At 41.7% G+C, this 71,754-nt stretch overlaps 4 protein-coding genes across 4 annotated transcripts; all 4 read right to left on the bottom strand.

Moving 5' to 3' along the window:
• Positions 1–16,487: 16,487 nt before the first annotated feature.
• antxr1c (ANTXR cell adhesion molecule 1c) lies at positions 16,488–53,647 on the bottom strand. Its single transcript, XM_085760824.1, has 18 exons — positions 52,982–53,647; positions 42,524–42,595; positions 41,051–41,122; positions 40,292–40,373; positions 40,142–40,172; positions 39,981–40,054; positions 39,792–39,860; positions 38,986–39,066; positions 38,186–38,246; positions 36,314–36,412; positions 35,606–35,675; positions 31,233–31,311; positions 28,432–28,527; positions 28,212–28,250; positions 27,846–27,944; positions 27,579–27,746; positions 25,770–25,850; positions 16,488–18,372 (listed from the first exon to the last, which is right to left on the bottom strand). The coding sequence occupies exons 1-18, from the start codon at positions 53,137–53,139 to the stop codon at positions 18,094–18,096; spliced, it is 1,710 nt and encodes a 569-aa protein (XP_085616950.1). The 5' UTR covers positions 53,140–53,647; the 3' UTR covers positions 16,488–18,093.
• A 2,520-nt stretch (positions 53,648–56,167) lies between these two features.
• On the bottom strand, positions 56,168–59,526 carry rbp3 (retinol binding protein 3). Its single transcript, XM_085761323.1, has 4 exons — positions 58,216–59,526; positions 57,750–57,940; positions 57,278–57,420; positions 56,168–57,085 (listed from the first exon to the last, which is right to left on the bottom strand). Exons 1-4 carry the CDS (start codon positions 59,407–59,409, stop codon positions 56,760–56,762), a joined length of 1,854 nt encoding a protein of 617 aa, XP_085617449.1. The 5' UTR covers positions 59,410–59,526; the 3' UTR covers positions 56,168–56,759.
• Positions 59,527–59,956: 430 nt separating this feature from the next.
• Positions 59,957–63,942, bottom strand: irbpl (interphotoreceptor retinoid-binding protein like). Its single transcript, XM_085761534.1, has one exon. It carries the CDS (start codon positions 63,814–63,816, stop codon positions 61,027–61,029), a length of 2,790 nt encoding a protein of 929 aa, XP_085617660.1. The 5' UTR covers positions 63,817–63,942; the 3' UTR covers positions 59,957–61,026.
• Positions 63,943–68,566: 4,624 nt separating this feature from the next.
• Positions 68,567–71,284, bottom strand: gdf2 (growth differentiation factor 2). The gene is made up of 2 exons (XM_085761744.1): positions 70,765–71,284; positions 68,567–69,815 (listed from the first exon to the last, which is right to left on the bottom strand). Exons 1-2 carry the CDS (start codon positions 71,114–71,116, stop codon positions 68,896–68,898), a joined length of 1,272 nt encoding a protein of 423 aa, XP_085617870.1. The 5' UTR covers positions 71,117–71,284; the 3' UTR covers positions 68,567–68,895.
• Positions 71,285–71,754: the final 470 nt, after the last annotated feature.

Here is a 71,754-nt window from a genome sequence, read left to right as displayed (position 1 = left end):
CAGTAAGACAAATAATTGGAGGACTGCTAAAAGTAAAGGCATGGTACTCAAATGATGCATAAATGTTAAAAAACACTCCATTTGAGTTAAGTGAATCGTCTATGATTGATGCCGTGCCTCCTCCTCTTCTACCCTCTCTAGTAGAGAATAAAAAATTATAATTTGGTGGGGAAGCCTCAGTGAGAACAGCAGGTGCGTCAGTGCCAAGCCATGTCTCTGTTAAAAGAAGACAGTCTAACTTGTTATCTAAAATCACATCATTCATTAAAAAGGTTCTGTTTAAAAGAGAGCGAACATTAAAAAGTGCCATGTTGATGGTGACAGGTGGCTTGTTGATGGGAGAGGCGGATTGTTGTGTGAGTGATCTGAGATTGTGAAAGTTCACAGAGTGGGTGTGGTAGTGTCTGATGTGGTGATGGTGTGTAATGATAACGGGAATGGGTGAAGTGTTGATGTGCAGAGGTCCAAGTCCGGTATTGAGTGTATGGTGGAAGGTGGAACTGAATGCGTAGGAGCATGGACCAGGGGGACATCAATCGGAGGGGGACAGAGCTAGTGATGTTCGATACCACAAATTTCCTTTCCGATCCGATACTGAGTAAAATTCAGACTGGTATCGGCGATACCGATCCGATACCGATACTTTGTGCAAATGCACCTAATGTGCCTGGTAAATCTAATAAAATAAAAAAAGTACTGTATTTCAAGTCATAGCTTCCTAAGGATGCAAGACTTCAGAGTAACGTATTTATTTTAAACTCTGAACTATATTGAGGTAGTGGCCTCGTTTAGAATATAGCCGAAAATAGTGTTTCAAACATTAAAAAAAGAACATAAGTAAAATAATAAAACCATGAATTAAATACGAAAATAATAAACAAACTTTTTTTTTTTAATTCATGCATTTATAATATTATTCATAATTTCCCCACAGATATTCCAGACTTCATCTTCACTGTTTGTGGCACTGAAATAGCTCCACACACCTGACCACCCCGCTCCGCCATTGATCCCTTTGTGAGAACAGCTGCATGCCAGCTGCGCTTACGAGCCGTTACGCACTTAGGTGGAAGAAAAAGTTAGTTCCTAGCCATTCAACATTCATTTGACATTCAAAATATAGACAAGATCTGAATAGTTGGGTGAAGTTACTGTTCCATGTTAATGATATGCATAACCACAAATGACTGAAGGTATTTTTCAAAAGTATCTTTTTGTCAATATTTTCAATTAAAATAAATATCGATTCTAGAGCATTTGACCTCAAGACCTGGTATCGGAAGTATCGATATTTCAGTATCGATCTGCACATCACTAGACAGAGCAGCTGGTGCGGGTTTGGGCTGATTGGCATGCTGTACGCCGTATGCCAGGTTAGCAGCTAGCATGCGGGCACCTGCCCTGTTCAGGTGGAGCCCGTCATCTGCCACAAGGCTTATTTTTCAAATATATTTCTTCGGCCTCTCCCAAAAACGTCAAAGTTGTTAACCCTAAGCCTACACCTGTATGGTGTGAGCCTTGTGGCAGACAGAGGAGAGCCAGGTGTTGATAGCAGCCTGCTGAAGCTGCCGATCCCTCTGCCGCAGGTGGGGGTGGGGCCGGAGATAAAAACAGTCACCTGGGACTGTGAGACAGAGTTAAAAAGGTGGATAAAATAAAATAAAAAATGTAAATTTAAAAGTTCGGACTGTTGCCTGGCGATGTCGTTTGCCCCTGCGTGGATGATAATCCTTCTTGCCTGCGGATGGGAGCTCAGGATGTCCGGAATTTTCCCGGTGATGTCCGCAACGGTGGCTCCGGGAAACGCCATGGTGAACGCCCCCCTCATGCGGACGTGCCTCACAATCGAGTCCCCGATGACCAGGGTTGTGGGCGCGACTGCTCGGTCCACAGGGGGGCAAGCCAGCTCAGCCACCCCGCCACCCACACCAGGACCCCGGGTGTGATCCCTCGCCTGATGGGAAGAACGGGAACGGGATGAGTGCCAGCGCACCGCGTCCTTGACGAGCCGCCTGCGCTGGGATGAGGAGCTGGGCGGCGGAGGCGGGCAGCCCCGGGTTTGATGCCCACCTGCTGGAGGGCAGCTCGCCGTGAGTGGCGGGAAGGCTGTGGTGTCTGTCAGCGGGGGGACAACACAGGCAGCAGCAGAGCGGCTGTGGGGACCTCCAGAAGACAGCGTGGGGGAGGCTGAACCGACCTGGTGGTGGAGGGTAGCTGCCTTGCTTCTCCCCGACGGCGAGGGACCCGCGGGCCTGGGTGGTGGTGCGCCCCCGGGGAGGGAGGCTGTGGACGCCGCGCCGGTCGGAGGAGCCGAGCCCGGACCCCGACCATCACACGGGGCGCCAGCAAGCTGCGACAGAGCCTCATAGTGATTGGAGAGTGGGATTGGAGGCGAGACAGCTCCAGGTGGGGTCCTCTGTCGGCCATGGGTAACCCGAGTCCATGATCGCTGGAGGCGGGGGGTGGAGCAGAAGGACGGCCGCGGGCCGGTGGGATCCCAGGGCACCGTGTCCTGGAGGGCCGCTGACAGCGATGAGATCCGGAGACACTGCTCGTGAGCTACGTCCAGGGACTGCTGGAGCAGGTCCTCTTTCCTTCTCAGCTCCTGGGAAAGTCGGCGAACATCCTCTTTCAGGTCAGCAATCTTTTTGTGGGCTTTCCTCAGTTGTTTGTGATCCCCCGGGGACATGGAGGTAGCCATTTAGCTTAGCCTAGCTTAGCCTAGCTTGGCTGTATCTTGTAGGTCGCCGGCTGTCGGTGTATCCAGTAAAAGCAGATAAAATAGCCACTGATCGTCTTAAAAACACACAGTATGGTAACTGTGAGTATAAAAAGACTAAAAGCAACCAAAATCTGCTAAGATACTGGAATAAAAGCCCCTTAAAAACAACTAAAAGTGAGCTAGACGCAGGAGTCCTACTGACACACACGTCTGACAGTCTCCGTCTGTCTTTTTTTTTTTTGAGGACTAAGTGGAGATGAAGAGGGAAAAACAGGAGAAATATCTGGATCCAGGTCCTGCGTTACACCCGGAACATCATCCTGGAGCACAGCCGGAATAACTTCCTGCACAACTGCCAGAACATCCTGCTGTATGGCCGGACACACAACCTCTTGTACAGCCGGAACATCCTGGTGTATGGCCGAAGACACAACCTCTTGTACAGCTGGAACAGGGTCGACCACTTCGGAGTATATCGAGACATCCTCTTGCATGAACTCCACCTGATCCCTTGCAAACTGGGCTGCTCTCTCGCTTTGGGAAAGGAGGGCTCTGAGGTGGCTAATACAGGCCCCATCTGACCTCCTGACCCTCACGTCTCGGACCAGCGTTGACATTACCAGCATCCCAAACCTCATAAGCATTTTGTAGTGATCTTGACGCGTCACTTCAGGATCAAGTGTTGTATAAATGGCCACCTGGAGCTCTGACCGGATCTGAAGAACGTCAAAATCATCTATCTCTGGGAGCTCACTGGGAGACGTCATTCTTGTTGCTGCACACTTGCAATTCCCCTGAATTGGGACACAGCTGCGCCTACCCCTCAAACAGTTTCTAGTGGTTTTTATGTTCTGTTACATCTTGTGGTTTTACAGTTTATCACCAATTACTTTAGTCTTAAGAAACTTATACTAGTGCAAACATTTTGTAAAATATGAGTTTGATGCCAGAACAACGGATTTAATATGAAGATATTCTCCACAGAAAACTGCAGTGACACACATCAGGTGTCCCACATGAGAGAAGGACAGATGGAGGAAGTTCTGGATGTACACCTCTCACACACGTTAGCTGGCGTGTCCGTAACACTCAGACAGAAACCCAATTAATCACACTCCCTGTCCAGGAATCCAGGATCAACACAGCCTCCCTCAGCTCCATGTCCGACACTTGTTGGCCCTTAACCCCCCACAAAGCTGGCCAAGTGAGCCAGCCAAGCGCACACATACACACCCTCCCTCCTCCAGTGCAGGCGCCTAGTACAAGACACACCGATTCAATCCCCCAGAGTCAAGGTAACCATCTCCTCATTTCCCTGCGGCCAATCAGGAGGCTCCCTGGCAGGCCTGTTCTAATCGGCAGACTACCCTGGGGCTTTTATTGTACCAGACTGTAGCTTAGGAGAATCTCTCACTGGCCTACAGGGTATTAGACGCTGATATGAGCTCTATCAAAGGAAGATTTTCCCATGGTGGAGGGGAAAAGTGAGGCAGCGGTCGCATATAGGTCAGGGACATGGAGCTCCGACTGGATCCACATATGTTTGAAGCAGACATGCACATGAAACCTTGGTAACCCTGGAAACCCCCAAATACAGACATACATACCCCTAAATCAAGAGTGATTCCGCCATGTCACAAATATTATAAGACCCATAGTAAAATTTGCATGTATTAAAACCTGCCTATGAAATTAAATTTTATATGGTACATTGTGACCATATATACACGACTCACAAAAAGTTAGGGATATTGGGCTTTTGGATAAAAATGCACTATAACTTTTACAGGTAAACTTGAACTTCTCTAAACCTTTGAAAGCACATGTCCAACTGTTCAATGTTTCAGTACTTATAACATAACATGTTTTTATTGAACAAGGTGATTAACTGCATAAAACGCAAAAAAAAAAGTGTCTGATCCATGAATCGACAACTAAATGTTCTGGTTTAATGATGATTTGTATTCAAACAGTCTTCTTCATCATGCTGTTCACATTTTGACGTCATGAGACCAAGACTGTCCATCAACACCATGTCGAGGCTTCAGACGGGATGTTGTCAGAGGGAAGTGAGTGTCACAGAGAGTCATCAGCAGGTTTAACAGAGACACAGAGAGACTGTAAAAGTCACAGAAAGGGAAGTGGACGTCCTTTGGCCATACAACTTAATGACACATCAATACATTGTTTGAGGTGTAGAAATTCCAAACTTCTGCCCTACTTTCATGATATAGGCTAATATCACTGTAGCACAAACGTTTTATATTTTCCATAAATTTCACCCAGAGGCCGAATATCCCTAATTTTTTTGTGAGTAGTGTATATTTAATTTGTATGTGCAAGATTCCTAAAGCAACATGACTATAAAAAATACCCTATACTTAGTCCTTGTACGCTATTTTGCATGAATGATTATCAACAGCAAATGTTATGTCTTTAACAGGCTTTGGAATTATATTTATAATGTCTACATAATACATACATAATGCCATATCTACTGTACATTATGTTTACATATACAAATTGGTGTAATGTGGTGTGATGTGTAAGATAAAGACAAGTGGTGAGTTGAGCGTTTTCTTTTTTCATTCTGTTTTTCACATCTTTCTGTATCGATAGACAAAGTTCACAAAGATCTAAGTGAAATAAATGAAGCCAATGAATAAAATCACCTAAGGCAGAGTCAAAATTCTCCAGTACAGATACATAAACAGCCTATCAGCAAGTCAACAATAAATGTTTAATTTATTAGAGCACTGTGTACTTTTTCCTTTGTATTTGTGTGTTTTATGTTGCGCTGTGCTCTCTTATTATCATTTTGACGCAATAAGTAATTGAACTTCGTAAGAATTTCGTGTAAATAAAGTTGTGTAATGCCATACACACAGTGTTACTCCCTGTCAGTGAACCAGATGACTGCGGTTATTTTCTCCTCAGCACCTCGTGTAAATCCATTGGTTGTGACAGAAGAGAGGCAGCATTTACATTCTTGATTGTCACACACCCACTTGCACACACACACACACACACACACACACTCTTAATATAGCATAAATACAGTCGACCTACATAATGCTGCATCCAAACCGCATGACATGGCAGTATAGTGGAAAAATGGCAATTTATGCCACTCAAATTTGTCCTATCAGATTGCACTGTGTGTTTGTTTCTTGCTGTGGTTGTCTCTGTGATTCAGTTTTGTGACTGTTGCAATCGAGGTCTTACTCATAACTTATGTAAAACTTTATTTTGGTTTGACTAAAGCTTGGGTCATTCCCTGAGTTTTTGTTGCAGTTGGCCTGCTCGCTTGAAATTTAAGAAATACAGTAAGGATACACACCGAGCCCAGACAGTCTGCTGTGTTTGCTCGAGGAATCTTTTTTTTTTTTTTTTCCTCAGGAAACTTGTTTTTGAGGAATTGTTTTTCTACACAGATTCAGCTCTGGTTTCCATTCTGACATGATGCAGACACAGTGAACTGATTTACAAACAAGAGGAACACGGCTCAACACCCGTTGTAAACAGACTGTTTTCTGTGTCACCTTTAAAGGAAAAGTCTGACATTTTAGGAAGTAGGCTAGTCTTGCTTGCTTTCCTATTCGGCTAGCTTAGCTTAGTTTAGGCCAAATGGTGTTTTACAAACATATGTCTAGCCTTGACACAACAGGACCTGACACTTTCATGTGCTGACAGTGAAGCTGCAGCATGTTTACAGTTCAGTCTGAAACCTGATGTGTCTCTTATGAATAGCAGATTCATACTCTATGAATGATAAGCTATTGTTCTTGTGATTTTAGATTAGGCCTACGCGACATGGGTTTTAGTGTATTTTCTGTGCAGTCACACCACACCTACACTTTTTTTCCCTTCAGTCTCTGGTTGTTTTCCTCAAACTCTTATGTCACTCAAACCCAATACTCCCTCTCTCTCTCTGTGTCTCTAGTATCACTGAAAGCAGTCGAGGCGCTGCATGTTTTCCACTAAGCATTACTTTGGACATGTCGGTAACAAGCTGTTTGACTTAAAACTTTCCTGGAGGCTGATGTCAGTGTCAGAATGTGAACAGCTCTGGTTTGTGCAGCCTCTAAATTATAACATTTATTCTTCTCTACACAATAGATGGTTACAACCAAAAACACAGTTGTTTAAACAAGGTCGAAACAGTCATTTAACATCAAGCTCCTTCATTACATCCCCACTGGAGAGCAGCAGTCGGATGAAATTTCATGACTCAGATGTTTCTCCCCCATTTACTTTCTATGAGATGTTTAAAAGCATGATGAGATATGGGGGCTGATGGAAACTAGGCCTGTGTTATACAGAACCTAGACAATTTGGAGAGGTGAGTTTGCACATGTGTGGGACGGGAGCCAATCCCATTCAAAAGAGCAGACTGTGGGTGTCCTGGCCGCTCGGTTGGTTAATGTGCCCACCGTGTAACTGAGAGACTCGTATCCGGTCCTTGACTCTGGTCACGTCATGCCCTCTCTGTCTCCTCTGTCTTTATAATTTGAGGCGTCTACAGTTCCATCCAAAAGTCCAAAAAGCAGGAGACTGATGGTGTGAGAGCTGCAACTGGAGAAGTCTGACAGCTCTTTAGGGATTGTGCAAAAAGGATGGAGCAGGAGTCAGTAAAGCAGCAGAGTTCTGTATGTACAGTATGTACGTTATATATGTATGGGAGGGTGGTCAAGTTTTTTTGAACAAACTTGGGAGGATCAAGTCAAATTAACATAATAATGTTCTATATTATTATAGACAAAAAACTAAATTAAGATTAAGACTATACTTGGAAATCCATGCCCCTCAACAATGTTGGCATTGGTGTTTCCCTTCGAGTGTGAAATTGCAGATTTGTAAAAAATAATTTGCACATTTGAATATTTAAGGAGACATATTATGCCCCCTTTCCACAAATTAAAATAGTTCCCAGGTGTCTTAAAGACATGTCTGTGACGTGCTTTGGTCAAAATACCCCAAGGATCAAACATCACAGCTTTTCTGCCTGTCCCTTTAAATGCAAATATACCACTGCTTGCCCCACCCCACCCCTTCTACCGGTCCCAGGTAGGGGTGGAGTCATGCAAATTCGAATCCTAGTTACATCACTGGAAGACAACTGAGGGAACAGCTCCTAAAACCACGTGGATTTCAACCTATGGGAGCCTGCACATTGCAGATTTTTTTGGTCAATTCTCACATTTTGTGGGCCGGAAGGAAAGACAAACACCCAAATATAAGTTAAAGGGATAGTTCAACATTTTGGCAAATTGGCCCATTGCCATAATCGCTATAGTCATAGCAGTAGGTTCATTACCTTTAATTGTAGGTGTAAGCTATTTTCAGTACGGCGGAGCGCAGCAGCTGGCTGCTCAGAGCTACGCTATGGAGGCTAAGGGAATTTCTTGGTTTCCCTCATTAAACTCATCAAATTCAAAATCCCAAAACTCCACAGCGCTTTTGTAGACAAGTTGTGACCTGCACAACCACCACGCTATGAGATAATGACGGAACGATACGAAACGGAGCCGTTTTCGAGGTAAATACAGGGTAAATACGGAGACTGCTTGCTGAAAAACTGTCCCTGAACGCAACGCGCATCAGCGGTTTTGTATGAATTTACCTCGAAAACGGCTCCGTTTCGTATCGTTCCGTCATTATCTCATAGCGTGGTGGTTGTGCAGCTCACAACTTGTCTACAAAAGCGCTGTGGAGTTTTGGGATTTTGTATTTGATGAGTTTAATGAGGGAAACCAAGAAATTCCCTTAGCCTCCATAGCGTAGCTCTGAGCAGCCAGCTGCTGCGCTCCGCTGTACTAAAAATAGCTTACACCTACAATTAAAGGTAACGAACCTACTGCTATGACTATAGCAATTATGGCAATGGGCCAATTTGCCAAAATGTTGAACTATCCCTTTAAAGAGCCTTCAAAATGTGATATTTCCATAATATGTCCCCTTTAAGGTTTGGATATGATTATATTATTATGAATTCACCTTTCTATGTGTAGTTTGTAAGTTCTCCCTGTGCCTGTGTGGGTTCTTCTGTCCAGGATCTGCTGCATTCTGCAGGTTGATCGATGTCTCTTCAGTGCCTGTTGGTGTGAATATAAATGTGTGAGGGGGTTTGTCTCTATATGTTGGCTCTGTGAGAGACTGGCGACCTGCCCAAGGTGTAGCCCACCCTCGCCCATATGTCAGCTGCAGGGATTGGCTCCAGCCCCCCCCCCACCCCCCCCACCCCACCCCAATAACTCTCGTACAATCCCTTAGTTACTGCAGTTATTTGCAGGAAACCAATTAGAAGCTGATTTTCTCCACTTGTTTATAGTTAAGCTGATGTTGAAATGCAACAACCAATGAGAAAAGTGAAAATCCAAATCTAGGTTTTCCCCCATGGTGAAAATCTTTTGCCAGAACAATGTGAAGATGTTTTTCTTAGCCTTAGCTTTATATACTCATGTGTTTCCACGATAACCCATTAAATCTCTCTTTAAACCAGGCCACCCTTATTTTTCTTAATCCTCTCGAACAAGGTCCATATGTGCGTGTGAGCGTGTGAGTGTGGGGGAGTCTTGGAACAAGCTTTGTTTACCTTTCTTGTTCTTCCCACTTCCTGGTCAGGGGGTAGCGAGGTAATAAAAGTGTAAAGGTACAGTCATCTGCTCTGGAGACAGTCTGACAGTCTGGGTCCAGCTCATCTTGGAAAACCTCCAGCGTTTCTCCACTAAAGACTCTGGTTACTGATCATGTGACATATTATATCCCGAACACAGACGATACAGAGCAGCGATGATGCTTTCTCAGCGTGGTGCCATGTTAGAAAGTTTCTGTTGTGGTGTTTAAAGGTCATGACATAGGGGGGCGGAGGGGAAGGGGGGGGGGCTCACATGTCGCCGTACAGTCAGGAAGGAGCCAGATCCATATGAAGAGCCTCACTGAGAGGATGTGAGGGGAGGGGGAGATGAAGGAGCGGAGGTGGGGAGGTGCTGTGCCACACAAGTTGCCCCTGGGCCCCGAGTGGTCGTGTTGGCTTGGCAGGAAGAGGGAGGAAGCGTGGAGGAGGGGTATGTGTGTGTGTGTGTGTGTGTTTATGTGCATGTGGAGAGAGAGAGAGAGAGAGAGAGAGAGAGAAAGAGAGGGGGTGGGTGGGGGGGCGGTGGTCTGTTGAGGGCAGCTCCTGGTGCCACGTTTGCATCACAGAACTGTAATCCTTTCAGAGCTGAGCAGAGCCGAGCTGGCACCGAGGCCGCCTCGCTTTTTCTTCTTTTTATTTTAACCCTTTTTTTGGAGCAGCAGCTGCTCCGTCACTGGAAAAAAAAAACTGGATTTTAATCGATTTTATTTTCTTCATCTACAGCAGTTATGTCCTGCACACCTCTGACACATGATGCACAGACCAGTTCAGACTATTGGAAACATGTTGCATGAATTTGTTTGTGTAATAATATGTTAAGAATTACCTAATTTTCCAGTCAATAAATTGACAGTCACGCTAACCACACACTAGCAGGCACGCATGCACTAACACACATGTTCAAAACAAACCAACTGCGCTAGTGTTGTGTACATCTCCGCCTGTTAATGACAACGTATGTGCAAGCAAAGATTCACGAGATGAAGAAATTTCACCACTTCGAGTTTAATAGGACCCATGCAGACGAAACTGAACAACATGTTTGTAACTGTCACATCTCATTTGTTGCATCTAAAAAGAGTCCTTGCATGTAAAAAGAGTGTGATGCAAATGGGAATGAAATTAGGACTCGTTTTGAACAAGGAAATTAATCAAATGAAATACATATCATTCTTTTTCTTCTAGGTTTGGCTTTCTGCCTGTTTCAGCTGTGTGGCATTAGCAGGGCTTGTTCAAACAAACAATAAATCATCAGTCTGGCGATGCAACAGCCAGACGCTCCACAGATCCATTCACAAATTGTAACCAAACTCTACATTTATTAAAATAAGAACTAAACCAAAACCAAAAGTGAAATAAAATTTAAAAATGAAACACACTAAAAACTGATGGGAACTGTAAAATTGTAATAACCCTGATATAAACCAACCACTGACACACACGCACGGTGCTGACAGCGATGTGAGTCAGCAGGAGTCAGGAGCTCGGGGGTTTTCCAAAGTCCACAACATGATCAGTGTTGGAAAATCACTGAAGAGCAGCAACTGTTTTGGTTCAGAGCAGAGAGCCAGGTGGAATGAGTTCAGCCTATCTGCAGAGAGAGCTTTTTCAATATGTGATGTTGCAACCTGCGCTCCACCACCAACAGAAATATTGTGACAGGGAGATTTATATTTTCTGAATGTCAACATGGTGATATCCTTAAAAAATGATCTGTTACTGACAATAACTCAGCTTGTCCATGACCTTTCTTGATACAAAAATAAGACAACAGCTCAATATGAAACATTATGTAATGTTTTGCCTTTTGGTTTTTGTCTTGCTTCATAAAGAAAAAAACTACAAGTGAACAACAGTGATTTTCAGAAAATAGTGTGCACAGTTGCAAGTAAATTGATAAAGAGGTCACATTTTTAACTTGACCTGTTTTTCTTTGTCTGTTTGCCTGATGAATGGCCCACAATGCAACATTAACAATAATGATAAGAAATGAGGGAGAGGGAGGGCTGAGTCATTCATCACATATGCTGAAAATTTGTCTGGAGAATGAAAATGCTCTAATGCTTAAAACATATAGTGTAGTCGTTTGCCAAAGTCAATGTCGAAAGGAGGACAGAAACACCCTTTTTGCATAGTTAACTGTTCACCTGTTGTTATTGGATTGGTAACACGACCCTTCAGGATCAGATGGGTGCGCACAGACAATAAAGTATTACTTGGTTTCTCCATGTAGCTTTATATAGGGGATCAGCGACAGTGGATATGGTTTTAAAAGTCAGCTTTAACAGTGGAGAAAAAACCACCACTGTGCTTACAGGACAGCTTTCCATCTTTCCAGCCGACTGTTTGCACTCACACCAGTTGCCCTGGAGACCAGGGGCATCAAAATACAGGCACAATGACAAATACCAGCATCTGTGTGTGTGTGTGTGTGTGTGTGTGTGTGTGTGTGTGTGTTGGGTCAGTGAGGTTCAGTCTGGGCGGTAATGTGAGACCAAGATGAAACACTCAGCCATCAGCACATTCCTATGGGCCTCAGTTTTCTTCAGCTGGGGGAAGAGAATGACATGAAAGAAAGAAAAGAAAAAATACAGAAAGAAAGAAAGAAAGAAAGAAATAAAGATTGATCACAGACAGCAGCAGTAAACATGTCATCTACTATAAATGATGCCGTTACCTTGTGGGCCACAGTCATCATCATGCAGCAGTGACTCCTCCAGCTCTCACCAGAACAGTATAGCTCTGTATATTGTCGTCTTTATATAATGATACGTTTTAAGGAGGCTTTGCAGAAATGCGCCTGCAGCCTCGCCTGCTCCATCACTGTGGCTGACGGAGGAATTCACTTCCCACAAATATTGTCTGAATATCTGTGAACCCGACTCGAAACAGAGCGCTAGGATAAAATGCCTGTTGTGATGTGGCTGCAGAAACCTTCAGTGACCGTTAACAATCCAGTGTACCAAGACGTTTGTTTGTCCAAATAAATTAGCATTTAGACGACTTTAAAAATTTACAGTCTGCCATTCAAACTGCTGGTCCGTTTCAATGGAAATAACACATGTAATACTTTTTTTTTTTTAAAGGTTTTATTCTTTTTTCATCCAGGCCACAAAATTCAACTTGTAAAATGCCTCTCAGGACAGTAAAAACGTAAAAACATCCTCAGGTCTCGTCATTTAACAGTAGAATAATGACAGGCTGTGGTTGACCCAGTATTTAAGTCGCAGCTTTCAGCCAACCTTGTTAGGCTACATGATTATAGTCAGGGTGAACTGTCTGTCTCTCTGTTTTATTAGCAGATGCAGGTCACAGAGACACAGTAAGTCTTTCCCACCAGAAAACAACCTGACCTTTAGTATTAGCTTTCTTCCATTAGCTTTCATTCACATTAGCATTGTTTGCAGCTGTTAGCACAAAGTAGTGCACATGCCATTACATTAGCCTACATAGTAGCTTCAAATGGATCCAATGGTGTTTACGTTCTGCAAACAATCCCAGAATGCATTGCTGCACATTTTATTGGCAAACGTGAAAAAATGAAGTTGTGGTAGGCTACACAGCAGCTGCAAAACGCTGATTGTAAATTCACTGCTCACAAGTGTCATACATAAACAGTTTAGAGCAGGTGTGGAGCAGTGAGGGATGGTCATCATCATGCTGATGGAGCCTATTTCTGTGGATTTTACAACCGTGGGATATCATATTGTGTGTTTTTAAACATTTTTCAAATATTGCTTTGACAAAAAAATAAGACCAAGAAAATTGCAGTTCACTTATTTGGGCCCACATCTACTGGTAACCACTGGCAACCATGCAAATATACTATGCTTTCCATCTCTTCTTCAGCATCATTTCAGGTCATTATGGTGTAATGGTCAAAGCCACATCAGAGAGCTGCAGCTCCAACAAACAGGATGTGTATTTTTAACTGAATACAGTGTTTGGGATATGTTGGGCGAGTTATCATCAGTGTGTGTACATTTACACACAAACATTATGTGAAAAGATAACCAATCAAAAAGCCAACACTTATGTAGAGGTGAAGCAGGATGTCTGTGAAGAAGGTTGGTGGAGGTGATGAGGCTGAGAGAGAGTCCCAGCTGCTGGTATTTTTTTTTTTTCTTTTTAGCTTTGTTCAGCTCTCCTCTTCTTGGTTCGCTGTATCTGTTTGAAGGGCTGACTGAACGACTGCCTCATTTTCTCCATTCTTTTCTCCATTTTTCTGATTCAGCCCACCCGTTTCAACACACCACATCCTTCTCTCCTCTGCATGCGGAGGGGAAAAAACGCAGACTCCACCGTAATTATCCAGCTGGAACTGCTCACGGGGCCATTCTGGCTGTATTAAATTCATTACCAGCCAGAGAAACAGATTTGGAGCACTCCCTCAGCACCGAATGTGTTTTCACTCACATTAGGTTATAAATGACTGTTTGATTGTCAGTGATAGAGCCACATCCCAGGAGCTGGAGGAGATGCCCTGATACACTTGATTTCAGATCCAACAGTGACATTGTTTCCAATCTCCTTTCTGTTTCTTGAAGGTTTAAGAAGTAGAGGTTCAAAAGGTTAGTGACCGGAAGGTAGCCGGTGGCGCATCCAGCACATTCACGGAAAAAAGCTTTTGGGGAAATTCAATGGAAATCACTCTTTCCTCCATCAGCATAAAAGGAAACCTCCGGAGGTTTGAAGGATGAGGAAACTCCTCCACAGTGAGCCCACTTTTCTGGTTCGCTCTTCCATCACAGGCTAGCTGGGTAGACTAAATACTTAGTAAACAGACCGTATCATGGCTTACGTAACATGCTGAAGTATTCTGTTAAGCAGTTTAGCTTGTTTTGAGTCACTGTAATTAAATGTACATTAAAAACTCAAGAAACAGAAAGGTCAAGAAATCAAAACAAAGAGCTGAAAGACATCAAAGGGCTCAGTGAAGTTGAGGGAGACTGCACTGTTGTGTGGTGTGTCGGCAGCTTTTTTTTTTTTTTTTTTTTTTACAGCAATTACAAAGAACTTTAATTTTGTGTTGATTTTGGCGACCCCTGTGGACAAGAGCGGTAGGTTTTTCTTTGCAGATCCTGTCCCAGTATCAGCCATGACGAAAATATAGCGATAAAATTGAGCTTGGTTTTTACTGGCTAGCGTAGCAACAACTCAATGCTTATTCATAGATTTGTCAGATGTGCTGTTTCCTCTGGTCTGAGTGCCGTAAATTGTTTCGTCCGGTGGACCGACCCGACCACTGCCTCCCGAAGGTACAGAGTTACACTATTTAGAAATAGCTTATCTTCCCACCGATGGCTTAATTTGTTGTTGTAGGTCATACAGTAGAGACATAAGCAGAAACGAGAGACTTTTGCATATCCAGTTAAAAATTCTCTGTAGTTGCTTTAACTATATTTAGTCTGCCTATGACCTTGATAGGGTTGGAGAGGGTTGTGCGCTGTAATGAGTGTAAACGGCAACTGTGAAAGTTTTTTTCCCCCTGTTTTTGGCAATCAGAAAGCAGATTAAGCTAAATACAATCTGGATTGGACTGTTGCACAAAACCAGGTCATTCACTCCCTACAATGTTTGCCAGTGTGTGTGTGTGGAAGTGAACACAGCTAATTTTGAAGTTATTATCAACTGTCCAAACTTCAATGGGTGGAGCTGCAAAAGGGTCAAATCTGTGAAAGACATAAATCCAAGCAGTAATCACACGGTGAGACTCTCTGATAGAAGCTTGGAAGTCAACCTTTATTGATACTGTTAAAAAAAATCATGTCAACCAACAAAGAAAATCATATACAGTTGGGTCCAAAACTCTGACATCACTTTCCCATTCCTGAGTGAGTGGAAAAGTGGTGTCAGACTCTTGGATCCCACTGTACGTCTTTCATATTTGCTTCGGTACTGCTGTTTATACATGTAAAAAAAACAAAAACAAAAAAAAACACTGGTTAACATAATGCATCTCAACTCATCTCAGGATGATGGATCTGACAGTGATTAAAAACTGCAGAAGTTCCCTTTAAAGCACTGATTTTTGCATCTATACGGCATTTATACTGTAATTCTGTCTCAGGTGGTGATGCTTGTGTTATTATTGGAGCTAATTAGGAAAGATGCACTGCTGAAACCACGGTAACGTACCTGCACCTACATCCAAACTTTGAAGTTGAATTGAAATACATGCCGCCTTCTAATTGACATGGTGTCATAAACAAAGCTCAGCTGAGGTGAAATCTGCCCTGATTTAGTTTCTCAGTGAGCAGAGATCACTCAGCAACATGAGAGGAAAAAATAAAAGGAACACACTGTGTTTCTGTGTTTGGAATCTTTTTTATTTTTATTTTTAAATTGAATTAATTAATTATTTATTTTTTTTAGGGCTCAATAATCTTCCTATATTCACCCTTGGTTCTGCAACCAATCAGTAGAAATCAAATATTCCCAATTAACTTGTAAATTCCTACATGTAACACCTTGTTATTGAAACTCCTGCAGGCTAATTTAAAATTCTTAAGCGAGATTAAAAGGCTTCTTTAGTGAAAATGTTGATGTGGATTATACGTGTTTGTGAAGCAATTTACATACGGACCTTTCCTTCAGCTCAGCAGTGGGACCGCTTCTAATTTGCGGCGACTGATTACGATTGCATGTAGTAACACAACGGTACAGGACATAACTGAATGACGTACATTAAAATAAAAGTATAGAAAACAAAAAAGAAAATTAAAGAGGACATTTCCAGAAGGCACTGGATATAAAATGAATACCAACATTTTTCAACTGCTTTTCTACATCCTGAAGTCTGATGAAGGTCTTGTGACTGAAACGTCAGTTATCTAATAAACTGTGGTGCGAAGCAAGAAGCAGTGTGCGGGAATCTCCTTTTTTAAGATTGAATTGACACTCATCTACACACCTGCAATATAAGACAGATGGACGTGCAAATATTCTTTGGTAAAAATTGACTACATCCTGAAGTCAAAATCTCGTTATCTCGTTTTTTGGTTCTTCCTTTCGGTTCCCCAATTTTCCAAAATTAGCATTACTAGCAAGCGGTGTCGTTTCACCTGCTAGAAATGAGCAGTGAAGGCATCACACACATTCATACAATGTTTGGTGATTTTTCCCCCCCCAATTTACACAACATAAAATGTGACTGGATCACTTCCAGTTTCACCAGATGTCTTTCAATGTAGCTGAGGGGTTGAGAAATGCTGGTAAGACTCTGAACTGGCTAGCTGTTGTGTTTCTAAACTCTGCGCACAGTGTCCGTCTTGGTGGTTGGACACCTTGTCGATATTCAAGTACTCTCCTCTATTTCTCTCGGGGAGTAAAATAAATTAGATGCTCTTTGAACTGCCCTGCAGTTGCAATGTGACCTGCAATGTGACCGGTGATGAAAAAACTGAAGACATAAAACACACATAATGGTATCAAAGTACAGTATCAGGATTGCGTATAAAAAAAAATGTGAGGAGAGACGTTAACCTGATTTCTGGTTTACTCGATTTCAATGTCCCAATGATAACTAAAACAAATACATACTGTAGTTGCCCAGCAGTCTATGTGCGCAGATACAAAAAAACAAAAAATATATATCGCTGTTATCTAAATTCAACTACATGAAAAGATGGTTAAGGACAATATCCAAAGCCTCGAAGACATCAACCAACATAGCATTCGAAAAACGCATCTTAAAGTAAAGACATACCTTCCATAGAACATGTGTACACTTCCCTGGACTGGACCACAATGTCATGTGACTGTATCAAAGAGTTGGAGTTTGTTGGGTTCGCATGTTGTTGGATGAAAGAAACATCACAAAAAAGTTGAAGAAGAAAATTTCACCTCAGCTGTGAGAACTCCTCCAACAAGATCAATATGGAGTATCTACATATCTGGAACCAATTTTAACAAATCATTTGTTTTTTTCTTTTTCTCTTACTCAACATCATTAACAACATGACTGACTGAAATGGCTTTAAAACCCAATCCCCACCCCCCCAAATAAAAAACTCACAGCAATGGAGAAATAAGCCGATCCATTCTGCTCTGAGTTTAACCTGGTTACTCAGATTTCCACGTACAACCTACTTTTCACCTTGTTTCTCAATAACAATGGCATAACTCAGTAGTTGATAAAAACAACAAAGAAATTTCATCCATTGCAGTATTCTTCTGTGGACTTCCTGTCCCAACATGCTTTGCTGTCCAGCAACAATCCTCCCTGATCTCACAAATGCCAACACACAGTAAAAAATATTTCTAAGAATCACCCCATTCACTCAGTATGGGACAGAGCGTTAAGTCAAACTGCTTGTTTCAAATCATTGTTTCTGCTCATTAGCCAAAACTAACACACTGGAGAAAATGACATTTTCCAATCATTTGTTGTCTACTCTTCACTTTGAACACGATGGGCATCAAGGTTGGTAAAAATTTCAGTTTTCATAACAATTTTCTACCACCAGAATTTATCAAAAGAGGCGGTAGCATGCAGGTAACGATTCATTTACCAGCTTAAAGTTCAACTTGACACTCGTTCCCATACAAGAAGAGGAACCCAGAGTGACTGGGATTCAACATCTTTGGCTGATAGCAGAAGTATCTTTGGCAGCGAGGACCACGGCCTTCGGACTGAAGGAACTGGTCGACAGAGCGGTTAAGTCTGTGTTTCAAAGCGGGTGCATTTGGGTGTGGGGGTGTCGTTTGTGGAGATGGGGTTTGTCTATGTGACTCAGGGGCGGAGGCTCGGCGGGGGACGCGACGGCGGTGGACAGGGAAGCCCCGGAGGCGTGCGGGACGGCGGAGGACCCGGGAGCACCTGGCCCGTCGGCGGTGACCTGGCCGGGGGGCTGGCGGGGGGGCTGCTGCTGGTGGGGGACGAGGAGGCGGTGCGGGCGACGGGGCGGTAGTCCGGAGGCGGGGGCGAGGGCGTGTACATCGGGGTGCGAGGTTGGGCCTTGGCCGCCGCCGCTGACTCGTCCTTCACTCTTGTGAAATTGATGCAACGACCCTGAAAGAACGGAAAGAGACAAATAGAGACATTTTTAGAAATTTCCCCTAGGGGATTAAATAAAGTAATCTATCTATCATCTACATAAGATTAAACAAAACTTGATCAAAACCTTGTATGTTCTTGGATGTCTTGGACGAAGTTACACTATACGTTTTATTGTTTGGTTGTTGCTGGATTGTGGAAATACACTTAAATTAGCATCTCCTTTTCTGTTTCCTGGGGATAATTGAATTTCATTGAAAGTTTGTGCTATATTTGGAAGGAAACCTAACCAGTGAGAGACTTAAATGATTATAACAAATATGCCCTGTATATGTTTGACGTGAAAATACACCAAAATACTGAAATGAATGTGAATAGCCTATGTATAAGCATTTAGGGAGAAGTGAACAAGTACCTACAATACGCATGATCTGGACTGTGTGCGCACAACATAACAGCTGGATTATATTTATGGAATCAGGTTAGAGTATGAAACAGAACACACACACACACACAAACACTTTCAGGTAAACACACACACACACACACACAGGTGTCTAATCTGCAGTACATCTGGGATGAAGAGGCATTGACATGGGTCGAACACAGGGTCATAGTACAGTCACTACTCTTTGTGCGTTTGTGTCTCTGTGTGTGTGTGTGTGTGTGTGTGGCCAGCTGGTGTTCCAGATTACTCTTAAATCCCCGCTTTGACGCCCCCTCTCCAAATTATCCCGGTTAGTCCAATGTTCTGTCCCGACCCAACCAGGACTCCATTACCAAAGCTCCCGTACTTGTGGTGAGACCATATGGAGGAGAAACATGGGGGAGGATTAGGGTTGGAGGCCGGGACTGGTGTGTGTGTGTGTGTGTGTTTTTTTTTTGGGTGGCGGGCGGGTGAGTGTGTGTGTGTAAAAGATCAGAGTTTATCTGTAACTTTCTACCAGTATAAGTTTGACTATGTTGTAAAACTAATGAATTTGCTCCAGCAGAAATCACATTTCACTCTTTTACCCTCTCGTAAAAATATCACGCCGACCGCAAACTTCACCCGAGTTCGTCGAGGTTGCGGTTGCCATGGCTACCCTGCCTACTCCGTAGCTGCATATGGTTGGCAGCCAGAGCGGAGTGAAGTAATGTTAATCTGTTAATGAGCAGTATCAGTGATCGGAGCACCAGGACCACGCTTTTAGAGAGTGGAAAATGAGAGAATAGGAATTGATGTCACTCGCTCGGCCGTGTGGGATCAGGACAGATCATTCCATCTTAAAAAATAAAAAAAAAGCTTTACACATAATTTGTTTGTTTTTTTCATATTACTCAAATGGTTTTGATCTAAATGCCTCTCCTGTATGTAATGTTGATTTAGTAAAACATCAGAGCCAGAGTAAAAATAGCTGAAAACAAAAGCAGACAGAGGGATATAATAATACTGAAAACAGCTGAAACAAGGCCATTCTTCAATCTTCAGTCTCCCACACTAAACTTTTACCCTCGTCCCCAGCAAACCATCCCTGTCCTCTTTTATTTAGCTGAACATCTCTACATCTACCGCAGGCTCCAACCCAGCGCTGATGCTGAACTCTCCTCTCAGCAGAGAGATTGAAAATATCAACGCACCGGAAACTTAAATACATACGGTGCAGACATGACACTGATGATGTGCAGAGTGATGTCTCTGTCTCTGACATATGTATACTGTCACAGTGAGGCAACATTTTTGGCAGGAGATCAACGACAACAGTCCTGGAGGACACATTCCAGTCATCCAGTTAGCTGCCGAGTGCAGACGCAGAGAGTTGGATAAACAGAGGGGGAAAAGGACAAGAATTTAGCAGCGACCTCCAGTTTCTGGTCTGTTGCCACTTATCCAGTCTGGCATTCTGAGACATAGATGAAAAAAAAATCCTGCGTGAAGAGGATTCTCTCGAAAAATGTTTTCTTGCCTGGAGTAGACAAGACAAGATTTGCTGAGAGATACATAAAAGCTAGATTGAGTAAAACTAGTTGAATCGGAACAATGTGTTTGTAACACTGATTCCGTTCCACTGAAAAGCCTCAAGTGCAAACAACGAGAAGTTGCGGTGAAACTTCCTCTGAATATCAAGACGCTCGGCTCAGCTCGGAGTGTTTGTATGTTGACAAACCTGCTGATTGATTCACACAGCGAGGAAAGTGAATAATGGCAAGAAAATAAAATAAATGAGTGAAACATTGTTTATGTAACATGTTTTAATCATTTGTGGTAAAATGTTTCACTTTACTGGTATCCAATTAAAAATAAAAACACTAAGGAGGAAAAAGAGAGAGAAAAAATATGGGCAAATATGTTTCTTCACTTCTTTGCTGAGAGTTGGAGTGATTGATTTGTTTTATTGTCATTTTTATGTGTCACATAAAAACGCAATGAAGTTTCACACATCCACTGCTCAGTGATTCAGTGCTTAAGAGCAGAGGAATGTCTCATGTCTGTACCATGAATATGACGTTATTCAGAGGTCACACAATACATCTACACAACTAAATACATTTGACTCTAATGACAGATACTAAGTGAGCTGTGAGGTGCTGCTAGTCAGGCTAGCTCTTTCCCCTTGTTTCTAGTCTTTGTGCTAAGCTACGGTAGCTATCCGCCGGTGGTAACATTTAGTGTGTCTACTTCTTTAACTCAGTATGAGAAAATAAGTGCAAAATGTTGAACTTTTAACTCATGTTAAATTGCTTAAGTTTATGAAAACAGTGTTGTGCTTTGTTTAAAACCATCTACAGTAGACACCACTGAACTGTGTGCATGTTTTTGTGTGTGCACTGTGTATCTTTTTGTTTTGAACCCAGCTTCGCTCCATGTACATTGTTCTGCTCGTGCCCTGCTGTGGTTTGAAGCTCTGAACATTTTCCTGAATTAAAAAAAGCCACACTCTTTGGTGATCTCCTCCACTGTCTGCAGTCTTACCAAGGTCATAAAATTGTCTAGGCCTGGGCAAATGTGTGTGTATGTGCATATATGTGTGTGTGTGTGTGTGTGTGTGTGTGTGAGACATGGTCAGTTGGTCCATGGAGACAGCCTTGGCAGTCGTCTGCCTTAGGTATTACCTCATGCGCTTTAGCCAGCTAAATGCTTCCCTGGGGAGGATTGTGTGTATATGAATCAGAGAGAGAGAGAGAGACTGTGTGGACTAGCTCTACCTCATACTGTACACTCTGACGTCAGTGTAATGATTGTGGTTTGGTAACACACACTCATAATGGCAAACTCCTGTCTTGAATTTAGATAACTTCATCTTGTGGTGAATTATGTGGCTATATATATATATATATATATATATATATATATTGTATAGTACACACACACACCAAGAGCAAACAACACACACACACACACACACACACACACACACACACACACACTGTTCTTCATCAGAGCCTATGCTAAGTAAACAAGAAGAGGGGTTACTGAGTTCATTGCCGAGGAAAGTGTGTGTGAGTGTGTGTGTGTGTGTGTGTGGTCAGTGCTGTGAATCAACAGTAGAGGAGAGGAGATCCGTCTTGTGTTAGAACAGTTGGATCAGTTTGCAAGAACTAACATTACTGAGTCTAAGTTCAAATAAAGTTGTCAGTTTGTATTTTGTTAATTCAAGAAAAGGTCAGATTAATGATTAATGAGTCACTCGTGTGACTCATGTCCATTAAAATAATGTCAGCAGTAAACATGTTGACTCCCATGACAAACAAGCCACTAGTGTAAAACGCTTCATTTCCTGTGTGGCACTGGCAGCAGATTATTGCACACGCGGAGCTAAACCCACAGGGACTGTTGCAGACAGGAAATGGAAAAGGTTTAATGACCTGGATATGGATGATGAATTGGTGGCACATTAGCTGTCATTTATTAGACAAAGTTACAAGGTCTTATTATGATGAAATAGCCTCGGGTGCGGGGTAAATAAATACACTTCCACTCTGCACTCGCGGCTCAGGACTGTGGTCTGCAGGTGACGTCGTTGTGGCCGTTGGCACAGTGATGACAACTGGACCTTGGCAAACAACGGTCCGGGGTGAACGCAGCCAACACGACCTCCGTGTAGGAAGTGGGTGTTTGTCTTAATAATTTGAAAGTCTGGAGGCTTTGGAGAGAGACTTTGCTCTAGAGGTCTGATCAGGGCGGGGACACGTGACAGCTCAGGTGACTCTTACAGCGAGGAGAGAGGTGCCCACTCTTTCCTCTGTGAAATACAGACACGGACTGACCTGCTGGCCTGGGAGATGCTTCTTTCATAACCAACCACAAATGAGTGGAGGAGGCGACATCGTTTCAGTGGAAAGAGACACACGATTTCTTCTAGAAAATAAGCATTGCGTCATGCAGAGCTTACGTGTGCAGCAAATTGCTAAAAGCTTCTTTTTGGGAAGAGAAATTTGTTGAGGAAGGAACTCAAATCCAAAGTCTTTTTTTTAAAATCTGACTGCCAGTTTGCTGTGGTAAAGATCTAAAAAGGGTAATGGTGACTTCTTCTTCTTTTTTATTTTATTTTATTTTATTTTTATCTCATTTGTCCCAGGCAGCGCAGAGAGCTTATCTGGCGGTAAATCCTGCCTCTATACCTGCTCACGGAGCCAAGAAAACACTCTTAAATGTGGAATTCCCGTTAAAGAAGATCATCGGAAAATTTTCTGCTAATAAGGCATGGTTTTAACTAGCGCAGAGGACGGGACCTGATCAGCAGGAGAGACGGCTGTGCAGGAGGAGGAACAACACAAAATGTGTGGGGAAAATGTACTCAATCATATAGTATTGTCTTTATATATTTCATTTGTAGTTTTGTTGAATGTGAATTGGATTCAAAACAGCAAAAAGCCTACAGCTGTCCCACACTTTATCTATTACCTTGTACTGGTAGATTTCAAAGTAAGACTAATGAAGGTGGAAACGTTAATAAAGAATCACGAGAACACATTTTAACTTTAAAACTGATTTTGTTAAATGAATCGATGAGATCAAAAGCCCTGCGGAGCTTTTAAACTCAGTGAACATTCCACATTTAACCCAAAGTCTTATCTGGGTCTTTTTGTTACAAAGGCTCTGGGAATTAAAACTGAAACATGTGGTTGATCTGGGAAGAGATAATTTTTACCATCTTACACTCACGAACACATCAGAAAACATAAGGATGTGTCTGAGTGCGAGCCTCGGTTCTGCTTTCTATCCGATTTACGGCGTCTAATGTGAAGCAGGTGTGAGAATGAGGCTGGCTCGATGGGATGGAGCCGCGCCAGCTGAGGTGCGAGCCAACACAGGAACACCAGGGGTGGGGGAAACAGCAGGGAGGGGGCGGGGGGGGGCAGGATGAGTAAGCTGTACAGATGACTGTTACATTCTCAGGCTGTAGGTACAAGCATCACTTTAAAGCCTGAGCCAGTTTGGAGCATAATGGTGTTTGTGTTGTCAGTCAGACGGAGGAGGGACTGATCTCAACTGACATTTGTCAACAGAGCTTTGTCTTTCTCGACATGTTAAAGTGTGGCTGTGGTAAGAGCGATACAATGAAAGATATTTTAAGCGTTTAAGTGTTTGTTTACTATGTTTTCAGTTTAAAACGGTATTAAACCCAGACATAAACCCAGGCATTCACTGCACAACAGCTGCTAATGAAAAGACAACGTCAGTAATGATGTTGTATTTACCACTGGTCGTCAAGGATGATAAGACCCCAACAAAGAGCAACAGTGGGCGTCTATGTCACTGTTTCCAAAGGACTCTGTTTCTATCTAGCAGTGTTTCCAAAAGTCTGTTTTACATATTCAAAAACTAGAAGTAAGGAGGTCAGGTGTACACTACCAGCCAACAGTTTGGACACACCTTCTCATTCAAAGGTTTTTCTTTATTTTAATCACTTTCTACACTGTAGATTCAAAACTATGAAGGAACACATATGGAGTGTTAATAATTTAAAAGAAAACCAATGCGTTATCTGTCACATGACCTAAAAACAGCCAACGAGTGCTCAGCACCCCTGGGAACTTAACATAACTGCATGTGTTCCTTCATAGTCTTGATGTCTTCAGTTTGAATCTACAATGTAGAAAGTAATGAAAATAAAGAAAAAACAAACTTTTGACTGGTAATGTAAATGTACAGTGAGTAAACCCACCTTACCTCTAAAGCAGTGATTTTCAACCTTGGGGTCGGGACCCCATGTAGGGTCACCTGGAATTCAAACAGGGTCGCGTGAAATGTCTAGTAATTGATTAAAAAAATTACTGATATTTTATTTTTTTCTACTAATTATTATTCTTTTAAAAATTATGATTAAAAACACCACACACAATCTTAAAGCAGATATCATCGGCACGGCCGTTTCGGCTAATGCTGTGTTCAAGGCAGGCTTTTGAAACCGTAAGTTACAGCTTCAAGTCACAACTACAACTTGGTAGCGTTCCAGGTAACCCGTAGCTCGTGTTTTTACCGTCCTGTTGTCTGTGAAAGTTCCCTATAACGGCCACTCGTAACTTCCGACCCGTGAACTCGTACCAGATCGAACTGGTATGACTTCACAGGAAGGAAAAACACAAAGTACGAGTTTCCTTGAACGCACCATGAGTTAGCAGCCCCCGCCCTTGTCAGGCATCAATTGGTCCTCGTGCTACGTCACCACATTCACGCGCATCCCTTGGCTGCACACACAGCCCTTCATGCCGTTCTCTCCCCTCATTGGATAACACTTGTATCCCACAAGGAAAATTTTCTCCTCGGGTTACAGCAGAGCAGAGTGACGGAGAGACTCGTGTTTAGGCTGAAATACTTCATGTAAGTGATTGCTGACGGAAAATAGGACTATTTAGGACTTATATTAACAAAAACATTCCACTGATATCTGCTTTAAACAACTGTATTTATACTTTCACTTTCTCAAATATAAATCGAATTCTAATAAAATGCAGAATATAAAAATATCTGAGCTGGAACATCTTGATTGACAGGAGTCACGTGACGACGTGATCGCGGGGTTGCCAGAAATTTGTGGTGCCAAAAAAGGTTGGGAACCACTGCACTAAAGCTTGGCAGTATTTTATACTACATAATTGTTCGAGGTATTCCCTGTGTATAGGCAGGTCCTAGACGCTACTAATGTTAGCATCTCTGCCCTGCCCTTTACTGGACCTGAAAAGTGAAATGAAACGAAACACTTGAAATTATGAGCACTGACGCATGAGTGGAGCCTCTGGAGAAAAGGAAGGGTGAAAGAGAGGAAGGAGAGGGTGGAGCTGCTGTGGGTCAGTGCAGGTGTAAAACACTGCAGGAGGGAGGGACTGAAGGCAGAACAAATGTGAAACAGGGGAAGTGAGTGAGAGCTGTCGGCGAGAGCATCTGATAAAATGAAATATTTCCCACAGTGCACCGCTGAGGTACTCACATGATCCCCGGGCTGGGGTCTCATCAGAGAGACCTGGTCGTACCCGCGGCGAAACAGAGCCCAGATAGCATCCAGTTTACCCTGAGAGGGACAGAAGAGAGGGAGAGGTTCAACAGCTGGTCACATCTGGACACCAAACTCTCCCATACTGCAATCCATAACTTCACACAGTCCTGTTAATGCTGATTATACTGTATCAGCGAACATTTGGTCTGTGGTTCCCAGTGAAGGCCAACAGTCTGCAGGTTTCAGCCCCAAACAAACATAACAGCGGCTGATTTGACTGATTAGTTCCTTCCTCTCAGGCTGAAAGGTTTTCATTATGATTAGTTGCTATAGTTACATCAGGATATTTTGGTGCATTTCTAATTAACCTAATAAACAAACGTATTAGCCTTTCATCCCCTGTAAATGAGCGCCTGTGTTTCCGCAAATACAAGTTTTCCTTTTTCACAAATCTGATGATTTGCCAGGGATAAAAAAACAAATGAAAGATTTAGCAGCTGAGAGGGGGCTTACGTCGAACACACAGGAAATAAACGATGATCCCAGCAGCAGTGATAGAAAAATCAAGGGTACTGTGGAACTGTTTGAGGTTAACACTTAAAGGGATAGTTCAACATTTTGGCAAATTTGCCCATTGCCATATGAGGCTAATGGGATTTCTTGGTTTCCCTCATCCAACTCATCAAATACACAATCCAACAACTCCAACTTGTGAACAAGTTGTGACCTGTACATTCGCCACGCTATGAGATAATAACAGAACAAGTTGTTTTTGAGGTAAATTCATGCAAAACTGATGCGCGTTCCCGTCTGGGCCATTTTTTCGGCAAGCAGTCTCTGCATTTGCCACGAAAACAACTCTGTCTCGTAAAGTTCCGTTATTATCTCACAACGAACAAATTCCTAAGATTATAGGGACTATGGCAATGGGCCAATTTGCCAAAATGTTGAACTACCCTTTAATATTAAACATTTTGACTCAGCTGCAGAACTAAAATCTATTGAACTAATTGGAGAAGGAGGAGATTCCTCCTTCATTACATGATGTGTAAGGTGCAGTTAAACCATAAAACTGACGACTCTTTGGGCCTCATGGAGACATGAAAAGGAAGGAGTCAATATCTTAAACTAATTTAAAATCATTCTTCAGGTGTAGAAATACGGAGCCGCACAAAGACCCAACACATAGAAACTGGTCACCGTATGAATCCATTTTTTTTTTCTGCGAGTGTAAAATTTCACCATGAATCAGAGCAGTGCTGTCTATAGGGCTGTTGAATCAAGTTGTGAGGTGGTAGTTGAGTACAGATAACAGTGCTGCTACTGTATAAAAGGCCAGTGTTGCTACACAGGGCTGTATTGTAGTGAGTGATTGAAGCACAAACAGCACTGACGCCAGCTTTAATAATGCCAGGCTGTCTGCAGTAAATGCTGTAGTAACAGTTATGTGTGTACACTGATAGTTAGTGGATTTTGTGCTTATGCAGCAAATGATACATCAACACAGTTTCTTTTCCCCCTCGCTGTCCTGAGAAAACTAGCTCAGGGATTTCATTCTCTGTGCTGAGAACATTTAGCCACCCTCAGTTATTTGAAACTTGGTGGATGAGAGTTTTTAAAAAAAAGCACAGTGGTCAAATTGTAAACAAGCTGATTTTTGAGTGTCTGAAAGGCTGGTACTGAGGATAGAGTTATGTGCATGTTTTTCCTCTGGATCGTCTGCCTATGTAGGTCAATTAATGCCATTATGTTATGTATCTATTATTGTCTGCTGGTGCTGAGGCAAACCAAGGCTGTATTTACCCGGATGGGTGTGTACCACTTCCGGCTCTGAGGCGGCTTCTTGCTCTGAGGTTTCTTAGGTTTGGGCTCGAAGGGTTCGTACTCCTGCTCTGGCATTTTCACCACAGCATTCTTCGGCTTCTCCAGCTTAGCCCCCTCCTCGGTTGAACCCTTTCCTCCCCAGCGAACCTACAGATGGGCGGACGATGCGTGAATATACAACAAAACAGAAGTGATGGATGTTGTCTGTTTTCAATCAGCTTTATGGCTGATAGATTTACTAATTACCTCCATCCTCTTGATCCCTCCAATTCCTCTTCCTCCGTAATATGAAGCATCCACGGTGGGCCACTTCTTCTTAGGCAGGCCATCTTCATCATCTGACTCCTACAACATAAATACGGACATAAAAACTTTTGTTTCCCCTTTGTGATACTATCAAACAGATAGAATATAAAAAGTATGTATTTCGGTATTTTTCTTGTGAACTGTATTGTATTTTTGAGAAAACAAACTGCGGTTAAGGACAGGATTCTTGCTTTTACTGTATTGCTCTCCTGCTCTATTTGCATCAAATTGTGTTGAGGTGTATTTGTTAATGCTACAAGGCAATATGTGTGTATATACAGTACATAAATGTGTATTTTGACTCACCGGCTCAGGAGGAGGTGGGGGAGGTGGCTCTTTGATCACCTGTAGGAAAATAAAGACCCACAACATTCACTGTTATTAGAGCTGGAAACAACAGGTCTTGTTTAGCTTGTCACAAACACATTAATCAAATGAGCAGCTCCCAAAGGAACTTGTCACAATTTTTTTTTATGTTTAATGTTTTTTGTGAGGAGACCCTGTGAATGTAGCTGTTGTTTCTTACCACAGTACAGCAGAGAGGCCAGAACCACCACATGAAGAGCAGGGCCAGCAGCAGGAACAAGACCAGCAGGGTGATGAGGAGAATGGTGCCATCGAACTGGTGAAGAGAAACACATGGCGGCTGTTCTTTACAACCGAGGCTGACGTACGTAGCTGCACGGAGAGTTAAACTACAAATATGGAAAATCTATAAAAACATCTACATAAAAATAATAATAAAAAAGTCTTTGATACTTTCCCATCGACAGAAAAGAAAAGCCACGATGAAGAGTATATCTACTCATTTACATTTTGCAGCCCTACTTTTAGCACTTTTTACAATTTCAAGCTACTAAGACTTTTACTTCACTTCAGAGGCAAATGTTGTACTTTTTGTGGAACAATTTTTAATAATTAAAATATCAATCATCATCAATCAATATCAAATAATAAATTAATACTAACAATAGTAATAATAAAATTCATTAGTACAGTATAAATGATTCTGACAGCGTGCTGCAAGTAGCAGAGATGACAGTGGAAGTGTTCACAGCTGGCATCAATGTGTCACAGGTTTATTCTAAGGCGTCCGCTGCAGTACCTGCAGTGTGTTTCTGTATTTGCTTGTGTTCTGAGTATCTGAAGCTATCTAAAGGTGACAATAATTCTGCTGTAGAGTAACTTATGTAGAGCAGTAGTTGTAGTCACAGCAGAGGTAAGAGTGACAGCAGCAGTGCAGTACTTGCAGCAGGAATGATACCAGTATAATCATAATGGGATGATAGGGGGGAGCCTGCAGATTGAATTTCTTTCTGTCAGTGTTCATATTTTTGTTTTTCATGTTGACAGTAGTTCGTGTAAGTTGTGTGATCCCTGAATAAATCCATTAGTCGACATTGCTCGCTTTACGCACGCAGGCGCCTGAGAGCCAAACATGGTTCCCATTACAAACCACAGATGAGGATCACATGCAGAGAGACTTTCCCCTATCTATCTTGTGGCGAGGACGTGGGGGATTTATCTGAACCGTGGGGGTCGGACGCGGACGGCACATCACTGGAACCAAATTACTATTTCTCAGAAATCTCCCAATCAGCGAATTTAATCTTGTGGGGTACTGGTTTAGAGAGAAGAATGCAGAAAATGTCAGCAGTGGTCACATCTGCATTTTGCTGCTTATGCACATATGAAGAGTCTGTTTCCCTGTGCACTATGGACATATTTTGTGGGCAAGCTACAAAGGCTGAACCCCATCAATATGACACTATGACGGAGTGTGGGGAAGGGTTTGCAGGAGTTTATTGGGTGTATGAAGTTTATTTTCTTTCTCCAGAGACTTTAGCCTGCGTCCTGTTTATTGGCCAGGCGTACCCATCTGCGCTTAGCAACTTGTCGTGCCGCCTTAAAGCCTGATGTGACTTCAGCCTATATGGTTTAGTTTAGTGGCAAGGAGCAGCTAATTGGGATGGTATGTCTAATAGAGCTCTGTATATCACGAACCACAACACAGCCGTTTGAATGCGCTGTGACATGATGTCACATGGACTGAGGGAAAACAGCTTCAAAGAGCACATTTCTAACTGGGACCCGGCCCATTTGTTCCAACGCGCGTTTTTATTTGGTTAAATCGCTTTAAATTGTCTTAAATTGCATCTTGTTTAATCTTGGGTTTTTTTAAGCGGCGAAGCCCCACCCTGCTTCGTGCTGACACAGCTCTCTACAGTCACACACCTGGGACTTTTATCAGAGCGCACCGCTGAGCAGCTGCAGCTGAGCACAAAATGGTTTGCACAAGGACACTTGAGTGGCGGCTGTTACCGGATGCTCCTCTTTTCGCTTTTATGGCCAAAAACGTTGAGATCTGAGCTCGGCGGCCGCGTGGTCATGAACTTGCTTCTCTAACCTCTTGTGTCCTGTCACCCTGGGGGGGTTCAGATGGTCTTTTTTTGCGGGGGTGGGTGACTGCTTACAAACCCCTGTGGTTTGGCTCCCGAAAGAAATGGGAGAAAATAACAAAACTGAGAAAGGGAAGATGAAAGCGATAGAGGAGGTAAGGAAACTCACTGCAGAGAGCAAAAACAGCTGGATTCTAGGAACAGTTGTTAAAGGGATAGTTCAACATTTTAGCAAATTGGCCCATTGCCATAATCCCTATAGTTTTAGGAGTAGGTTTGTTACCTTTAATTGTCGGTGCAAGCTATTTTTAGAATCGCTATTGTGGATAAGTTGTGACCTGCACATTCACCACGCTTTGAGATAATAACAGAACGTTACGAGACCAAGTTGTTTTTGAGACAAATGCAGAGTAACACGCATCAGTAGTTTTACATGAATTCACCTCGAAAACAACTCTGTCTCATAACGTTCCGTTATTATTTCATAGCGTGGTGAATGTGCAGGTCACAACTTGTCCATGAGACCGTTTTGGAGTTGTTGGATTGTGTATTTGATGAGTTTGATGAGGGAAACCAAGAAATCCCATTAGCCTCCGTAGCGTAGCTCTGAGCAGCTTGTGGCTCTGCTCCGCCGTTCTAAAAATAGCTTGCACTGACAATTAAAGGTAACGAACCTACTACTAAAACTATAGGGATTATGACAATGGGCTATTTGCCAAAATGTTGAACTATCCCTTTAAGAGATGGAGGTTGTGCAGGACAGAGACAGAAAATGTACACACGCACTAAAAGGTGAGATTACAAAAGATAAAAAAATCTGTGGAGCAAATCTATAATTCAAGCTGTTGATTTTGTACTAGAGCTACATCTTCCTCAGCGAAGGACTTAAATGCATCAATTGAGGACAACATAAGAAGCTGCCACTTACACACTCTGTGGTGGTGATGTGCACGTTGCTGCTGATGAAGGACAGACCATCATTCATGCTCACTTGGAGATAAATCACCCTGAAACAAAACAACAGACACACACAGGACAAGTGAGTCTCAGAGTTGACATGGGAGCATCTTCACTGTTACAGATGTGACATTATTAGCTTGGTTTGGATGTGTTTATTTAGCCTGAGGCATTTCCTCCATAAACTGAGTTTGTTAGATCAGAGTGATGTCATTTGAACTCAAGTTAAGGTCAAATAACGTCAGTGAGCCGCCTCTAAACTGCGAGCTGTTCCTTTAAAATTACAGAGCACTACCAGACTCTCCGGATGGGAGGAGGGACATGTGACCAGAACTCCTACAAATGAGCTGCTCGGTCATTCATGTGACTTTTGTTTACAAGCAAATTGGACCCGAAAGAACCAAATACATTTTTTGTCTTTGTGGTTAAAACCAGAGGAAAACAAATGGCAGGTGTGATCTTGTGATGGAGTGATGCACGCAGCAGGCATGAGGGATGGAAACAACACGAAAAGAAAAACACAATCTGCTTGTTCCGATTGTGTTTGCGGTCAGGTTGTGTATTTTTCCAAGTCATGACACCGTATTCCTTAGAGTGCAACTTTTAGGAATGCCAAAAATCTCTCACTACTCATAAAGCTCATTTAAAAACAGCAAACAGCAAACAGCTGTCCAGAGGGCTGTACGACATCAAGAAAAACACAATCGGGAATCCAGGGAATCCAAACATCCAACACGGCCAACGCAACGGTACGACAAAAACAAGCAAGCAGACCAAATGAGGGAGACAGGTTATCCTGGCTTGAACGCCAATGGGAATAACAAATATTTTGACCTGAGTTGATGAAAACAGTTTATTGAGCTGCAAAATGAAATCCTTCAGTGACACCGTGATTTACTCTGTGCTTACTCCGTACCCCCTGAGGTTTTTTGGAAGTCTGCAACAATCTGTCTTGATGGTCTGAATCCCATCCTCCTCCTCCTCTTCCGAGAGGTGAAAAACAATTCTGAGAATTTTGTGTGACGTGCTGTTTTTGTTCAGTTCCTAAAAAACATGTGGATCAAAGGCAGGCTCTGTAACCCCCCCCCCCCCCAACACACACACACACTCCCTCAGGTGGATGTGAATGAGGCCTGGCAGATGGAAAGCAGACCATTTGACCGATAAACCTGTCTTTGCTCAGGACCACAGAGCTGTCTGAGTTAAAAAAGAAAGAAAAAAAAAAAGTAGATTGGAGACACAGAGGAGTCGGTTAGTGGGTGAAGTTCATGATCGATAGCGTACGAAGCCGTCTGACAACAAACACCTGGGTATCTTGGATCTGGGAGCTAAGTGGTAGCTTGTGTGTATGATTTAGATACACACGCTGTATCTATGTGGGTTGAAATGCAGCTGAAAACAACATGTAACCACTTAGTTTGATTTAGATTTTCGGTGGTGATTAAAAGAAGAGAGCGAGGGAAGAAGAAAACTGACCAGCGTTGATGTGAGGACACGGAGGAGGGGGGGGGGGCGTTTGCTGTGTCAGACAAGCTCTTAAGCAAGGAAATGAAACAGACAGGACAGACAGCTCAAGCATGGACACACACATACACACTTGAAAGAGAGAGGCCAGACACAGACATTCATCTGCCACTCATTAGGTGGTGTGGGTCACCCTGAGACCTACCAGTACATTAAAGCTCTTAAACAAGTACCTCGACATAGCCTGCATTCCTTCTTGCTTGCCCTCATCTCGCCTATAACTGGTCAAACACAGACGACATTATGTCATGTTCTGATATTTCCTGCTGGATATATTTAGGCCGTAAAACATCAATAGCAGATGCCAGGTTTTGGCATCGGACCCTTGTAATAAAAGCGTCTTCTTTCTTTCTAGAGCGTGTGCTTTGCCCCAACGTTCAATTATATGTGAAAAAAATAAAAATCACTGGTTGAAGAGACAGGACACAGAAAATAGAGCAAAATGTGATGTAGCAACAAGATATGTTGGGTTTTCAATAAAAAGATGATGTAGTTTTCAAATCTGCTACCAATAATAAATCACTGGTTTGTGATGTGAGCGACTGCTAATCTGTCACAAACCAAAAGTTCATTAGTCTGGGTTTCAGTGGAGAGGCTTAGACGCTCTCTCAAAGGTTTTTTTTCCACCCTGCCATGAATCAGGCTGCATACAAACACACTCGGGCCACACACTTGAAAAGACCAGACGAGCTGCTACGTTGCTTTGATCAAAAAAAAAAAAAATGGACGAGGAGACAGTTGAAAGAGAGTGGAAGACTGACAGGGGATGAAAGAGGGAGTTTCGGCGTGACAAAGATAAATAAATGTCAGATACGGAGAAGAAAAATGAACAGGCGGGCAGAGAGGGAAGGTGGGTGGGGGTCTGGAAAACAAGCAGCACGGCGGTGAAAAGAGCCACGGTGGCACCACAAAGTAAAGGCAGTGGTGGAGAGAAAGAGTGGGGGAGGGGAGGGGGAGATAAGTTTGGGGACTGGAGCGTCTGGAGGTTAAGTGTTCAGCCGGTAAAAGATTAGAAAGTTTAAGAGCACTACGACAGCGTTTTACCACCTTACCGCCGAGGTATCGATTCAAGTGCGGGTCCAGGTTGTATAAATCTTTCACCACATCTCTTCCCACACCACCGCTAGTGCAAATATTAACTGTTAACATGATTTATAACTTCTGTGGGAGAATAAAATTAAGGAATTCGTACCGCAATTACTGATACCCTTAAAAGGTCAAGACAGTGTGCAAAAGAAAAGACTGGGGACCCTCACCCCTCCCCTCTTTGTCTCTCAGTGTGTTTAAAGTCTTTTACCACCGTCCACTGAACCATATATTCTGCGGCCTGGTGTACTTTTCCTCCCATAAAGACTAAGGTTGGAGAGGTTTGTGGATTGTTGATGTTGGAGCATGGAGGGGCTCTAAAAGGAGAGTACGGTCAGCTGATGAAGAGCAGTTCTGGCCGCTGGTAGGGTTACACCAGTAAACCGTGTGACCGTCGTGTGGTGAACGTTCGAGTAAACTCGACCTCAGTCGTCTTAAGTTTTCACAAGCCACCTTCCTCCTTTTCTCTGGTGAGCCAGAAAACACTGGAGTGTTTACAACAAACAGCACTTCCATGACCAATAAATAATTAATACATCTAAATAATTAGAAAGGATTAGATTATAAAGGGGGTTTCTGTACTGTACAAGCAGCTGACACAACACAAGGACATGTCTGAGTGTCACTGTGAATGTGTTTCTTACAAAAGCCACTGGGTGTGTTTGCTTGTATTTTTTATTTATTTGCACAGTTTACTTGAACATGGCACGTTTTTGTCACTGTGTCATATTTAGCAGTAGTTTTAAAAGGCTTTAAAGCTGCATTGTTAGACTGTAACAACCTTAAAACACAACACTGACGTATTATCACCTTATAAAGTTTCTTATGGGCAACATGTTAGCAAACAAGTTGCTTGTTTATGCATCCAACGAATTATTATTCAGTCAGAGTCACATTTCTAAATGTAAGTCCAATATTGAATCACTTTTTTTTTTTCTTTCGCTCTGTTTTGGTTTCCTGTTTGGGGCTGTGTAGGTAGCACACAGTGTTTTTACCTACTGTGGCTGGAAGTGACTAATGTGAGCAGTGAGACTGGATCAAGACGGGACAAGTTGCTGCCAAAACCAGAACAGTGAAGTCAAAGATGCTGTAGAGCCGAGGAGAGCAGCGTTGCTGGGTGATAACTGGGTGTGGTGGGTTTATCACTATAAACACTGCTTTTCACATTACACATCCGTTTTCAATATAATAATTTAAAGAGTGGTGCTTTAGGAACAAATTTATTACAGATACATGCTCAACAGCTGCCTGACTTTAAGACAAAGGAGCCAATTAAAAAAAACACACTTATTTCATCATGTCTTGGCAAAATCGTCAGCTGAGTCACGTTGGATTGGAGGTTTCTACAGAGAAGCTTCTGCTGTTGTTTTCACTGCTTAGTTCTAAGCAGGGCAAATGCATGGAGGGTTTGCCACTACATGTGCTGGCGTGGCTACAGAGCTGCTTATATTTTGCTAAGCTGTACTGGGATCTAGAAAAGAGGAATGCGGCTATGGATAGGGATCGTAAAAAAAAAAAAAAAAAAAGCTAATGTATGGCAGGCTTCTTATGGTCTGTGCACATAGACACGTGTGTGCATACATGTGGTTTGCTGTATTTCAGGCAAAGAACGTGATCTAAGATGCACGTGGATGTCACTGAGAGGGAAGTATGAGTGCTTTCCACTGAGATGGAGTTGAAAGACCTCTGAGAGCAAATGGAATCGTAAAGAAGTCTTCAAAAAGAGGCACTTACTTCCCAATCTCATCGATGACAGGAGCTGGACACAGTAAGAACGTGTCTTCCACCCCAGCCGGCTTTTCATCTAGGAAGCAAAGACGATGTTTTATGCTTTGAATGTAACGTTTTTTTCTGATATACAGTAAGCTATAGACAAGAGACACATATTTGAAATCTTGATTTTGATCAATAAAGGTTTTAGAACATTGACAAGAGACATTATTCAACAAACAATAAGTCACAAAGAAACTCTGACCCTCTGAGGCTGTAAAATAATCTTCCACCTGACTGATTCCAACATCTAAGTGCATTTCAGCTCTAATCTGCTTGTGTGTAACAGGCTACGTGTGTGTGCTGTGTGCGCCTGTGTTGACAATGCACTTTAAAATAATAATGAAACACTGAGCCACTGAGCAGAAGAGCTGTTTTTGCTGGTCATTTGTGCAACTGTGTCAGGATGGGAGTGCAACAAAAAGAACAATTACACCCATGGGTTCACAGATATACACAACCTTAAACAACATGGGCACCGTGTTGGATAGGACCCATTGTGTTTTCAGAAGTCGGTCGTATCTCCAGGGGTTATTTTGTACTTACACACATTTTCCTGAGAGGAATACACAAGTTCACACCAAGAAAAGACAGGACTACAGTGAACTCTGCTACGGAGGAACTGTGTTTATATTAAAAGGAAGCGACAGGTAGAAGTGTGGCTCTACTCACTGATTGTCATGGTATCGTTGATTTTGAAGCTGCAGAGCACCTGGTTGATGTTTCTGGCATGGAGGAACCCATTTCCTCTCACCACCACTTGGAAAGACTCTGGTTACACAAAATTATTCGACATTCAGGTTAGTACATTTCGAACACTTTGCAGACATTTAATACTGTATGTATTATACATTAAGTTCATTTTTATGTTCAAGACCACACAGTTATACTTCACAACCAGCATGGAAAGAAGAGCTGCATTTGAACTCAAAATGCTTTTTTAATGTTATTTCAATGAGGAGTGTGATTAATGGTTCATTAGGAGGTAGAATAGAAAGCATTGAAAAATGGTACTAAAATGCAACCCTACAGGTGAAGAAGAAAACTAATCTAATAAAACAAATAATACAAGCTATGGACCCACAGCTCTTTAATGACTACAATTTTGTATGTTTATTTTATTTAATAGGGACATATTACGGAAATATCACTTTTTGAAGGTTCTTACATATTTGGGTGTTTATTTTGCCTTCCGGTCCCCAAAATGTTAGAATTGACAAAAAAATCTGTAATGTGCAGGCTCCCTAGGTTGAAATCCACATGGTTTTACGAGCTGTTCCCTCAGTTGTCTTCCAGTGATGTAACTAGGTTTCGAATTTGCATATTCCCACCCCTACCTGGTACCAGTAGAAGGGGTGGGGCGGGGCAAGCAGTGGTTCATTTGCATTTAAAGGGACAGGCACTGAAACCAGCTGTTCTGAACAGGGCTATTTAGAGCGGATGAAAAGAGCTGTGATGTTTGATCCTTGGGGTATTTTGACCAAAGCATGTCACAGACATGTCTTTAAGACACCTGGGAACTATTTTAATTTGTGGAAAGGGGACATAATATGTCTCCTTTAATACCAGTATGCAGAAATGTACCTATATATATGTAGCTGTATGCTATGTTTTTTTTTTTATTCTTTCCACTTCTAACAGATGTTTTTGTTGTCAAAGTATTTGTCACTGTTCAGAATGGGAACAAAGGAAGGAAACTAATTTGGCAACTTGTCCACTGAACAAACTAGTTAGTCATGTGACTTTAATTTATGAGGTCTAATTTGCTCATAACTGTGTGGAGAGAATCTGAATAGAAAAAAAACACAACAAAGTCAGCTTTCCCACACCACAACTGAGCCACTTCTAACTACTACTGGACATTCACTTAAAATAGCTGCAATGTTGTCTGTAGCGCAGGGAAAGTAGTCCGATGTCAGCTATAAATGTATAAAGATGGGACTGAACCTGCAGAGTTCAGTGCTCACTGTCACAGCAGGCCAGTGAACGCCACTCTCTGTGTCAAGTGACTTGCTTTCTCCTTTAAAAGTAATTCACTGCTTATTATTAGAGGAAAAAAGCAGATGTGAAAAACAATAAAAGTCTTTTTGCTTTTGCCAGAAATGTTTAATCAACCCCTGATTTTATCTTAATTTGTGCTCTTTAATGTCCATTTAATGTTGCTTTAGCTGTCATAATCTTTTTCTTGGCAGGACACTAAAGGTTGTTGTCTACTTTATATTTCAGCTGCAGCCAATCTCGTCACTGCTACCCTCTTGCAGTTAATCCCTTTAATGAGACCCTGTGATATTATTCCCACTGTGGTACCGTGTCCCAATAGATTTCCTGTAAATGACCTGGATGCCTATATGTGATCATTTTTCAGTCTGGGATTGTCATTACTCAGAGAGGGAGAAATGAGGAACCCAGTAATGAAATTAACACACATACTTTGAGGAATGATGGCAGGCTGGTAATGGTGTCAATGACTCAGGCGGGACCTAGCTCCGTTTGTGTATGAGTGTGAGTGTGTGTGTGTGTGTGTGTGTGTTTCTAGTTTCTCACCTCCTGCACACACACTGGAGGGCTCAGCTGCCAAAATTTCAATGCAGGATTTCTTGATGATCTTAAGGGGAAACAGAGAAAATACAGTGATTATTTTTCTACACTTAAAGTCTCATTGATAACAATCTGCTCTTCTGGGCAGCTTTTTCAAACGTTACTGGAATAAAGACAGGGTGAGAAGAATTAGGATCATATTGAAAATACCCTGGGGCAAACTTAAAATCAAATTATTTCCCTAAAAAAAGTGCATTAGGCTTTTCTGTCTAAAAAGAACTCAAGAACTGAATAACCAGTGTGTTTCTCTGCTCTAAGATAGGATGAAGTTGTTTGCCTGTCAGTCTGACTAACTGACTAACCAGAGTGAGAATTTAGGTAGCTCCATTAGCCTGAAGGGTCAAAGGTTAAAAAGCATGTGCAGCGTTTATTCCAATATGTGGAGTCTGGTCTTGGTTGATTTAGAGAAGTTTACACTCCAGCAGATGTTCACCAAACACACTGGTTAGTCCCAGACTTCCCTTCTTGCAGTGTTACTATTTAAAGCGCATTGCTGTAAAAACGTAAAGCATCAGCACTTTAGGAGCCAGTGCAGTGACTGGACTGACCGGCTGATGACTAGCTATGACTTTTTGTATATTTCTGTCACAGTGATTGGGTGACTCAACAGTGTGTATTCATTCTTCTTAAATACCAAAATAGGAAGTAAGACGTAGAGCGCATGAATGTGGACGTCTGCATGGCTGCACTTGTTTGTCAGCTTTAGCTACAGGGCCACTTCCCTGCACAGAGAACTGTTTATTTACCGAATCAATGACTCCCCGGAGGGCGTGGAAGCCGCCCAGGACGGGAAACACGTGCTCGATGGTGTCTGCAATGGTGGCCAGCTACAGGAAGAGAGGAGAGACAAAAGGTGTAGACGGAGGAAAGGAAAAGAGAATTATTAAGTAATCAATTCATAGAAACCCTAACAAGAAAATGATTAAAATTGTTCAGCATTGTTAGAACTGCTGTAATTAAATAACCTCCCCAACATCCTGCAATTTGATATTATCACAACAAGCCTAAATTGGCCTTAAATGTCATTATAATACAATTTCAGGCATTGTGAAGAGAAAGAACTGCAGTTAAATGGGACTTGAACTGCACACAGACAGTGGGTTGAAGCCCACTGTGGCTGGTTTACGCTCCCTCAGCTCTCAAATATCCATCAGGTTAAATACCGGAACCTGAATCATCCTCCTCATCATGTTGAAGCTAATTGTTCAGGATTATTCAGGTTACACACAAATCTCCAGTCCAGCCTGGCGTGTTGGAATCTGCAGCAGCGCTAGGATTGGTTTTCAGGAAATTTTAAATTATGGGTTAGACAAATTGCACTGGGGGCCACTCAATACACACTGGAGCATGCAACATGGAGGTTACAGTATTTTGGATGTTTCCACTGCTCCTGCGGTACAGTGCATGTATGGTAAACTGTAACTGGCTTGTAGATTTTGAAGATAATCACAGCAGAGTTTGTGAAATTATGTCTATTTCATACCAGCTCTATAACATGCATTGATAACTGGCCAAATAAAGCATAGATATATTACATTGGAATGTGTATTACCTGTGTCTCATTGAAGTCTTTGACACCAACACAGTACACAATGGCGCCCAGAGACCTGGCTCTCTCTGCCTGTTGGAAAGAGGGAATAAATGTATCGTTTTCAGAGATCTCTGCTCCCACAGCCGTCCTGTCACTTGAGCTTCAACTGCAGTGGTTTGGGGATTCGGCCTCAGTATTAAGTTATCATACCTCTTGCTGTGCAGTGATGAGCTGATGCTCCTGCAGCTCTCCATCTGTCAGTGCAATAATCACGCTGGCTGTGCCTGGAAAAAACATAAGGTCATGTTATAGCTTCGACATGATGCCATTTAGTCTCAAGTGTTCACAAGGATGAGAAATGTGTTGCTTACCAAAGTTTTCTTGGTGTATCTGCTCATTTGCCTTCAAATGAGAAAACATTTTCAAGGTCACATGAAAGCAGTGAACACTGGAACAAGTCACTCTGTTAACTCTGATTTAGCTTACGGTATTTAGTTTTAGCTAGTTGACACGAGGCTTACCCTCTGCAGGCCAAGGTGCATGAACGTGTCTCCACCTGGAATCTCCCTTTTCAGAGCGTTGAGCCCCTTTCTGATGTCCACTCTGCAGAGAGGAAACACAGCACATGGGTTTCTGACTGAAGATACATTACATCTGCAGTTTAGTCAAATCTGTCACCTGTTTGTCAGATTAAGTCAAGTACTGTGCTTAAATACAGGACCGAGGTGAGTGTTGCCATTTAATGTTGAAATCACTACAAAGAGGTAAATACTTTTCAAAGCAAAACATTTATCTGACAAATAAACTGATTAAGATTTTATTTTAAAAGCATGTTACTGGTTGGAGCCTCCTGGTTTAATTCCAGAGGTATAAAAGTATCTAATATTTCACAAAAAGCAGAGATTTAAAAAAAGCATGATCGTTGCTAATAGTGTGTTTTCCTCTCATACAAAGCTAAAAATACAACTTTTTGTATTAACAGTTACATAATTATGTGGACCCACATGGAAACTACATCTCAGGACGTCGAGGGAGTTGTCTGTTGTTCTTGGGCAAAGTTAACGCCAAATTTCCCCTTATGTATAATCAATGTGTGTGTTGTATGGTAGGAAAAAAAAGAGCTGCATAACTGGATGAATGTGGCCTCAAATGTAAATCCCTTTGAGTTTACCTTAGGCTTTAGGATACAGCTGCCATTGATTATTGACTTTACAGGAAATGGCTGTGTGAATGTATTATATTAATTGACAATAATCCATAACAGCCATAACTTTATTCACCTGTTTTCCGTCAGTTTCATGATGGTGGATGCTCTGGAGGAGAATGTAATGAAGGACATCCTCAGCATGGGGCTGGAACAGAAGAAAGGGGGAAAAAGAAAATGTTATCACATTCAGTGTTGAGCAGTCACGGATGACTTTTAGTTTCTCTTTGAGAGCAGATGTTGGAATAAACTCCCACTGATTAAGTAGTTCCTCTTCATATGTGCCAGTGACTTATGGTAACTATAAAAGACACATTTCCACAGCATTTGGCTGCTGGTCTGTGTTTTCCCACCTTGCACAACATGTAGGTTAATCATTTTGATTCCGTCAATTCTTCGTCTCAGTATTACTTTGAAACCAATGTGTTGTTTTCCTGAGAATCAAACAATTCCCCGAAAGCATCATGTGCGTCACTTGCAAGAATTAAAATCCACAAAAAAAGTACCCTTATATTTACAACAATAAATAGCATATTGAGGACAAATTACCTAATTTCCTTTGTCTGTGCATGAAATATTTTGTTGTTGTTCTGAACGCAGCTCAACACTAAGACACAAAGTGACACCACGCATGGCTTTGTGCCAGCGTCAGGCTTTGGCCCCTTGTGCGTGACGGCAACGTAGCTGTGGACATTCAGCTGCCAAAATGTTTATTATTGTTGTTTATCCGCATTACCAGAAAAGAATTGCATGCATGTAAACACACACACACAAATGCCTGAAAAGTGTGCTGGTTGTTAAAGGAGATAAGTTCATGCAGATTTGTGCTGTTTATAACTTTCTCATGTTTGTTTCAGACTGAATCTTTGAGGAGGCATTTTTTTGTTTGCTTTGGTTAAACCACGGAGCTCCGGGTGTTGCTGTGGCAATATGGATGCAAAACAAAGCCACACATGAGCTGAAGTACAGATGCGGCCATTTGTCGAATTAATGCATTTTATTCCACACTTCTGGGGCTGCATTGCATTACAATGTGGATTTTATTTTAAGGGCTATTATTGCTCAAACTTGTTACAACAGTAAGATCTAAGTATCACTTGGCAGAATAAATTGACTGGGTCATGTTTAGCTACAGTGTTGTGTGTATTTGTTTGTTTGTCCATTTAAAGCATCCACCACACCACCACTGAGATGTAAAGCCATGACTGGTCATATATAAAGACCTTCCAGCCTGTAGTCGCTGCTGGTAACCCCACAGAGAGAAACATCAGCCTGGATACTGAGTGACTTAGCAGTTGTTGCTGCAGGGACAGATTTTATTTTACTTTACCGGGGTGACTTGTGTAAAGTGTGGGTTTCTCTTCAGTATCTACATCAGTTGGGATTCAGGAAGTCAGGCACAGAGGCCATAAGACTTTGGGGGTCTAGAGACTCACATCCATTTGTGAAACTTTTCACGGCCTGTGTAGTTCCACTTTTTCCCTGCATATTTAAGAGGCTAATTATATTACCATTTACAGCGTGTTTACATACATGTTTATGCTCTTACCTTTTGAATTTCTCAGCTAGGTTCTCCACAAAGTAGTAGATTTCATCCCAGTGATTTTTCACGCTGCCAGACCTACGACAAGGAAAAATGGAAAACCATTAAAATAATACAAGTTGTTCTCAAGAAATTAATCTTAATTTAACATCTCAACGTCCCAGAAGCAAATCAAATCATGAGTTGTGCAACAATGATGAATGTGCACATCATAAGCTAATCTCACCGCTGAACAATAGCGAGTTGGAAGATAATAGATAATTGTGAATATATTTTCTTTGTGTTTCAAATGATTTGTTCAGTGAGAACTCAAACAGAAAAACAGGGCTTAAGCTATTTTTCAGACACACACAAACCTCCATATGGCCGAGCAGTCAAACAAGAAAAATACAGCTTTGTTTGCCAAAGACAACAGGGGGTAAAACCATTAGCTCCATAACATGAAGCACAAGCTTAACATGTACTGAGAAGAAACACCACTGTCTAACTTGTTACTCCATCTTTACTATCTCACAAGTATCTGTAACAAAAAGAATAGAAGAATATAAAAAATAGGAATATTACTTTTATTCTACAGTTAGGCCTACTATCAAGAGTAAGAATGCTATGGTGGCTTTCCAACTAGCAACAGATAGCTAGCTAGTACATCCTTTATCTGAACATGAACCTTCCTGTTTATGCATCTCAAACACCACTGGAGGCAAACTCTTAAAACATTTAGCTGTGCTGTACATTTGGGGCCAGTAAAGCGCTGGTTGAGATAAAAGACCCTGGTGGCGTGGTCTGGTGTGTAATTTAGCACCCCTCTGGTTCCTGAACAGGCCCCTGAAGGCTGAGGAAACAAGCCCTGGTCTCCCTAGGGGGCCCTCCATAAAACTGGACTATTATTAAAAAACTCCCCTTGGAGCTACCTTAATTTCCTCTGGGTAGATAGTGTGTGTGTATTCATGTTTGTGTGTATTTCCAGCACTTTCATTAAGCGTGTGCGTTAAGGGAGACAGCTTCCGACGCGATGTGACGAGTCAGCAGGTCATCCGTTAGCTAACGAATGAGCCTGAGAGATGACACATGGGAAATGAGCTAATTGACTGTGGTTAAACTAGAGGCCTGTTTAGAGGATGAAGCTTACTTAGAATAAAGAGTACGGCTGACTGAATGTTATTCTAGGTGCCGGGTGCCTGATGTAACAGCATTAGACTCAGTGGAACTGGCCGGCTATGATGTGTTGTTGTTTCTCTGTAAGGGACAGAGGGTCAACCCCAATTTTTATCCACAGAGATTAGCTGGATTTATCGAAGACCTTCCATTTCGTAGAATACACTCCACCGAGAAGTCTTGTCTCAAAAACCCAAACTTAAGACTACTTTAATTTTAACTTATTGGAAATGTGTGATGATTTTACCGAAAATTACTTTAAAAATTTACATTTTGCACTCTGAAATGACTTTTTCTCAAGACATAAGATGAATAATTATGTTAAATGACTGCCTAATTCCGTTGTGACTTTATTATTATATTTCAGGGGGGAAAAGATCAGAGAACCAGACTAAACAGTGACTGTGTTATCCTAGTTTACCTTTTAGTAGCACTAGTTCCCAGCACACTAAAGGCCCAAAAATCTGTTTGAGAGTCACATCTAGACACAATAAACAGAGTGGACCATCTCTCATTTCTCTTCTTGGAGCTTTTAGCATGCTTTGATGGCTTACAAGAAAACATTTGTTCAGCTAATGAGGTTAACCCCAATTTTCTGTAAAATATATTTTGATTATCTGGGTATATACAGATACAGGAACTAATCAAGACTTATTCTCCAAAGTTGTTTTAGAAAACATAATCGGCTACATGGGACAGAACTTGAAATGGAAATGATTTGTGACTGATGTTATTTGTTTGCAATTGAGTGTCACAGAGGTTATATCCTGTGGTGTTTTTGTGTTATTCTTCAGCCTGTAGAGGTGTAATTATTTGGCTACACTCTAGGGTGGGAAAATGTGGGACTTTCCCATCATGCCTCCATCATTCAAGGCTTTTTATCTAACCAAACCAGACTCTGGATCAGTTTTGGGAAGCTGAATGTTTTGTATTGTTGTAGATACTGACCTGTTTTTTTCTGTTTTAAATGAGGCAGATCTTCACTGCCCCATCCATGTTATCTTGAAGAGTTTAGTTGGTTATCTACTCAGATAAGCTTTTACTTTTGCAGATGCCGAAATATCTAACACTCAAAACTCATAACAAACAAAACCTCTGCGGCTCCAACCATTTCAGGGAAAACCAGTATGAGCAACTGCGGCTGTCAAGAGTTGAAAAGAAGGCCAGTTTATACTCAAACATCAGTAACAGAGAATCCAAAGAAAACAAACAGACAGACTGCTCATAAGAAGATGAGCTGGTCCAAAGGCAGTCAGATTTTTGCAGGGATTAGTTGACCATTGCGTGAACACAGTTGATGCATCAGAACCAGATTTGGGTTCCCGTGGGCCACCCATGCTGGGGATATCGACTTTAAAAACACACACACCTTATGTAAGAATCCTTGTTTTTCCTAAATCTTGCCTGCACAGATACAAATGCCGGTCAGCTAAACATCCTACGCAAGCGTTTTCTCAGTTGTTGCTCTGATGGCATGACTTGTTCCCTCCACATCAAGGCTTTACATTCCCTCGAGGCTGACGGAGCAGAGAAAGAGGACAAGACCTTACAAGCTAAACAAAAAAATCCTCCCAAAATAAAAATAAAAAAAATACTTGAGGTAGCAGGGGAGGGAGGTGTTTAACTTGGATGTCCAACAAAATGTGCAGCGTAAACAGAAATAGTCACACAAGAATTGCACAGGCGCGCACACAGAGAGAGAGAGAGAGAGAGACGGCCTCTAACCTGAAGGAACGGCAGGAGCCAGTTTCCTGTGCAGATTGTTCCATTACAGCAACAGTGGAGTGGAAAAAAAAGGAATATAAAGTCTGGTAAAAACTTTCCTGCAGCTAATAGTCATGCAGAGGTGTGGGGATCATTTTTGAGTATTTATTTAACATCAGGGTGAATCTGAGGACTCCCACCTTTTGGTTTTCAGCTGCTTATCTTTATTCCTCAACCACAATGTGTCTTGTTTGCCTTGGACTGGTTCAATTGTCTGAGGTGGCTGCAGTCGTGGGACCGAGGCCTAGCTTGCAGTTTCACTCACCTGTTCAAACACCGCTGGGAAAGGAAGTGGGCCATTTCATTCTATGATTCTTGATGAAACCATTTTATGCAGTGCCCTATTTCCCCCCTCAATCCTTTGATCTAATTTTAATGGTCTGAGCTGAGCCCTGAAGTTTGGCGGTTAGGGGTTTGGACATGGAAAATAAAGGTTTTGAGAGGTGAGGGTGGTTACAATTTGCCGACAAAGTGATCGCGCCCGACAGCAGTTTGAAGTTATGTCATAGGCAGCGAATTGGCAAAAGCTGGGTGACAGTGTTTTCTCCATCGGATAGATTATCCGAAAAAGATTAAAAAAAGCATGTGTCTGGCTCTGTGCCATTTGAAAGGAGGGGGGGAGGAAAAGAAACAAAAAGAAAAGGAGGAAGGAGCAAAGACAAAGACAAAGAGGCTAATTGTTGAGATTACAGAGATTACAGTAAATTTAGCTGAGTAGGAGTGAGATAATGCGAAAAATCTGTTGGCTCTATCGCCGACTTGTCTGCCAGAGGAAACATGGCGATGATTCGATGAAAGCTTCGACTTAAAGGCCAAGTTTCTCTCTGACCTGCTGCAGCCAACGCATCTGGCAAACATGTCAAAACAGTCTCACGAAGCAACACCAGCGGACAACCAAAACAAGGAGCAAACTACTGATTAAATGGCTCTGTGGTTACATATGTTTGTTTGGATTAAAACCTATTTTACTGGTTTAACAGCACTGATCAGCATTTCTGTTAATGTGTCAGCGGTGCCAAATGTGTCGCTAGTTCCCAGCTGTTTGCCAGATTTGGAGCGAGCCATTTAAAACACCATTAGAAACCATTTGGAATCAAAGCAACGAATCAGGCAGACAAAACATGAACCCGATCAAACAAAGGGCCGAAAGAAATTCTGACGAAGGCTAGCATAGAGGGTAAATAGTGCAGAGCAGGCCGTGAGAATAATGGTGCTAATAAAAGAAAGGTAATTGATACACAACAGAGTATAATGTGACGTTAAAAAGGACGAGGGTAGTGCAACAACCTGACAAACGTAGAAAAATCAAAATGACAAACAAAGTGTGCAGAAATCAGGCATAACATCAGCAATTTTTTCATTTCTACAATAACAATATCCTTCCTCGGGAGGTTATCTGGTAAACATATCCATTTATTTTTCTGCGTTATGACATTTGGAGTGGGGGGAGATCGTATCATGATGACGGAATCATTTTTCCTCTCCATGTGTCAGGATTGTGTTGCAATAATGCCTCTAGATTTGTTGTCTGTGATCATGAGAGCTTGTTTATAGCTGGTAAAATAAAACAAAGGATTAATACACAAGAAATAAACAGTTGTTGAAATCACTATGGCAACTGCACAGTGTCCTCTGTAACCTGCACTCGGAGCTGAGGCTTCGGTCCAGGAAAGTTCTGCAAAACTAAACGCAGTCGTCACCAACACCTCTAATTTAGCTGAGCGTTACCTTGTCTCGGATTATACATAGTTGTGATCTGCAGTCATTTCCTCTGCTGCTGTATCTGTACATCATTGGCTGGCTGCAGTGATCTAATGTTTCCAAATAGCTGTGGGCATCAAGGGAAGTATTTCCCATCATCATTACTGTTCAGCGACGCTACACAGACCGTGTAAAGAGGAGAGAGGAGAATTTTCTCGATTTCCCCCGTGAGTCTGAGAGCACGTAAAGAGTAAAAACATCTTCAATCATTTATAGTGATGCGTTTTTCTGCTGACTCAGTGAGATTGCAGAAACTGAGTCACCCCGTGAATGTGTTCTCAAGTGAAAGACTGTGTGTTTACAGTATGTGTGTGTGTTGAGGGCAGCCCAACTTTCAGCTGAAGGAGGGGGAAGAGTTAGACAGGCGGAAAACCAGTGAGCCAGAACGGGAAAAATAAAAGTAACAATGTGAAGAAGAAGAGGAAAAGAAGCAGAAACAATACACAGACATGCTGCTGTGGATCATACCAATGTGCTTCCATGTTTTAGGCCTTTTGCATATACACACACAATGACTGTGAAGTTTTGCAGCTGTGTGATGTTTATCTGTCTTTATCTTGTCTAGCTCTCTAGTTGTTCACAAAGTGTGAATTAATGTTTGCCAGCATTACAAAACTGCTTGATAAAGGCAGATTGACTTAAAAAGAGTCATTGCATAACTTCATTTAGCATGTGCTTCTTTATAATTCATCATGACTCACAACAGAAATGATGCAATTGATGCAGAACAAGACTAAGAGTTTGTGTCCTGTCTTGTGTCGGTGTGTTGAACTATGTGAGAGGTGGGACAAAGCTATGCAGAACCCAGTGCTTCTCTCAGCTGCAGACATTAAGGGGATAGTTCAACATTTTGGCAAATTGGCCCATTGCCATAATCTCTATAGTGTTAGGAGTAGGTTCGTTACCTTTAATTGTTGGTGCAAGCTATTTTTAGAACGGCGGAGCAGAGCCACAAGCTGCTCAAAGCTACGCTACGGAGGCTAATGAGATTTCTTGGTTTCCCTCATCAAATTCATCAAATACATAATCCAACAACTCCAAAATGCTCTGGTGGACAAGTTGTGACCTGCACATTCACCACGCTTTGAGATAATAACAGAACGTTACGAGATGGAGTTTTAAGTTTTAAGGTGATGCTGTAAGTGGAAGCATTCATTCAAACCTACCAATCCCGCATTTCTGATCAAAATCAGCCGATAATGATTGGTTGGCAATCAATTGGGGATGATCTCCAATTAATTATACAGACATTTTATAATGCCTCTTCTCGGCATCTTTTATACACAGTGGATTAAATCACTATGTGAAATGAGAAAAGAGAATTACATCAGTTCCCCTGAGCTCTACAAAGTGTGGCAGCATTTTCCAGCCCAGAGTCTTGGTTCAGTCCCACTGTTTACATCAGTCTCGACTGCAGCTGTAAGGTCATAATATTCCAGTGTTGTGTTTGCAGCTTGTTAGCTGTATTGCTTTAAGGTTCTTTTATTTACCCTAAAATATGTCAAGGACTTGTTGAGTATGGCTGCAATTCTGTAACTCTAGAAAAGGACATTACAGCTGAAGCAAGTTTGTAGCCCTTTCAAGGAGTATCTGTTTTTCATCTTTAATTTCTTAACCAAGTCCACTCTCAACTACCCAACAGCCACTTCTGTCCCAGAGGGCAATGGGATGACGGCATGTGGGAAAAAGCTCCATGGGTCTGAAGGCTTAGCAGCTCTTAGCTTCGTTCTCACGGTTCAAAGTGTTGAAGAAGGAAAAAAAAAAAAATCCCAACTCCGCTAAGGAGGCTGTCTGCCATCCCAGCTGGTCCTACCCACACCACCCCAGCCTGTATCCAATGATGGTCCTCCAATTTAACTGACTGGGCACAAGGATTTGTTTGTTTAAAACCACTAACCTACTTTTACAGCCATTGCAGAAGTCAAAGTCTTTACTGCGTGATTTCTGAGCTAATGCTTCGCGTCTATTCCAAAACCGAGAGGAATTGTTTGGAAAAAACGACTGGATAACTCCTCGGTGGAGAGGCATTTGATATGTGTGTCAAAAGATACAGATTTTTTTTCTTTTTCACTCGTTATCTGACCATCTAAAAATGTACTTCGTAATGCACTTTTTCTGTTAACCGAGGCAGAGTCATGTATAAAATATTACCAGGAGGTTTGGATTAGACTTTGACTGGCATTCATCCAATTTAAAACCTCTCGGCTTCTTCTTTGTCCCTCAGCGCCTGGAGGACTGATACCATTTAACAAAACATTTCTTCCTGCTGAAAACAGCAACGCAACATGATGTGAGAGGCCGAATGACACAGAGCGGGTGTCATTCCACAGCTCCGACGTATTCCCACCGCCAGACATATTGCAAGTATTTATGGACTACAGCTGCAGTTTGGGTTTTCCGCTGACCTGCCTGGATTCAGGCAGCGCGGCCCAGTGCCCAACTGCTGCACCAACTCGTGACTGCATCAACAACAATAAAAAACACTTTGAAACCATGATAAGTGTTGTTGATAATGACAGCAGGACAGAAGTGGCTGTGATGTGACTGTGGTTTATCAGAGAAAGATTAAAGACAGCAGAAAGAGTAGTTTATCTCCACATCGAAAAAACGATGACAGTGCTTTGGATATGAGTAGGAGCTATGAAGTGTGCATTGTGAAGAGGTAATAGGAGTATACTGGAATTCCAATGAATGGAAAGAGTCTGTGTAAGAAATGACAGGAAATATGAGCGACATTGGCAAAAAGGAATGAATGCTACATGGCTGTGTGAATGCTACATGTCAGTGATCATTCAGTCATGTCAGTGGGGGATTACTGTATTAATCCCCCACTGACATGACTGAATGAAACACTACTACATCTTTGCTTTCGTAGCAATTTCATAATCTTCTCATTGGTATTGCTAAAAAAAAAGAGAGAAAAAAAAAGCATGGTTTAATTCAGACTTTGTAAGGAGTTAAACATTAGCATATGATCTGTAGGTGGATTCTTCTTTTATCTGCCATATGACCACACTCAAAATTCCTCTGGCACTGAGTTTTACATAAAACAGCAAGCTGCAGCAGGTTTGCTCTGAATCAGCATATGTACATCCTACAGTAATATGCACACATGCAGCAATGTAGGCCTTACAGCAGTATACACCTATTTCCTTTAAGATCTCGTTTTCATCATTTGATAGCTAAATGAGCCAACAACAAACTATCATCATCCACCATGACCTCCATCATATCTAGACCACTGGTTGGTATAGATTTTGGTTTTACAGTCCATCACTTTCTGTTTAGCGCTAGTTAACAAAGATTAGCAAGCTAACACACTAAAATGAAGACCTATGTCCTGAAGTTCATGCTACCAGACAAACATCAACATCTCAGCCACCTCACAGAGGCACTAGCATGTCTGTTCTGTGTATCTCCAGGCCATGCACCACACCGATAGGAGGTCACATTGTTAACTGCAGGGCAGTATGTGCCCATATGTTCCCATATTTTATTTAACACGTAGGATGCATGAGTATTGTGTCCCGGTCTATTCGTTATTAAATTACATTTCGAATGAGAACGGAAAGTATCAAAGTTTGAAACCTGCTGGAAATCGAAGGGCTATCTACATTTATGTTTATGTGGTGACATCTTAATAGAGATGTTTCTGCCATATCATTTCCAAAGTGACGACAACACTTAATACGTATAATGTGTCTTATTAAAGCCAAAGTTTTCCAAAATTAGTATAATGTGTCTCATTAAAGCCAAAGTTTTCCAAACACAGTCCATCGAGATCTCACAGATCCAAACTGGCAACCTTGCGGTCATTACCCACTGACTGCAGCCGCCTATATGTCTCAGGGAGCACTGTCCAACATGTTAAAACCGTGACATGACATCATCTGTAATAAATGTCTTTGGAGTCGACTTTATGAGCCAGCGCAGCAGTTATCGTTCCTCATTACTGTAAAACTCATGATCCTCTCCTCTCGCTTCAAACACAGCGCCCATGGTATGTTACTCATTCAAAATCAAATGGACCCATGTATGACGACATGATGTTGATACTAAACAATTCTGCAAAGCCCCAAATTATTATCCATTATGAGGTTTTTTTAATGTGCAGATTTTAGTATTGCACAGCAGCATGGCTGTAGTTATGGCAGTGACGGTCCTGCTTTACACCTTCCATATGGATCAACCAGGGCACGGAGTTCAGACGGTGTCTCATAAAAACAACTGAGGGTTGTGGGGTTGAGGGACAGTTGTTCGAGGGCTGAGAATGGTCTCTAATGAGCTTCCTCCTGTTTGAAGTCCATAACTGATATCTAAACCAAGTTAGTGAGTGACCCCAAAGCCCATGGGAGAGCTAACAATAGCATCTGACACTAGAAAAAAAGAGAAGCAGTTTCCTTATTTGTCGCATGTGTCAGTGTTTACCACACAGCACAAAGCCAATAGCAGCCCCTCACATCTGGGATGCAGTCCCACTCTGTTTATGTTCTTGTCTACTTGGGACCCTACTTGAGGGGAGGAAAAAGGATCTGTGAGGTTCAGGGGGCAGAGCAAACTACTTACACAGTCACTATACAGAGAGAGCAGTTACAAATCTGTGTAAAAAAGAAAAGAAAAGATGAGTCCTTAGAATGAAGCCATCCAAACCAGTGACATGAATCATCACATAGTCATTGATGATGCTAATCTGTATGAGACTTCTCATCGAACCCCCAAAATAGAGCTTTAAAGGTGTTGCATGCAACATTTTTTTCTCAAAATTAAAACCACATTCTCTATAAATGTTGATGTTTCCTGTCCTTTCCTGTTTCTCCTCCCCATTCCTGGCATTGCTCCATCAGCACAGGAGGAAGGAGAAGAGCTGATACAACAACATGCTTAAAGGAGACCATCTCAACATGTTTGTCCCAGTGGCTATCTTTGGTTAAACTTCAACAATATTCAGTCCTAAGTTTTTAATGGAAACTGAGCCTCAGAATAGCACAAAGGATGATTCCTGACTTGAATCATGCCAGAAAACATAGATGATTGCATTTCAGCATTTATAAACCGAAAAAGTGAATAGACAGAGAAAATATCAGGCGGTCCAGAAGTTTCCCTGACATTTTATTTTCTCTCTGGCAGTCTGAGTCCAGCTGCTGAAGTCCAGTGCTAAGATGTCACATAACCACAACATTTTTCCTATGTGGGCGTACAGAGTGGAAATGAAAGAGTGAATGGTGAGCGGTCACTGACTAAAAGAGAAGAAAAAGTCCCTGAGTATTTCCCTCCAGAATAAAAGTCCCATTCCTTTGTACTCTTTTTTTAATAACTTCAAACGGGGTCGTGGGTTTAAACCTGGGAAGAGTGAGAGATTATTATTTTTTCAGCAACCATCAAGACCGTCATCGGTCTTTTTGCTTATTCAGCAAACTGTAGCCTACTCTCTGCAAGTCAGCCTCCTTTCCAGCGTCATCGCGAGCGCGCGCACGCTCTCGCACAGCTGCTAAGCGGTGCTAATCAGCCCAAACTCAACAAGACAGCAGGACTGCTTTTTTCCAAACATTCACCTAAAAAGCTGAAACTTTTGCAGACCATCATTCAACTACTTTGTCCCCAGTCACACCATAAGCCAACTAGGCATACGAAGATGCAATAAAAGTTTGTAAATGTTAACTTGCTTTTTTGTGTGTTTTGCTATTCCACCGCTACCATACAGGCTACCTGCACGCATTAGCCTGTCTTTGTGAAAAAGCAAACAAATGGTGCCAAAAAAACAAAACAAAAACGTATTACACTTACTTATCAAGCACAAAATAGAGGTCAAAAGCGCCCTGACAGGAGCTCTCCTCCTCCTCCTCTTCCTGCAGCTCCGGTTCGGCTCTTGCGGATGGAGAACAGAGCAAAAATAATCCCAACAAAACCAGAACAAAACGCATGGTCAACAAAAATGTCGCCATAATTTCTCCTCGTGAGCAAAAAAGGTTAATTCCTTTGAAGATATCACGAGCGGGAGAAAAAACAACCCAGAATACTTGAGTGACTTCTTACATCCCAGAGACAATAGGATGCAGGCGATGCTCCCACGTCTCTTTTGCTGTGTGCTCAGTTTACAATCACGACCACCCGCATCCCGGCGCGACTGTCTGTCAGTGGAGAGATGCTGTCTCTCAGTGGGGCTGATTTCAAAGTAAAAGTTTAGGATAGTTCACAATCCGCGTGCAGTTCACAGGGGGAAAAAAAGTTTCAAAAACTTTGCAAAAACAAATCCAAAATGAGAAAAGGGATACAATGATGGCGTGGGGGGTGGTGCGTAAAAAAAGATTAAAAGTGTCCTGTCAAAATGTCAAAACTTGTTTAAGGCTGAAAAAGCCAAAAGAAACTGGGTAATGCAGAGCAGTGTTGGCGCTGGAGGAACTGGGAGCCCAGGGGACAGACTTGGCTGAAATGGGCCAGGTTTCATATTTCATCCTGAGGAGGAGAGAGAAAGAGGAAAAATGGGTCAAGATCCCATTTTGCGCCTCCCTCACGTGGCACACTGGCGCATTTTGCGGGGAATCTGCGTAGAGCAGGAGGGGATGATGTTATTGTCACCGTATGGTCTTCTCAATTCAGCTTTAACGAATATGTTTACAGTGTTTTAGCTCTTTGTGTGCTCTCTCTGTGTTTGTGTGTAGCCACCAGTAGCTACAGCCTCAGCTGTACACTTGAATGAAGTGAAACTTTTAGGCTACTCCACAGAAACAAGTTTTTCTTTATTTGTCTGATTCGTCTTCTTTGTTTCCAGAAACCCCAGGCACTGCTGATTGCTGAGACTCCGAATGTAAAAGTCCCACTTAAGTATGGAAGACCAGGGATGTTACAGGAAAAGTAGCATTTCCTTAATCTTTTAATAGTATAAAAACAGGAATTATTTAAAAAAAAAAAAAAATTCAACTATTTATTAGTACTATTTTATTACTTATAATTATACTCTACTTAAATGGATTTACAAGACAGAAAACTCTCATTGATTAAAGATTAATTCACAAATGAATAACATAATTTAAAAAACTATTTGAAAAATAGGAATAAATTGATTATTTTCTCTTCAAGTTCCCTTTTCCAGCTGCATTTCCTTTTCACCCTTTAGCCTCTCCATTCAGCCTTTCCAAAACAATCTGAACCTTCCTTCAGCACTGGTAAAAACCGACTGGTAAGCTTTCCAACCAGTCAGAGAGCTTGCTTCATGCCATGGCTAATTGGGATTGTTTATCCTGGTTTTACCAGCACTGACAGCACAGGGTGCCAGGAAAAGGCTTAATGGAGAGGTATGCCCCATGAAATCAAACTTCACTTTCGATCATTCTTATGGAATTTTCTACAATACTGTAGCTATGTAAGGAACTTACATTCTGTACCTTTCTTTATAGTGCCCTCAAATTCTCTCGTAAAAATTATGCTTGACCTTTTCTAGGATTATTTAAATGCAAATTCAGAACTTTCCAACCAACTGCAATGGCTTTAAAATGTGTTGTTTTCAGCGAGACAGAGTGGCTTTAATTGTAAACCAGTCAAAGTAAATACTGATTTGAAACTGAGGTTAGCGCTGACAGCAATCACTGAACACATCTCAGATGTGGTGATTTTCAGTATTTTTGACTGAGAATCGTAACAGGACATGCCTCATTTGAACTTAAAATGTGGTTAATGCTACATTTCAGAGCACAAGTTGTTTGTAGTAGGCTATTTATTTTCTACTTTTTCAGTAATGATAGCCAGAAGAGCTCTTGGTCCAAGACATATTTGTCCAATTGAACTTATCTGACTCCTACTCAAAAACCAGGGAGACAAAAAGATTCCTAAATTGAGAAACAGACAGATCTCATCTCAAAATCAGACTTGTTGTGGAGTTTTAAGCCCAAGCCCCCACACACACCCACAACACACACCCTTACAATACCCCTTAACCCTCTGGCCCCTGGCCCTCTCAACACTTGTTGATGTGTGCTGACTTATCCCCCACTGAACTGATCCCTTCTAAGCCTCACTGTTTACAAATGAAAGTCCAGTGCTTCCCAGAGATCCACTCCTTTGCCTCACATCCATTTTACACCCACATACTCACATACAACACACCCAGTAACACTCAAACCAGTGTTGCCTATATGATTATATTATATTATACTACTGTATACATAATGATAAATGAAAACAGCCCAAGCCTGTATTTATCATTCCACAAGTGCATCCTTAAATAGATTCCCACAGACAGTTTCTGTTGATTGTTCTGGTCTTTGGTTTGTAAGATTCAGCTGATTATATATAACTTTTTTATTGTGTTAAAAATCTTGAATTATTTATTGGTAACTTTGAATTGTTTAACAGAAAACACACAAATATAAATTAAATATATAATATAAATTGCAGATAAATGGAGGTAGAAGGGTATGTTCTTCTTCCTTTTTTAAATCTCTAATAACTTCTATAAAACACTCCCTATGGAGTCACAGAATTTCGTCAACTCTTTGGCAGACTATTCAATATGCATAACAATAAAATGGGTTTTGTATGTGTTATTTATTTTATCCTACAACCACATGACAAGTCCTTGATATATGTGAATAAAATTACATGGTGCCATAATTCAGAGAAGCTGTCCCTAACCAAAGACTTGCCTGGTCTTGCTCTACTTCTGATAATTGTCTTAAAACACAGTGCAATCTCTAACTTGCACTGTCACTGGCAAAAAAGCAAAGTTTAAAAAGCTGCGTGACACCACCAAAAGGAGACTGTGATTGTGGTACTTTACTTTCAATCTTGATTACATTTTCTGTGGCTTTTCAATTGGATGATTCTCTTAATACCACAACTTTGTCTATTTGGAGTTGCTGTGTCCTCTCTTTGTGTTGGTTAATGATGTTGAAACTGACAGTGCTCTATTTGATGGTAATTTGTAAAGGAAAAAATGTCTGATGCATCCTTCTGTGAAACATGACCCCCACACACTTTGTTTTGGATTAGTTCTCTTTTTTATTGTGTCTCACCACTGGAATTGATACAACCCAAGTAGGTCCACATGGCATGACGTTCACTGCATAATGGACATACAGTATATTTCATATACGCAATGAGGACATCACATGATTGTCTGACCAGAACAACGCGAGGACTACTTTACAGAGGTCCAAATTTAAAACAGCCAACATACTGTAACAAACGTGTTTATGTATCTTTTGTACATGACTTCTCAAAAATGTAACTTTTGAAAATTACCTTACTGTTGCAACTTATCTTTGACACAAATTTAAACACACCCACCTCACAAAAGAATAGCGTCAGCTTTTCAACATTCATTCATTCTGATAACCTTCAACAGCAGAGTAACATTTGGCAGAAATAAAAACTGTAAGTAATGTAAATGTAAATTGTTCTACATAACAAACAAGCTAAAAAGGCTCATGTATTGAGAAATAACAGATTACACTTTGTACTTTACCTACATTCGTTACTTCTCAAACATATCTAGACTCTAAATCTCAAAACAATTTGACTGCAATTTGACTGAAAGTGACTGTTTAACTTCAGTTCAGGCTGTGGTTTACTTCTGGCCTGCAAAGTGCTTGTTGAAGATGGCCTTTGCAGTCCCGAGGGCAGCATCAGCTGAGACAGGTATATGAGGTGCGATGCCAGCTCCCTCCCATGCTGGACCGGCGGCAGTGTCAGAGTGGACAGTGGGGATGCTGAGGAAGATGTCAGTCTCACCAACACGGAAGGTCTTGGGTGGATGGGAGGTCCCGGCGGTTGTCTCTCCAACAATCATAGCGCGACCAAGCTTCTTCATGATGTAAACAAACTCCTCAGCAGCACCAGCAGTCGCTCCACTGGTCAGGATGATCAGGCTCTTCTTGGAGCCATATCTTGTGCCTAAGGAAGAAAATAAGATGAAGGGAGAAGGTTAAAAATACAAGGAAGAGGCAACAAACTGACTTTAGAAAATGAATAGGAGGAAGAAAGAAAGTGGCAAGACTCTTTGGTTGCTACTTCCTTCACTTTGTTGCAGGCAGAAATCTCAATTAGTATAATATAATGATGAGATTTTTTTTCTTCAAATATTACCAGTGAGGTCAGGTATGGTTTTGAGCTCTGTGGTGGCACCGGATGTTCTGTCATATAGCTTGTCCAGCACAATCTGCTTATCAGCATCAAAGAAGTAAGAGCAGAAGCCTGCGATGGCTGTTGTTGGTCCACCAAGGTTGTTCCTGCAAATACAACAATCATGATAAAATTCAATGATCCTTTGTGAACTCTTTTTATGCAGTCAATTATAGAACTAATCTTTGTATGCTGGTTGCTTTAAAATAAGGAGTCACATTGAAATTAGCTTTGTTAAGCAACTGTCTTCCATCTCCTAGATCTACTGGTGGTTCATGTTTGGAATGATGCCAAGACTATTAATAGAAAAAATACCTATACATTTAGTCTCGGACTGATGACATTTATTAGCTTCAGCGGATGATTTGTATTCCAAAATGGACACACAAAGTTTTTAATAGAAGCTCGCACTTGCTACGTGGGCAGGATTACAAACCTGAGGTCAATGATCATGGCGTCAGTGTTGACAACTTTGCTCCAGACATGTTCAACAATAATCTGGGCGATGGCCTTGACCTCCTCAAAGTCTCCGAACATGTCAAAACGTAGGTAGCCGATGTTGTTCTCGAATATGTCGGTGTGGAATGAGACTTTGATTAGCTCAATGTACATCTCTGGAGAGTAATCCTGGTTGAAAAAAACAAGCAGAAACCAGGGTTAAGATTTCCTTTGCTTTGACCTAAAGTAAATACTAAAACCACATAATACAACGCAAATCTGCTAAAACGACATTTTCTTCAAACACTTTCAGCCACTGATCTGCAAAATAATTTGTGTTTGTTACAAATATACGGTATTATACGTCACTAGAAAACTGACACTAAGATTTTGTAACATTGACAAACTGAAAAGTTTGCGACTAATTTTCCAAACAAAGACCAAGAATCTAACAGAGGTCTCACCATGGGTGGAAGGGCTGGGGTATTGCTGGTGGTTTTTAGACTCTTGTCCCCAGAAAGGGTCCTCAGGTCTGCAGACATCTTCACCTCCAGATTGTCCTTGGAGACAACCATGCTGTACTCGCCACTTGCCAGGCGCCCTCTCAACTTCTCGGCAACATCAGCACCGATATTCTCAAAGGCATAGTTGTCAGCAATCAGGGCCGCTGATCCCTCAATGATGGCTGGAACTTGAGCACGGAGGTTGACAATCTTGATGGCAGTGGCAAGGGCATCTTCGGCATTGACCTCCACATCAGGTGTCACCCCAACAATCTCCCAGGTGGAGGCAGTATTGGGATTGATTGACTTTGCAGTTGGTACAGTAACATAGAAGTCTGTGTCGCCGACTTTGAGTTTGTCAAGCTTCACCGAGCCGCCGGCAGTCTTCTCGCCCACAATGGTGGCCCTCTTCAGTTTCTGAAGGCAGAAAGCAACATCCTCGGCAATGCCCTTGGTATTTTTGCTGGTGAGGATAATCAGGGGGTTGTTAATGCCGTATCTGCCTCCCAGCAGTGTGGACATAGAAAACAGCTTAGTGGTGGTGTTTGAGGGACGATCATATACAGTGTCAATGTGGATTTGAGGCTCAGCTTCGGTGAAGTAAGAAACGATATAGGGGATTCCCGAGATGTCTCCGCTGCTGGTGTAGCGCAGATCAAAGATCAGAGCTGAAGTTGGCAGGATTTTATTCCACACCAGCTCGAGCAGCAAATTACCAACCTTCTCAGCAACCTCTTCCCCAAGAATGTGGTCGATCCTCAGGTAGCCAATGTTGCCTTCCAAGATGTCAAGCTTGATGGAGGTCTGCAAGACTGCGACCAGCTGCTCAGGGGGCAAGGGAGGCATCTGTGGGGCAACCACAGGCACGTAGTCTGGCTCATAGGAGACAGTCAGTCGTGGGTCACTGACAGTGGTCTGGACTCCGGAGCTGAGAATATTAGCCAAGGATTCAGCGTCTGGGATGTTGAGAACCTCTGTGTTGCTGCTGGCTGCTTCAATTGCCTCCTGCATCCCTATCAGCTTCTCTGGTGAGCAGTAATTGTCCATGACGATTTTTGCAATATCGACAATGAGGCTAGGGGAAAAAGTGGCTTGGATAAACAATACATTTCCCAATACTAGCAGAGATGCCACCAGAATGGGAGCCTTAGCCATTTTCGTTAGTGTAGTCTGGCAAAGTTTGATTGAAGAAATGGCAAGTAGCTGCCGAAGAGCTGAACCTCCTTCTCCCAAGAGGCTCTTTGTCAAATGGCACTGTTTTGGCTGCAAGGCTTCTGTTAACACACACGTAAGAGGATTTACCCCACATTAAACCTCTAATCGTATTATCGCGAGTGCTTCTGTAATACACAAACAACTTAGCCAAGTAGGTGTAGTAACAAGAAGGTGTTGCCAAAGATATGGGTCTTAAATTTACACAAGGTATTTTGAAAGTTATTTAAAGCCACATATGTCAAACAAGGTAAGCTCAGTAGATGAAAAAAATCTAGAAAAGGATTATGTGTGGTGAAAATATTCACCCTGCTATGCTAAGTCTATTCATTTACTAAGCCTCTTGGTAGAAGACAAGCAGTCACAAATATGGGGACTTTTTTTTCACCATTTTGCAAGAAATCACAAGCCTGATCATAATTTTTTTTTCAATATCTGGAAAGCAAATCAAACATAACTCAGCATCATATGGTTCTTTATTTTTGTCATAAACTCTATACATTTGCTTACCAAAACGCATACAGCAGTAATCAGAAGTTAAGCCGTTTTAATGGTGGTGATTATATTTTCCTAGGTGGTGTGGAAGCTAACAGCTGCTACAGTTTATTTGGTGCTTGCTCCCTCTGTTGGTTAAATTTTGTAGTTAGGGAACAGGAAAGCTGAAATAAACTGAAGACCAGCACAAATCAAAGAACAGTGACCCAAAGATGGATTTCACATTACAATCATAAAGAATGAAGAAATTAGCCACATCAACATACAATTACATAATGATCAAAATCATTCTTCATGCGTAACAAACAGAAGATTTACCAATACAAGGCATTTGAATGTAATGAAAGGGAATCACTTCGAAAATGTTAAAACAACAGAGAAAGAGGCAACTTTACCTAACATTAATAAAATACACAGGTGCAGTTCAAGAGGTTGTCATATTGTAAATACAAAGTGAACTGCAGTTCACTTAAAGAAACATCAATATTTTGTGATTTGTTATTAAATTGGAAATTACAACACTCACATTTTCAGACTATTATGATTTCAGCAGTTATCCTCTTTACTGTTTTTAATGCCATAGAACATAAGTAGATTTACTGTAAGGACTGATCCTGATACCCACAGTTCCACCAGTAATGAGATGTACACCAAGTCCATTCTCATTCACTGCAAGTCTTAATGAGGGCATCAGCTAAACACTTTGAATATGAAATTTTATATTAAAGCTATCAATGGTTGTACAAACCATGCAATTATTATTTTCTCCCTTTATATCTTGTTAAAAGCCATCTGAAATGGTGCACGTGAAACTGATTATACCCTGTGTCTGTACATTTCTTTATTTTGTGACTACTCTGACTCTGAGTTTACATGAATGAATAATTGGCAAGAACATTATAAAATACCATAACAGATCATGATTTTACATACTGCCGCTGTGGTCAGTAGATCATATGCTTTAACACACAAGACTCTTAAAATATAGACTTTTTTGGGTCAGTGTGGTGGCTAAACACAAGAACAAGAAAACATTTTGAAAGAAAATGTGGATTTACTATGGAGCTATTCTCCTTGCTCTCTCTTTAAAAACTTTGCTGCTATAAGTCTCTGTGCTACGTGAAGGGCGTCACTTGCCTGGGCAATAACATGAGGCTCAACCCCTGAAACACTCCACACTTTCCCAGTGATTGCACTCAAAACAACTTGGTTAGGTATGGAAGCATACAGAACACTGTCTCTGATCTGATAGGTTCCACTTGACAAAGAACCCCCAATTGTTGGCTCTCCAATGATTGTGGCCCTATTTAGGTCCTTCATAGTGCGGGTGAACACTTCAGCTGCTGACCCAGTCATGTGACTGGTAAGAATGTAGACATCCTTGGAGGACCCATACCTTTGTCCCCTGACTTGAGGCAATGTCATGACCTCCGTCATGGTAGTTGTGGTGCGGTCAAAGACAGTGTAAAGATGTCGCAAAGGTTCAATATCAAAGAGATATGTGCATAGTAGGGGAATTGCTGTAGAATAACCACCGGTGTTGTATCTCATGTCAATTATAAGGGCATCTGTGTCTGCTATCTTACTCCACACTAATTTAATTAACTGTGGACCAATGGCTTTTAACACCTTCATGTCTGCCATCATGTCAAATCTTAGATAGCCAACATTACCTGGCAGAAGCTCAACTTTGAACAAGGCATCAATTATATATCCCACTTCTTCTGCTGTAGGGATCTTTGCACTGTCATGGTGTGTCTCCGGTTCAATTTCGCAAGGGAAGACATGGAGGCGATGATCACCTGAAGCCTCTTGAATGTCTGTTGTCAACTGAGATGCCAAAGATTCATAGTCAACCACTGACCGATACAGTCCCTCAGCCCATTTCCTCAACAGCACCTCACTAACCTTCAGAGCGACTTCATGGATTGCGTAGTATTTTTCTAACAATTCCCCAGTTCCTTCCACGAGGGACCTGAGCCCTCGATGGAAACCAGAAATATCATGAACGTGGTCCACAGCTTCCTCGGCGAGCACGATGGCATCAGGGACTACACCACCTCCCAGCCAGCACTCCCCATTATTGTCTATGAAGTTTATGAACGGGACAGTCATGGCGAGGTCTGTCCCCTCTATCTGGTACAGCTTTGAGTGCATTAGGGTACCAGATGTAATTTCCCCAATGACTGTGCCACGATGTAGTGACTGTATCAGATAAGCAAACTCTTCACCAACACTTGCTGTGTAGTAGCTGGTCAACACGTAAACCCCACGGTCGGAGCCATAGGTTGGGCCTGTAATTTGGGGAAGGGAGTAATACTCTGTAGTTGTGTTCTGAATTCGATCGTACATTGTGAAGAAGTGATGCTTATTGGAAGTGTCCTGTAGATAAGAAAGTATGAAGGCTAGAGAGGTAGAGCATCCACCAGTATTGTAACGTAAATCAATAATCAGGTAGTTAGTGTCTTTTAGGGGCTCCCACACCTTTTGGGCTATGTCCTCTTCTAGTTTAGTCAATAAAGACAACTCAACAAACGTGTCAATTCGGAGATACCCGGTATTGCCGGGGAGAATTTCCACTTTAAATATTATATCAACCAGTGCTCTTAATAATTCTGGATCATCAGGAACTTTGTAGAGCTCCTGATGAGAGTCCTCCTCTACAATGTCGGTATTATCTTGCATGTATTTAATGACCAGTCGTGGATCCTCAGAAATAGTTTGGAGGTCTTGGTTGAGTCTGACTGCCAAATCCTCCTCAGATATAACAGAAAAAATGTCAGTAGTTTGAAGCTGTTGTTGAAGAGCTGGAACTCTATCAGTGAAAGCGTACACCCTTCCAATTATGTCAGAGATACTCTTCACAACATTTGGAATGGCACTCCTTACAGCCAGAAGAACCTTGGCCTTTGTGACAGCTTCCTTTGTGATGACGTTTACTGTTGGAGAAACACCACTTACTTCCCAGCTCTGGCCTGTGACTGGACTGACAGATCTTGCCACAGGAACTGTTATGTAGAACTCTGATCCTCCAATTCTGATCTTTCTGACCTTTACTGAACCACCAGCAGATCGCTCTCCAACTATGATGGCCCTCTTTAGGTTTTTTAGTGTATATGCCACTGCCTCAGCAGCCCCCATGGTGCGCTTACTGGTCAAAATAATCACATCTTTCTTACTTCCATACCTTTCTGCCTTAATTGATGGCATGGTCCACAGCTCCGTTGTTGTATTCAAGGGCCTGTCATACACAGTGCCGATATGAATGAGGGGCTCAGGGTCTGAGAAATAGGAAATAATGAAGGGAACTCCAGACAGTTGTCCAGCTGTGCTGTACCTCAGGTCAAAAATTAGTGAGGAAGTGTCAGCAACTTTGTCCCAGATATTATCCCTCAGCAGGGTGCCCAGCTTGACTGCCGTCTCCTCCCCAATGATCCGATCTATCCGCAGATAGCCGATGTTGTTTTCCAGGATTTCCAACTTCACAGAGTTCCTCACCAGCCGGATCAGTTGTTCTATGGGGAGAGAGGGAAGAACTGGTGGCGTAACTGGGACAAAATTGGGCTCATACGAGACAGTCAACCGTGGATCGTTCAGTGCCCCTTGTACTCCGACTGTGATGACAGCTGCTAGGGTCTTCTTATCTGAAATCTGCAGGATTTCTCCACTGTTGATTGCTTGTTGGATGGCCTCCTGCATCCCAACCAGGTTCTCAGGGTAGCAGTAGTTTTCCAGCAGAATCTTAGCCATTTCTAACACCAAGGCGGGCTGGAACGATGAGTTAGCAGAAAGGGTAGATAGGAGAAGCATCAACAGCAGCGGTCGTGTGTGTTGCTCCATCACCATGATCCTCATTTTTACTCACAAAAAGAGAGCTACTCCGTCTTCCCTTTGACTGAGATATTTCAGTTGCCTGTATCAAGGGGTGGTGGTTTTTCATAAGAGGGAACATTATCATTCTGTAAGGTTTTTTTGGACAACAACCCCATCAACATAAGAGGCTTTTGTTCCCAATAAACCTTTAATCGCATTATATCTGGTGCATCAGCCAGCAGACATGAGCAGACAGAATATAAAGCAGTGTAGTACATATTCCAATTCTGACTTTAATTTATTGCAGTGGCTCTGTCCTTGCTCAAATTTCTTGTCACAATTCACTGACAATTTACAGTTTTGAAATTTACAAAATGTAGTTATGTTGTCTAATTACATCATAGTTTTACTTTGGCTTGAATTACAGTCTTTTGCCAAATTTTGCCTATGTTTGCCACCTCACCATCGTTTGCTACTTCAAGGTCCTTTTGAGAAACATTATTTGGGGAAGGAAATAGTAAGGAATATGTTGAGGGTGGGCAGGTGGGTGCAAAAAAGATTTTCCCATCATTCTCACTCTCTCCCTTATCTGGTTTGAAAGCTTAGGCTAGTGTATTTTGGTGCTATTGGTAGCTTTACGGGTCATGTCTGGGTCGCTCAACTGGTGACATGATTACACAGTTTGTGGACACGTGGCAAAGCCCTCTTAAAACACATGCAGGATCAGAATAGGGGAAAACACACCCACACTCTGGATATGAACAAAAGATTGATTGTAAAGTTTTGATCTGGACTCAATACAGTACTTAATGACATACTCAGGTCCCACTTTCTACTGCCTTGTTTCCCAGTATTTACTTCCCTGAGGTACTTTTATAATTAAAAAATAATATATTTTCATTTAGTGGATATAGCAAAAACTGTCACCCTGAATAACATTTTATTATCAAAGTTGTAACCCTTAAATTTGCAGATTTGAATCTGCATGTTGGGTTTGATCCTGACAAATAATGACTTAGGTACAGGACCTCATAAGACCCTGATCCAAACATTTTTGCTGCTCAGAATTATGCAGCCGGATGCCATGTCTATCCAAACTAAGCTAAACTGTGCTCAGCTAATCTTAACGTCTTAAGTATTAATGCCACCTCATGCATTACATAACACAATCCACTCTCTGCCAACCAGCAAGCTTATCAAGACCTTTAACACACTGAATTTTGTCACACCATTATTCTCATATGTCAAATAAGAACAGCTAGGCATTGATTAAAATACAATTACTAATATTATTATATCATGTGTTTTTTGTTCCCTCAGACATGTGATTGAATCAGCTATTTGTGTTTATTTCTTTTCAAATGCCTCAGCAAATTGTCTCTGGACCTTCTACATATGACCCAGAAAGATCTTCATCCCAAATTCCCCAACAGCATTCACCTATGCTTAGAATGTAATAGGCAGATACTGGTGGGCATCTTGAGCGAGAGCTTCAGGATGTCTTTGGGACACTCTCTGTGTCGCTGCACTCTCCATTGTCTGGTTCACCAGACAGTAACACAGGTGTGCCCCAAGGCTGCGTCAGCTCGCCTTTACTCTTTACACTGTACACAAATGACTGTAGAAGTTCTCAGCCTAACAATTATGTCATCAAGTTTTCTGACGACACTATTATCTTAAGTTTGCTGCGCACTGATGTCTGCTCTTCTGTGTATCATGGAGAGATCGCCACATTTAAGGCTTGGTGTGACGACCACCATCTTATGTTGAATACTAAAAAGACTAAAGAAATGATCTTCGATCCCAGGGGTGTGACGACCCAGGACCAGGTGGTTATCGACAATAATGTGATCGAGCAGGTGCACACTTTCAAGTACCTTGGTGTTATGATGTGTAGCTCCCTGTGTTGGAGCACACATGTTGATTATCTGTGCTCCAGACTAGCCCAAAGGCTTCATCTCTTACGCAGGCTCAGGCTGTTTGGTGTCCGACCTGAGATCATGCACATTTTCTACAATGCTGTTCTTGGTAGCATCATCAGATATGGAATGGCGGCATGGTTTGGCACACTAACAGTTCAGTCGAAAAGTAGATTAGCAAACATAGTGAAAACAGCAATGAAAGTAATCGGGTCTAATAACCAGCCCCTGCCCCTGCAGTCTGTTTATGAGGCTTCTGTAATCAGACAGGCTAACAGAATATTGCAGGACCCGTCTCATGCGTTGTTCTCGGAATACGAACTGTTACCTTCTAAGAAACGTTTTAGAGCTACCCGCTGTAAAAGCAATCGCCTTAAACTTTCCTTTATACCCACTTCTATTTCTCTTCTCAATAAATTGCGCCAGCCTAGTTAGTAGGTAGTCACTGCCACTATTTTCTTATTTTTATTATTAACAGTGGTGTTTTTATTATAGCATTGTTTTAAATTGTCTGCCCTAACTGCTGCATTTTTATATATATATATATATATATTTTTTTTAAATATATTTTTATACTTTTAGATATGTATTTCATTCTGTGCTGCTCCTGTAGATTCTAGCAAATATCGAGCTGTGAAACAGCTATTATTGTCTATTGGTGCTGTCCGTCCCTTGTGCTCTTGCTGCTACTGTGTGTCACTGTATGTCTGGTGCTGTCGTTTTGTGCTTGTTCTTGTACTGTGATGTTGCTGTCATGTAGCTGTTGTGTCCATCATGTTGTCCTGTCTTGTGTCTGCTGTATGGCGAAACAGTCTCTGTCTGCACTTCTGCCCACAATGAATTTCCCTCTGGGACAATAAAGTATATCTTATCTTATCTTATCTTATCTTATCTTATCTTATCAAGTGGTTGAGATGGCAGTCTGTTTATATCTTGTGTGTCAAACAAATGCAGCTTGGCCCCACTTTCTCCCTGAGAGCCAGAACCAGTGACTACAGTTTTTGTTTTGAAAACTTACTTTCTTATATTTTGTGTTTCTTTCCTCTTATGTTCTGAAGTTCAATAAATGCTGCACTAAAGATGTAACACGAAACTCAGGTTAACCTTTCCTTGCGGTAAACTCCCAGCAAAACAGCACTGTCTCCATCTAGTGGGAGTATACAGCTAATGCAGACCAAGCCTCCACATCAGATACTGATTGGCTGAGATAGGGGAAAAGTATGTGACCATTTTCATTTGTTTAGAAAAAAATCCACCTGTCAGGAAACATTTTGGTATGATGATGAATTGTTGTAAGTCAGCAATAGTAATTTCAGGCTTTTGTGATCTTCCTGTCATACTGGATCCAAGGAGAATGGTATCTGACAGCTACATTTCCACCTTTCAAAAAGAGTTGCCCAATGTTCTGATTAAGAATTTGGAAATGAAAGGCTCAACAAAGGCATCTGAGACCCAAGGATTACCACAGCTAAGGCCCTAATGCACTGTGGTACATGTATTATAAGATAAATCTGTATGGGGTTGTTTATGTTGGAAAACATAGCAAAAATGAAAAAACAGAAGTTCATTCAGTCTCCCCATACTACACAATGTTGTGTCTCTACGGAGGAGCTATAAATGCAAAATTTTCTAAAAAAACAAACAAACATATAGAGACACTGATAAAAGGATGTGCGATGGTATCTTTGCACATTTTCTTTTTATTTGGACAGTGGATACATTCATGAATTACAGACCATTAAAAGTAGCAATACAGCTGTTAAGGCCAACAAACAGCTGATCCAGCTCTGCCGCTATAACACATTTGCTTGATTGAAGACAATGAAGATGGAAATATATTTGTGTGTGTGTCAAATGAGGCCAGAAAACCTGTTGTAATTGCTGAATTACTGTGTGATGGTTTTTATGCGCTTTGGTATAGCTACTATTGTCACCACCGGAAGCTAAAGGGGCAGGGATTTGGCTGAAAAAGACATTAAGCCATGCCAAAATATTATGCAACACAGTCAATGCAGGACAAGCTGGATCAGAACCTCAAAATGCAAATGCAGACATACAACACAGTCAAAACTTCACACTATAGGCTGAATGGATTGAGTTACATTAGGGTCAGCAACTTTAACACACACAGGAAATCAGATTTCATTATTGACTGGGCAAATTCAAACTGCACTGTAAAACTTCTATACTATCCAATTTGTATCTATTTCTTTAAAAGAATATAAGGTAACAGCAGCAATGTAGCATGCATCCATGCAGGAAGACCATTGTATAGGCTGAACTGTAGTGTGTGTAGCAGTAATTTGCAGACTACCACAATATATGTATATTGATATAAACATCTTAAATAGTAATATACAGATTTAAATTATGTCTGGCACAGAATAAACAGACCTGCAGCTGGTCTTTGAATTATTTTTTTTTTATAAACATTGTATGAATAATGGATCTGCTTAATAGCTTGTATATATTTTTTAACACTTTGTTCTACAGTATTTTACATTATTTCCTACAAAAATGACTTTTTATTAGTTTTATAGTTGAAACATATCAAGCCGACATATTGTAAGGGCAAGCTTTTTATCTACAGACAATAATTTTTAAATATACAATGTTAAAATGCCTTGTAATTTTACTGTTAGGTAGTGTTAGCCTACGTTGTAAAAATTCCATAAAAATTACATCATGTTAGCAAAGGTCAAAGGGTCTAACTCATTTCGACACAGGTCTATACATTGGAAAACAAGGTATAATTGACATGTTAGTGATTCTTCTGTTATACTGCATTCAAGGCTATCCAATACTTTTGAGTTCAATAAACTTAAAGGAGCAGCATAAACTGTAAATATTGTAAAATGGAAAAATGTACACACAGTGATCTAATTTCAGCACAACTAAATAGTTTTTTTTTTTTTTTGGTAGGGAGGCTTTGGATATCAAAATGTTGGTCAATCAATTAGCTGGTGCACCACTTTGGCCCACAGTGAAATATCTCAGCAAGTACAGGATAGACTCCTATGAGTCTTTGTATTGACATTCACGATCCCCAGAACGTTGGTGTTTGTTGGACTTTTAGAAAGCCTGTTTTGAATTTTGGTATGCACATTCATGGTGGTTGTTATTTGTCTAATCACCTGTGAAGATCAGGCAGACTTGAATGAAATGTAACATTAGAACCACTGTCATCACTGACCCTCTTCAACTACCTACAGCCACACTCTGCCACCTTCATCTCCTCATACAGGTATCTTATAGTGAGACGTCCATTCTCCCGATACATGACTGTGATGGGGTCCAGTTTGATGGGGACACAACACGCCATGTTGGCCTTCTTGGGGTCCCTGATGTTGATCAGTGTCTGGATGAGGGCATGTTTGGACGGGGTCATTTCATCTGTCAGTGGGTGGTGACACAGGCCTCGACATTCAAATGCGTCATATTCCGGAGGCGCCACGATCCAGCTGTCCCAGCCAATGTCTCTAAAGTTCACCTTGAGTGAGGTCCGACGGCAGTACTCCGCCTCTGCCTTTCTTTTGTTCCTCCGTGGATGCTGAGCTTCCGGGATATGATTGGGAAGTTGCTCTCCTCTGTTCCAGTCAGCGCCTGAGTGTAAGATGGTTTCTTCTTCATGGAGGATCATTTCTGTTAGTTCCTTCCTTGTCTCCTGCCTCCTGCTGCCCAAATCATCTGAGAACACAATCAAAGCTGCTGAAGTGTTATCTCCAACAGACACACTCATATTTAAGCAGCCTTCTCTTTCCTCTCCAGTACCAGAAGGTCCACATTCCTTCCTATCCACCACTACATCAAAAACAGTTGCCATGTTACTTGACTTGATCCAGCTCTGAATAGCCGTGGTCACATCAAACGTTGCCCACATACTCTGTGAGCCTGTCATCTCTTTGCCAAGCAGCAGCTGGGTTGTGGATGTCAAATTGTTGTGATCCACTTCATAAACTTTGACGGTGGCTTTGAAACTGTGGGAGGTGATCTGTTCCTTGGAATCTGGGAAAAAGAGGAGCTGCAGTTTACCCATGGTGATCTTTTCATGGCTGGGGATGGTGACATTGAACTGCAGCCTGTGTTTGGACTTAGTGCCATTTGTTACCAAGAGAGTTATATCTGTTGGAGAGACCAAAGAGATCACAGGGTTAATTTCAAACAGCTGTGATTTCCGCAGTAGGACTTGGGGCTCACATTAAAATACAATTGAACATATTCATCAGTAGGCCTATGCTATCCTTGAAGTTTGTTTTGCTTGTTTGACCATCCATTTATATTTGGTCAGCAAGTGTGGTACCAAGATTTTTAAGATTTTTTGATTGACAGTCTCTGTATAATTAGCACCAAAACTAATTAACAAAGTTCCACTTAATTACAAAAAATGTTAGTGTTTGTGTGGCAGATATGACATGAGGCAACAATAATATCGAACAGGAATCAGTGCTTTGTTAGCAACCTAAGCTAATTAGCTTTCACTCTCAACATTGAAGCTAATTAGCTTTATTAGCCTGCTAACTTCCACTTTTGGGGTGGAATGTCCACAACAGAAAGATGGTGGGTCCCCCCAAATGTTGCCTTGTTGAAAAGTGGATTGGACATAATTTTCACAGTATACAAAACATATTTTATACTCAGATAGTAAGGAGGAGACTTCAAATTTCAGCTCAGAATTTATATAGTGGGTTTGAAAGCATTTCATCAATTAGGAACAGTAATTAGGTAGTGTGCTGGATACTTCAAAGCTGGTTCTCAGACTAAAGGTTGTGACCTCTACAAGGAGTCAAAAGATCAGTCTGAAGATCTCCAAGGTGATTAGGAGAAGAAGAAGACTGCTACACAAAATTATATACATACCATAACCTATAATATAATATTAATTGTTATGTTTATGATATATCCTTTATGCCAAATATCACTTTTGATCATAATGAATAGGGTTGTAAAGGGGAGGCAGGCCAAAGCCACTCCAGAGCCTAAATAATAGCTGAATTCCCCAGAAGTGCCTCCCTCTTATCAACTTGACAGAAAATTATCTCACTTTTCTCTTGAGAAAAAAAATGCTGCTTACCTTGGACAGTGAAACTTCGAATGACATCAGACTGAGGGATTGCAGAGCTGTCCGAGGCGTACTTGTTGTAGAGCTCCATCATGAACTGTGGAGGGCAGATCTTGCTCTGCTCCTGAGGAACATCTGACAAGTTGAGTTTCCTCAAAAATCCCTCCTTCATGGTACCCAGGAGGGTCTCCATCCTCAAGTCCGTATCTTCCTCCTCCAGAAGGTCCACCTCTGATAGCTGAGAGTAGAATCCCTCAATGTCCTCACTTTGGATGTCATTATTGAGAGGTTTACAGGTACAGGATCCAGTAGACACCACCAGACTCAAACAGACCTCCAACAGAAATGCTCTGGAGCTCAGCATTTTGAAATTATATCCTCTCAAGTGACGTAGCTGAAGCTAACTTTACCTTCTTCCCGGCTTGAAAACGAGCTTTGCGGTGGCAAGATTTGAAAATGGAGATCCCCCATGCAAGGACAACAGTCCTGATGTCCGGTCCCATGCTCCCAGAGTAAACAGGGGGACTTGTGTTAACCAAAATAGTAGCTTGGCCATGCTTATCACTATCATTGATGCCTTCTTTTGAGCTTTGTTATCAGTAGAGGGCTGGCTGCTAATGAAGACACTGTAAACACTTGACGGCGATAATGAGGGAGGCGATGGAAACTGTGAGGTTACTGACAAACAGACATGTTCATAAAACTCCTTTTCCCAGCTTAAGGGTGAAAACTGATTGGGAAGTGAAAACAAAAGTGTTAATAAAAGAAACAAAACAGAGTATTGCATTGCATTCTCTATCACCATTATTACAACATGCCTCTTCCATTAAAAAAGAATCCCACATCCAACAGAGGAGTAGACCACACACTTAAAATAGTACTGATAAGGAAGACATTTTCTTTGAATCATAGGAATGTGCAACTTTCAAGAGAGATAATCCGAAAAACCTCCCACAATGAGTTGCAAAGAGACTTACTGATGCAACACATAGCACGTTCACT

This window comes from Trachurus japonicus, chromosome 19, assembly GCF_045865225.1.
Source record: "Trachurus japonicus isolate A0001 chromosome 19, Traja_1.0".
Lineage (NCBI taxonomy): Eukaryota > Metazoa > Chordata > Actinopteri > Carangiformes > Carangidae > Trachurus > Trachurus japonicus.
The sequence above is the reverse complement of the archived record's forward strand: the minus strand, read 5'-3'. Positions and strand labels throughout refer to the sequence as shown.

What these genes read in the sequence shown, in the direction of transcription:
- irbpl (XM_085761534.1), bottom strand. Translation starts at nt 63,816, where the DNA reads ATGAGGATCATGGTGATGGAGCAACACACACGACCGCTGCTGTTGATG.
- rbp3 (XM_085761323.1), bottom strand. Translation starts at nt 59,409, where the DNA reads ATGGCTAAGGCTCCCATTCTGGTGGCATCTCTGCTAGTATTGGGAAAT. An exon ending in CCCCAGCCCTTCCACCCATG is followed by an intron (nt 57,941 to 58,215) that starts GTGAGACCTCTG and finishes TTTTTCAACCAG; the next exon opens with GATTACTCTCCAGAGATGTA. An exon ending in AACCATACCTGACCTCACTG is followed by an intron (nt 57,086 to 57,277) that starts GTAATATTTGAA and finishes TTTCTTCCTTAG; the next exon opens with GCACAAGATATGGCTCCAAG.
- gdf2 (XM_085761744.1), bottom strand. Translation starts at nt 71,116, where the DNA reads ATGCTGAGCTCCAGAGCATTTCTGTTGGAGGTCTGTTTGAGTCTGGTG. An exon ending in TCGAAGTTTCACTGTCCAAG is followed by an intron (nt 69,816 to 70,764) that starts GTAAGCAGCATT and finishes TCTCTCCAACAG; the next exon opens with ATATAACTCTCTTGGTAACA.
- antxr1c (XM_085760824.1), bottom strand. Translation starts at nt 53,139, where the DNA reads ATGGCGACATTTTTGTTGACCATGCGTTTTGTTCTGGTTTTGTTGGGA. An exon ending in GTCATCGATGAGATTGGGAA is followed by an intron (nt 31,312 to 35,605) that starts GTAAGTGCCTCT and finishes GTTTTGTTTCAG; the next exon opens with GGTGATTTATCTCCAAGTGA. An exon ending in GGCCTCTCTGCTGTACTGTG is followed by an intron (nt 28,251 to 28,431) that starts GTAAGAAACAAC and finishes ATTTTCCTACAG; the next exon opens with GTGATCAAAGAGCCACCTCC.